Below are 72089 nucleotides of genomic sequence, written 5' to 3' on the forward strand. Positions count from 1 at the left end.
ATGTTTTAAAATGAAATTCCAGCAGGCAGGAATTTTCCATGTATGTAATCATACATTAGAGGGTTTGGAACGTGAATGTAAACTTTTAAACAGAAAGTATTTATTCATGCATGGGGTGTGGGCATCGCTGGCAATGCCAGCATTTATACCCATCCTTAACCACCCTGTGGTTGGTTGGAAAAGTGCATGAAGGTGTCTGAGATTGTCTTGATCAGCACAGCAATCTCAAAAATGGGCGTGCTCAGGTACAAGTACCCTCCACTCCCACAGCCAAGTCTGCATTCACTTCAATTATCGATGCCATCTAAACCTCCCAGGACAAGGACAGCATGGGATGACAATCAAAATAAAGCTTCCTCTACTCTTCAATTGTAAGTGAAGCTACCTCAACACTGTCCCCAACAAACACTGCCAAGACAGAGACTGCATTGGGTTAGATACAGAGTAAAACTTCCTCTACACTTCCCCATTCATACAGTCCCAGGGGAAGGACAGCAAAGGATTAAATAAACAGTAGAGCTTCTTCCATTCTGACTGACACTTAGTCCGTACTATACCAATCCTCAAGGAAAATTCAGAACTGAGACTACTATCTGGTACTGAATTCACACATCCTAATGGGAATGACAGCAACAGAAAATCATGTCGTGACACACAGATAAAACACACACAATGTACAACAAAACTAGACTGTTATTGGGATCAAAGACATTTAAATGACAGGAGACATAGTCCCTGCAGTGATCCAAATGCGAGCTGAACAAATTTCACACTTGAACAATATTCCCTGAGAATGCAATGTCCACCTCACTGCTGTCTATTCAGTTCCTCTGCTCTCGTTCAGGGCTGAGGTGCGGCTGACCACATTGTGGCGTGGGGTTTAAGAGGTTGGACAGTTAAGGACAACTTGGATTGAGGGCATCCTTTGTCATGCCAGTGAGGTCAAGGGTCGCTCATTTACTCAACTTATAATCGGGGACAAGGGGATGTCAGGCTGGGCTTGTATCAGTTTGAGTTTACAAGAAACAGATGATCCAATGGAGCTGTATAACATCTGGAGAGGACTTATTGTAAATGTAATGTCAACTCAATTCTAGCCAGAGACTAGTCTCTCATTTAAGATAGGAGAGTTTTTTATTTCTCTCAAGTGTTCTCGAGTCTTTGAAATTCACTTCTTTAGTGACCAGCATGTGGTGGTGGGTAACGAACTGGTTCTGGGTTGGACCGTCAGTCAATGTTGACTCGATGGGCTGAATGGCTTACTTGCACGCAATTGGCCTATATCAATCAATAATATGCACTTGCTTTATGGTTACCGACATCAAATTACATGAGTGGTTTTGGTTATTTCATCTCTTATTATCGTATTCAACCAACTACAGCATCTAGAAACTTGCTTAATTACAATATCCAATATCTGCAGAGTACTTTTTCTTTTTGTCAAGACCATTATCTTGAACTCCGACGTGTGACCTCCTCATTGCTGTCAAAGTTCTTTATTTGTCTCTACATTGTCATGTTTTTACTTTGTCGAATGTCCTCCTGGCATTTGCAGTTAAGACCCTATATTCTGCCCTCGTCAACATTTTCCCTTACAATTCTCTACTAAGGATTTCATGAAAAAGCTCAGAGTGTGGTGAGACTGCGGAACTCACTACCATAGTGAATAGTTGGAGTGGAATACACTACAACTGAGGGTAAGTAACCCAATACAAATGAATGTCACTGTCACCAGATTCACAACACAGTGAAATTTAAACATGCAATGTCCCTCAATTTCTCAACTGTCCCGAACCAGACTTGATGAAGAACAGATCTTGCACATCAACATTATAATTTAAACAACAACCAAATTATAAATATGGCAAATTTTCTCGGACAAAGTTAAAGATGATAATCTCATTAATAGCAATTATTTAAACCCTTTGATCAAGTCCCCCACCATCTCAGAGACAGAGACTTTAGCGGCAAATTAAGAAAGAATTTGTTTTTAAACTTACCATTTCAAGCAAACAGTTTCCAACAATGGATTGCCAAGCCTTTGTGCAATCTTTGGACTATGACTGTTTCACAGACACGTAACTGTAAATCTAATTTAAAAGTCACTGCTGAATGTGAATAGACACCCCAGTATTCAGCCATTTCTTACAGGCTGGGACTCATTCCCAGAAAGAGCCAACAATACTTTAACTGGACAGTAGAATCTAGAGAGAACAGCTCCTGGTCTCAAAGAGCAGCAGTGCCCAATTGAAGCAAAGTTGCAGGGGTGGGGGAGCACGACCGCATAAAACAAAAAAAAAGACCGACTCTCCCATTATCAGTACTGTCAGAATGTGCATGAGTTCAGTCCTCGCAGTGGCCCACAGCAGCTTCACCAGCAGAATCAGATTGTTGGGAGCACTGGTGTGCGCGCTGGTGCTTCTGCAAGGTGCAGAATGATGAGAACCTCCGCTTCCACTCGGGGCAGGTGAACAGCCTCTCCCCGGTATGGCCCCATCTGTGCCTCAGCAGTTGGGAGGAATTGCTGAAGGCCTTCCATCACTCTGGGCAGGGGAAGGGCCTCTCCCCCGTATGGACCCGAAGGTGGGATGCCTGGGTAAAGTCCTTCCCGCACTTGAGGCAGGAGAATGGGCTCTCCCCGGTGTGGACCCAATGTTGCCTCAGCAGGGCAGAGGTATCATTGAAGGCCTTCCCGTAGTTGGAGCAGCTGAAGGGCTTCTCTAATATGTGGACCCGGCGGTGGGTCAGCAGGACAGAGGAATAGCTGAAGGTCTTCCCGCATTTGGGGCAGGAGAATGGCCTCTCGCCTGTGTGGACCCCCTGGTGGCTCTGCAGAGAGTAGGAATGCTGAAGCCCTTTCCGCACTCAGGGCAGGAGAACAGTCTCACCCCGGTGTGACTGAGCCCATGAGTCTCCAGGTCAGATGGGAAACGGAAGCCTTTCCTACAGTTGCCACATTTTCATGGTTTCTCCACGGGATGGGATTCCTTGGGTTTCTCAATGACAGAAGCTTCAGCTGCACACAAACGCGTGTACAGCACCTCCCTGCCGTGAATTCCTCTTCCCAGTCTGTATAACTTTTACTGGCTCCACAATCAGAGTGCTGCAACAGTCGGGTCTCTCTTTCAGTCTCACTGATGCTGAAAACGTACTGAAAGAGGAATCAAAAAGCTTGGTTCCTTTTCACAGAATCATAGTCGAAACTTGTTATAGTCCCGATGGATTCAGTGACTGCCAGACATTGACGTGAAATTGAGGACTGCAAATGCTGGAGATTCAGAGTCAAAGCACAGCAGATCAGGCAGCATCTGAGGAGCAGCAGAGTCAATGTTTCAGGCAAAGCACTTCATCTATTGATATTGAAACGTCCATCTTCAGATCTTCAAATAATCTGTAAAAAGAGATGACAAAAGTCATTACAGTCAGTCCAGGTTATAAATTCCTAACAAGCAATTCTACTTTCTGCAGAACATTCTTTTCTTTTTCCACAAAATTGAAAGCACCATCCCACCCCCTCTCACCCCTCTATTCTCACTCCGCTCAAACTAATCCTCCCGACGGTACTGATTCAGGATCTTACAGAGACCGAAAAGTGAAAACATCAAGACAGACACCTTAGAATTTTAGATACCTCCACCTGAAAGTTAGTATCTTTCACGACATCTAGGAGTGAGTAAGTCTGATTTTGGGAAGCAAAAAAAGTGTTAATTCAGGATGGACCTTCAATGCAGCTTCTTGAGAAACAACCAGACACGAAATGGTTAACATCTGGGGAGGTGGAAGTGGGGAGATGGAGGAAATGAGATATCAAGGCATTGACACCGACACCAGACAGAAACTGAACACACAGGCAGGGCAAACATTACGGGCAAGCCAGAGTCACAGAGATACACTGCACAGAGACAGGTCCTTCAGTCCAACTCATCCGTGCTGACCAGATAGCCTAAATTAATCTCGTCTCATTTACCAGCACTTGGCCCATATTCCTCTGAACTCTTCCTATTCATATACCCATCCAGATGCCTTTTAAATGTTATAATTGGACCTCCATCCATCACTTCCTCCGGCAGATCATTCCTTACGCTTGCCTCCCTCACCTCAAACATATTATCCTCCTGTTCTGGAGTTCTCCCATCCCAGGGAAATGACCTTGTCTATTTACCCTATCCATGCCTCTCATGATTCTATAAATGTCTGTAAGATCACCCCTCAGCCTCTGGTATACCGGGGAAAACAGCTCAAGCAATGCACTGCGTTTCCTTTTAGCTTCACACTCACAGAACCTTACTCCCGTGTAAAACATTGTTTCCCTCCCCCACACTGTCCATGGGAAAAGCCAAGACTGCTGAGACTCTGGAGTTGGGGGAATGCCACGTAGAATTCCTGCAATGTGGAAACACGCCATTCAGCCCAACAAGTCCTCATCGACCATCCAAAGCGTAACTCATGTGGACACATTCCCCCTATCCCATTCCACTACACTTACTGCACACTATGGGCCCATTTAGTATGGCCACTTCTCCCGAAACTGAACACCTTTAGATGTTGGGAGGAAACTAGAGCACCCGGAGGAAACCCAGCAGACCCGGCAGAGAGAATGGGCAAACTCCACACAGAGAGTCGCCCCAAGGCTGGAATGGAAAGTAGATCCCTGGCGCTGTAAGGCAGCAGTGCGAACCACTGATCCATCGTGCTGCCCATGTGTGCAGAAAGAGGTGGGGGCTGGGAACTTTGTTAATTGTACTACGCAGTGGATTGTTGTGTAAGGTTAAATCTCACGGCATCCAGGGAGAGCTAACCAACTGGGCACAAAATTTAGAAGCGCGTTGTTGGAGATGCTGGAATCCTTCCTGAAAACAACAAATGCTGCAGATCACAGTGGGTCAGGCAGCGCTGTGCTACTCTATGACTGGACAGTGTGGACGTGGAGATGATGTTTCCACTAGGAGAAGGGTTGAGGATGCCAAGTCATTGAGGGCATTTAAAACAGAGATAGGTTCTTGATTAATAAGGGGTCAAGGGTTATGAGGAGAGGGCAGCAGAATGGGATAGAGAAACATATCAGCCATGATCGACTGGTGGAGCAGACTCGATGGGCCAAATGGCCTCATCCTGCTCCTGAGTATTGTGGTCTTAAAGCTGGGCAGGTGACTTAAGGGGTTCTCACAAACTATTTCAGAATCCTGAAGAGGGGTTGTTGGAATCGAAACTTTAACTCTGCTTTCTCTCCACAGATGCTTCCAGTCCTGCTGAGTTTTTCCCGTGTTCTCAGTTTTTGATTCAGATTTCCAGCATCCACAGGTCTTTGTCTTATTTATCACACTCATTTCTTGCCCTTCCCAAGTGTCGGAACCTCATCTCCCTGATCTACAAACTGTTCACTTACCCTAGAAATGACCAAACCTCCTTATCAAAGTAGATCCCTTTGTTGCAAAATGATTGTTCAATTCTGTGACCAAAATTATTGCATTCGTAATTACTTACACCAGGGACTCTCAATAATCTCAGGCCAGAACACAGCTAGATTGTTTCAGACAGTACACTTATGTGATTTGATACAATTCCCTATTCGCGACATTACCAGCGTGTTGCAGGGAATAGAGGGTTTGAATTAAGAAGAAGCTGGGACATTTTTCCAATGGAGCCGAGGAAGTTGACAGTTAACCTTATAGAGTTTTTTAAAATCAGAAAGGGTTTAGATAAGGTCTCATTCCCAGGAGGCTCAGAATATTTTATTGCTCCAGATGGTGCAAAAGGGGGTCAAAGCTTCAACAGAAATCGAGCAGAGCTGAGAACAGACAACATTTAACTCTGTGGGAACAGGGAGATCAGAGGACACAGAAATCAGGACCTGAAATCCGAGCTGACACCAGACTACCATGTTATCAGTGCTTTGATTAGCAGTGCCCACCCTCCACCTTTACTGAGCCTCTCAGTCGACTTGAATGCCACGTATCCCCTCGATATTCCGGATCCAATCCTTGTCATTCTGAAGCCATATCTCTGTAAGGAGTCTCTGATCATAATTATTCTCTACAATGTGTGCAGTCAATTAATTCGCTTTTGTTACAATGCTTCACACATTCACAGACTGAGCTTTTAGTCTTATTTTTTGTGATGGTTAGAATCCAGTTTTGATTGCTAGTACATTTATTCTTCTTGTCCCTTTCTCTCATTCTCTGGTGTTTGGTTTCCACATCACTCCATTGCTCACTGGCCTTGATTTGGATTGGCTGTGGTAAATTGCCCAGTGTTTAGGGATGTGCAGGTTAGGTGGGTTGGCCATGGGAAACGCAGGGTTATCGTTTCAAAGTAATTGAAGGAGTAGGCTATTTGGCCCATCGACCCTGCTCCGCCATTCATTAAAATCATGGCGGATCGATCAATCGTCTCAGCACCTCCTAATTGCATTATCCCAACTTCCCTTAATTCCCTTTCCACGCAAAAAACCCATCCAACAGTGTCTTAATGAAGCTGCCTCGACTGCTTCCTTGAGCACAGAATTCCATTAATTTACCATTAACCACATAGGTCCTGCCCTGAGTTGCCTCATCAAAATGCAACAGCTCATATTTGTCTAAATTAAACTCCATCCACTACTCCTTGGCCCATCGGCTCATCTGATCAATTATAATTTATATTAAACTTTCTTTCCTACCTTCTTCCCTAAAACCTGAAAATCTCCACCCCACACTCTCACCCTCCATTCTCACTTTGTTGAATCTAATCACGGATGTCCTCATCCTGAAGGGTTTGGTTCATGCTGATTAACAGGCCCACATTCAAGGGGGACCTTACTGAAACGTGCAGAACATTGAACGCCCTGGACAGAGTGGATATTGGGAAGATGTTTTCATTGGGAGGAGAGACTAATACCCATGGGCATAGCTTTAGCATAAAGGGAGAATGGAGATTAGGAGAAATTTCTTTAGCCAGAGAGTGGTGAATCTATGGAATTCATTGTCACAGAAAACTGTGGAGGCCAGGTCACTGAGTATGTTGAACATTGAGATAGAGATGTACAGCACAGAAACAGACTGTTTGGTCCAACTTGTCCATGCCGACTAACTATCCCAACCCAATCTAGTCCCACCTGACAGCACACGGCCCCATATCCCTCCAAACCATTCCTATTCATACACCTACCCAAATGCATTTTAAATGTTGCAATCGTACTAGCCTTCACCACTTCCTCTGGCAGATCATTCAATAAACGTACCATCCTCTGCGTGAAAAAGTTGCCTCTTAGGTCTCTTTTGTATCTTTCCCCTCTAACACGAAACCCATTCCCTCTCGGTCTGGACTCACCCACCCCAGGAAAAGACTTTGTCTATTAATCCTATCCATGCCCCTCATGTTTTTATACATGTACAGTTACAACGTTTAAAAGACATTTGGATAAGTACATGAATACGAAAGTTTCGAAGGTTTATGGGCCAAACACTGGTAGGTGGGCCGAGTTTAGTTTGAGAACATACTCAGCACGGACTAGTTGGATGAAGGGTCTGTTCAGTGCTGTCAGACTCTGTGAATGACCTGTACTGGTCTTAAAACCATTTTCTTACCTCCCCCGATAAGCATCCACTTCTTTGTTGTTCAAAACTGAGATGAACTTAGCCTTAAATATGTTCAATGACTCCACTTCTGAACTCAATTCCTCTTCGTAATATACCACTTGCCTGCTGCATCTGCCCGACAACTGGCATTGACTGGTTTGGAAGGAATCTGAGACCCCTTAGTACATCCATACATCATTCCTGATGAAGGGCTTGTTCCCGAAACGTTCCCTGTCCTTCTCCTCAGATGCTACCTGTTGTGCTTTTCCAGTGCCACATTTTTCGACTTTCACCTCCAGTCCTCACTTGCTCCACATTCCAATATGTCACCATTTCAACAATGCACTGCTTTTCTTTTAAACAGCAAAGGCTATAACTTCACATTGCCGCACTGCACTTGCCATGTGTTTGTCAATTGAGACACAGACCTGGACCAACTTCGGGAAGAGGCAAAACACTGAGTTCTGAACAAAAACCGTAGCACACTCAAAACGTCGGCTCTGTTTACCTTTCCACTGATGCTACTCGACCCGTTGGCTTTCTGCAGTATTCGCTGTGTTTGTTCGACACAAATGCTGCTTTCCATTAAAGAACTTCAATCCCTGTCCTCTGGTAACTGACCCGAGTCAGTGGCAATAGGTTCTTCTGATCATTAAGGTAAAAACAATGACTGCAGATGCTGAAAACCAAATACTGGATTAGTGGTGCTGGAAGAGCACAGCAGTTCAGGCAGCATCCAACGAGCATCGAAATCGACGTTTCGGGCAAAAGCCCTTCATCAGGAATAAAGGCAGCGAGCCTGAAGCATGGAGAAATAAGCTAGAGGAGGGTGGGGGTGAGGAGAGAGTAGCATAGAGTACAATGGGTGAGTGGGGGAGGAGATGAAGGTGACAGGTCAAGGAGGAGAGGGTGGAGTGGATAGGTGGAAAAGAAGATAGGCAGGTCGGACAAGTCAAGGAGACAGTAACTGAGCTGGAAGTTTGAAACTAGGCAAATGTGGCTGTGGTACCGAGTTTGTTTCACAACATGGTTGAAGAGCTTCAGAGCAGAGGAAATGACCTGGGAGTTGCAGTGGGAGAGGGACCCCCAGAGATTCTTGTCGAGAGAGGAGGAAAAATTCTTCAAGGCAGGCATCCTTGCAAGAGGATTCGCAGTCGGGTTTAAATCAACGAGGTAAAAACAATGACTGCAGATGCTGAAAACCAAATACTGGAGAAGTGGTGCTGGAAGAGCACAGCAGTTCAGGCAGCATCCAACGAGCAGCGAAAACACCACGTCTTCTCCCATCATTGACAACAGCCCCTGGAAATCTCCAGTTAACCATCTTTGCTCCAAAGAGAACATTCCCAAACTTGGGAATGTCTCCACAAAATGGAAATTGCTCATCCCTGAACATGATGCATGTGTTACAATGGGGAAGAGGTTTTGGCAAAATATTGTCAGTTAGCAGGTGGAAAAATGTTCAGGAAGTAAAACACAAATCCCAGTCTCCAGCTTTGTGAATCTTTAGAAACTCTTTGGGAAGTGGAATTCGAGGAGAATGAAGGATGAACTGTCCGACTGAGCAGAGACAGTCCAGACACCGTCCCCTTGTTTAAGAGGCCGATTGACTCTGATATTCTCCGGAGATGAACTGACCCGAGACATTGAAAGAATTCTCTGCACATCAGGAATTCAAACCCATTCTCGGCTCGGGGCCAATGAGAAAATTCGGGAAGAGGCAAACACTGAAAGGCTTGGAGGGCGATGGCCCCGGTGAAGGAGAGCTCGTTCCTAGTGTCATGGATGTGCCTGCAGATGGTGGGATCAGGCTGTCCCCATGTCTCCATAATGAATGTCCAAGGCTTTATTATGGAAAATTAAAACTGATAGAAGATAATGGTAATTTTGGGCGGGGCGGGTTGAATTATGAATTGAATAATAGGTTCCTCAAAGACACTTTGCCAGCCGCGCTGGGACCTGTCTCTGTGGCGCAATTGGTCAGCGCGTTCGGTTGTTAATCGAAAGGTTGGTGGTTCGAGACCCCCCAGGGACGGAGTGCTACTTGTTCTCGCTCCTACCGCTTTCTTGGCTGCGAATGCGCACGTTTTTCATGGTTTCAGGTAAATGTTTCCCAAACGGAAATCTTTTCCACTGAGGCAGCACAAACGGGTTTCTGAATTGATTGAATTTCGAACGTAAAGGACTGCGGATGCTGAGAATCCGAGACAGAAAGCGAAACTGCTGGAAAAACTCAGCAGGTTTGGCTGTACTTGGATGAGGTAAAAAACGAGTTCTGAAATGTTGTCTCTGATTCTCTTTCCACAGATGCTGCCTGACCTGCTGAGTTGCTCCTGCAATTTCTGTTTTTGACTGAACGTCCATTTCATCTTTCGGGATGAAACACCCAGACTCGCCATTTGCAGATATTTAACCCTTTCGAAACCTGTGAAGTGATTGGATTCAAACAAACTCAGCAATGATTTACTCTTTCGCAGCTCCACAGGCAGATAGACCTGGGAAATGAAGCTGTCAGTGTGGTTCTGTATTGGTGGGCCGAGTGGTGAATGCGATGGACATGAAATCCATTGCGGTTCCCACACGCAGGTGTGATCCCTGCCGACTTCAGTTGAGAAACGACATCAAAAGAAAAGGGAGATTGCTCCACGGTTTTTTTTTTAAATGCAATCAGTTGGACGGGTTGAAATATTTCAATCACATTGGCACTGGTCGGGAATCTGCCTGACAGGGTGGAACAAGCAGATACCCACAGAGCTGCTATTGAGGCGATGAGCCAAGAGTTTGGAAATGAAACTAGAACAGTGAGGGGCGTGAAGTCGTGATCGAAGTTAAGCAGGCACCTGAGGATAAAGGTGTTTTATTTCCCGGTGAAAGATACTGCTTCACAAAGTTGGGACTATGGAAGGGAAGCAGTGACGGTGATTATCTTTGGCTGTTCCTCTTGTGAATGTTCCCATTGCTGCGCATGTCCGTGTTAACGTCAGAACTCTGCAGCATGGTGGCGTTAGATACGCACAGTGCCAGGGGCGCAATGGATGACGCATCTGACTCCACCTACCTGTTTGAAATGCAGCTCACAGCTTCTTCACATACCCCAATTAATCTTTCTCATTGTCCTGAATCCGGCACACGGTTTGAATTACTGATCTGCAGGAACGAGACTCTTTTCAATGTCTCGCGTCAGGAAATGTCCCTGAGAACATCAGAGTCAAGTCATAGCGCTGTCGGAGGAGGGGAAGCTGAAATAGCCCCACACGCTGCTCACGGGCACATTTCACTTTCCCCAACACACTGCCCCAACCACTGCGCCTCCTGGGAGTGGAAAGGAAACAAACACCAAAACCCAGTCTCAGCTTTGTAAATCTTCAGGAAATAAGAAAACTGTTCATCCCTTCGGATCTTCCATCCTGGGCTGACAGCCTTGATTTTAAATGGATGTCCAGTCAGTGCCGACTCGTTTTGGCTGAAAAAAATCTTCCTTATCTCATCCCAGCATTTCTTGCCAGAGAGACCTGTGTGGCAGAGTTCATGTATATATTTCCTTGTATGGTATTTTGTAAATAACATTCGTTTGCTGGTTGTTTGTATCGGGTATTTCAGGTTCATTAGCCGCTATTTAAGTGTGTTGGGAGGTTTGTGGGCTACCATGATGCTGAGAGGTTTGATTTGTCTGGACATCATTTCCCAGATGTCTTTAATGTTAAGTAATGTGCTAGGGTTTCTGTAGACGTTGTGTCTACTTGTGTCTGTTTGTTGATGTGAAATCGGCACACTGGGTTTATTGGGTAGGCAAAAGTGAGGACTGTAGATGCTGGAAACCAGAGTTTAGATCAGAGTGGTGCTGGAAAAGCACAGCAGGTCTGACAACTTCCGAGGAGCAGGAAAATCGACGTTTCGGGCAAAAGCCCTTCATCAGGAATAGAAGCAGGACGCTTCCAGGGGTGGCGAGATAAATTGGGGGGGTGCTGGGCCAAAGGTAGCAAAGAGTACAATAGGTGAATGGGGTTGGGGACGTAGGTGACAGGTCAGAGAGGAGGGTGGAGCGGATAGGTGGGAAGGGAGATTGACAGGTCCTGAGGACAGCGCTCAGATGGAAGGTTGGAACTCAGCTAAGGTGGGGGGAGTGGAAATGAGGAAACTGGTGCAGTCCACATCGATGTCCTGGGGTTGAATGTATCCGAGGCAGAAGTTGGGGCGTTCTTCCCCCAGACATCGGGTGGGGAGGGAGGGGCGATGGAGGAGGCCCAGGTCCTGCATGTCCCTGGCAGAGTGGGAGGGGAGGTTGAAATGTTGGGCCACAGGGCGATGGGGTTGATTATTGCGGGTGTCCTGGAGATGTTCCCTCAAACGCTGTGACTTGATTCTGCGACGGGGCTCCAGTCTCCCCAATGTAGGGGAGACCGCATCGGGAGCAATGGATACAAGAAACAACTTTGGTGGAAGCCTTCGAACTCCCGTGACCCGGGTTCGATTTCCGGGCAGGGAAGCAATTTTCAGTAGAGAAGTCAAACTTAGCTGCCATCTCTCTGGTGGTCTAGTGGTTCGGATTCGGCGCTTTCACCGCTGCGGCCCGGGTTCGATTCCCGGTCAGGGAAGCAATTTGCAGTGTATTTTTTGGGCTGCCCATTCTCCTTAAATGCGCTGTAGAGTTACTCATTGGTCTTCGGAGTCACTGGGTGCTGCACTGTGTTGTGGTTCGTTGGAATAGTACCCTCGTTCAGATTTGTTTGTAGGTGTAGGGATGATTACTTCTGTAGCTAAGTACTTGGTTCGTGTGTGTTGCTTTCCTGCAGAGGCTGTTTTGAATTTATCATTGACTGGTCGGTCTACTGTGACATCCAGAAATGGCACTTTGTTGTTGTTCTCCTCTTTTGTGAATTTTATGCCAGGAAGGAGATTGTTGATGGTGTTGTAGGTTTCCTCTAATTTGTTTCATTTTTTGATGACAGAAGTGTTTCATTGGCGTTTCGTTGATTTGTTTGTAGGGCTTGTTACTGAATATGAAGTGGGTGGTAAGGCACAGTTCCACGAGGTTGACAGTGTTATCTTTGCAGGCTGAAGTTGGTTCTGTGTTTTTGTATTTAGTTCTTCGAGTAGTGTCTTCAGTTTTCTTTGGCGACGTTGATGTTAATGGATGTGAACAGGGCTGTTATGTCAAAGGACAACATTATTCCATCCTCTTCTGTCTTCGTGTCTTTGGTGTTCGGGAATTCTTGGATGGAGTAAATGGAGTGGAGTGAATCTTCGACTTGGTGTTTTAGTCCTCAGTGGAGGCCTTTGACTAGTCTGTATATTGGTGTTCCAAGTAGTGAGACGATGGCCTGAGGGGGGCTCCTAGTTTGAAAAAGAGGAGAACAACAATAAACTGCATTCTTAGATGTCACAGTAGAGCGAACAGTCAATGGGGAACTTCAAACTAGCATCTACAGAAAACCAACACTCAAAAACCAAATACTTAACCACAGAAGCAATCATCCCAACACCCACAAACGAAGCTGCATCAGGACATTATTTCAACGAGCCACTGACTAGTCGGTATATTGGTGTACCAAGTGGTGAGACTTTGGGTCTGAGGGGGGCTCCTGGTTTGAATTGGAGGAGAAAATTAACACAGTGCCATTTCTAGATGTCACAGTAGGGCGAACAGTCAATGGGGAACTTCAAACTAGCGTCGACAGAAAAACAACACACACAAATACTTAACCACGGAAGTAATCATCCCAACACCCACAAACGAAGATTCAACAGGACATTATTTCAACGAGCCGCAACACACTGCAGCACAGAGAAATTACGAATTACAAGAGAGAAATACGTATATAATATATTTAAAGAGAACGCGTCCCAAAAAAAACCCATTCCGCCGATTTCTCAGTGATGCTTCCAAGCTCACTCTCAAAAATTCGGTTTGTCCCTCCATTCTTTCCTGTTTGTTTTTTGTGGGTTTTGAAAGCGTTCCCAAAGCGTTCCCAATCCTCTGACTGAGTATTGGAGTTGGGAAGGTAAAAACAATGACTGCAGATGCTGGAAACCAGATTCTGGATTAGTGGTGCTGGAAGAGCACAGCAGTTCAGGCAGCATCCAAGTAGCTTCGAAATCGACGTTTCGGGCAAAAGCCCTTCGTCAGGAATAAAGGCAGTGAGCCTGAAGCATGGAGAGATAAGCTTATCTCTCCATGCTTCAGGCTCACTGCCTTTGTTCCTGACGAAGGACTTTTGCCCGAAACGTCGATTTCGAAGCTGCTTGGATGCTGCCTTAATTGGAGTTGCGAAGTTATGTTGTGGCTGTACAGGACATTGGTGAGACCACTTTTAGAATATTGTGTGCAATTCTGGTGTCCCTCCAATCAGAAGGATATTGTGAAATTTGAAAGGGTTCTGAAGCACCAATGGGTCCACAGAGGGGAAGAGGCCCTTCTGCTGCCCTGAGTGTGGGAAGGCCTTCAGTGATTCCTCTGCCCTGCTGACGCACAAGTTGGTCCACACCGTGGAAGGCTGTTCTCCGGCCCCAAGTGCGAGATGGCCTTCAGCAGTTCTTCCCACCTGTTGAGACACCAGTGGGTCCACACTGAGAGGCCGTTCTTCTGCCCCACCTGCAGGAGGGGCATTGCTCTTTCCTCTGACGTACTGGCCCATTGGTGTGTCCAAATGGTAGAGAGGTCGTTCAGTTGCCCTATGTGCAGGAAGGCCTTCAGCAATTGCTCGGCCCTGCTGAGGCACCAGTCTATCCACACCGGGGAGAAGCCGTTCTCCTGCCCCGAATGTGGGAAGGTCTTTACCCACTCCTCCACACTGCTGAATCACCAGCTGGACCACACGGGGGTTTTGGGGGGGGGGGGGAGAGTGGCGGAGGAGGGGAGGCCATTCTGCTGCCCTAAGTGTGGGAAAGCCTTCAGCAATTCCTCCGCCCTGCTGAAGCACCAGTGTGTCCACCCTGGGGAGAGACCCTTCAGCTGGCCCGAGTGTGGGAAGAGGTTCATGTTTTCCTGCAACTTGCGGAAGTACTAGCGGGGGCAACAGCGCTCCCAGCAATCAGATCCCACCAGTGACGCTGCCTTCGGTCACCCCCCAGGACTGAATCTGCAGCCATTTCTGACAGTGGGTGCAGTGGGAGAGGAGGTGAGCTGTTATTTTTTTCTGCTGGAATGCAATTGCCTCCCCTACACCACACAAACCCAACCCCAAGGTAGCTCAGGGTTAGCACTGCTGCATCATGGCACCAGGAACTCAAGAATAATTCCACCCTTGGGGTTCTGTGTGCAATTTATGGAGGGTTGGAAAATGGATCTGAGTGGGTTAGTCTTCGGAAGATCAGTGCAGATGTGTTCGGCTGAAGGACCTGTTATTCCACATTGTGGGGGTGCTATGATTCTATGAGCTTTGCCTTCAGTGGACACTGTTGCTTATTGAGCCCGGGACTGCACATTGCCAATGAAATGATCCAGAGAAACCTAAGACCGCAAGACCATCGGAGAAGAAGTTTGGCCGACTCTGCCATTCGTTAGTAACAAAAGTATTGGATGAGATTAGCTACAGTGTGGAAACAGGCCATTTGTCCCAACAAGTCCACACCGACCCTCCGAAGTGTAACCCATCCAGACCCATTTCCCTCTGACTAATGTACCTAACTCTATGGGCAATTAAGCATGGCCAATCCACAAGACCTGCACATCTTTGGTTTATGGAAGAAAACAGGACCACCCAGAGAAAACCCACGCAGACATTGGGAGAATGTGCACACTCCTCACAGACTGCCACCCAAGGCTGGAATAAAACCTGGGTCCCTGGCACTGTGAGGCTGCAGGTGTAACCACTGAGCCACTACATATTGCAACCCGAGTTTGGCAAGCCGGGGGTTGGGTGAATACAGCAAGCCAGGCAGCACCAGGATGTGGAGTAGTCAGCGTTTTGGGTATTAACCCTTCTTCATTACTGAAAGAGTGACTTATCTATGAGAAAAGATTTACATGAATGTTGCTGGGGGTTGGAGGGCTTGAGCTGCAGGGAGCGGCTGAATAACGTGGGGTTGTTTTCACTGGAGCATCGGAGGCAGAGAAGTGACCTAATAGCGGTTACAAAATCATGAGGGGCATGGACAGGGTAAGAGACAAGGTCTTTTCCCTGGGCTGGGGGAGTCCAGAACTAGAGGGCATAGGTTTAGGGTGAGAGGCGAAATATATAAAAAGGGACGACTTCTTCATGCAGAGGGTGGTACTTATATGAAATGAGCTGCCAGAGTATGTGGGTCAGGTGTTGTCAAATGGGAGTAGATTAATTTCGGATATCAGGTCAGCATGGACAAGTTGGACCAAAGGGTCTGTTTCCATGCTGTACGTGTCTCTGACTACTGGTCCTGATGTAAGTTTAAAATAGAGTCCAAGTAACTTTGAATAGCTCAATCTTGTTGAGCTCACCTCCTGAAAAGTTTCAGATGAATCCCTCTGAGAGATACTGTTTAAACATGCTGAGTTGGACAAAGTATCCCATCAAGTTCAACACAAACCCAGAGATGAAGAAGTCAGAAGTCAGAACACCAAGGGGACCAAAACTGATCACAATATTCCAGGTGCATCCTCATCAACGTCCTGTATAACTACAACATAACTTGCCAACATCTATACTCAATTCCCTAACTGATGAAGGCCAGTGTGCTGAAACCTTTCTTCACTACCTTGTGTACCGATGTTGTCAGAGATATAGGACCTACTTTAAACTGATGCAGAATCCAGCTGCTGAGAGCCCAGAAGCAGAGTAGAGCTGCGTGAGTGTGCTGGGCTTTCGATTTGGATACCACCTCCCCACACCTCTCGAGACCTCAGGTCTGTAGCTTGCCTTCTTATCTTTGAGGGTTTTCCACCTGTTTGAAACAGCCTGTCCTGCAATTAACCTCTTTATGCCAAGGTGTTCCTTCTCCGGGCAGAATTAATTGTCCTTCTGTCACACAGTTATTAAACACCATTTTCTCATCTGTCCAAAGGAACTGCTCATTGTTTTGCCTCCTCCTTCCCAGCGATAGTTAATGTATGTTATTTGTTAACTCCCTTGTAGCAGTTTCTCATTGGCCCTTTCGTTTCTTGGTCCAGAAAGAGTTATTGCTGACTCATGAAGTTTTCAAAGTTGTGGAGTTTACAGGACCACACCATATTCCTCTCTGCCTCCCCCAGGAATAACGATTGCTCCTGAGGTACTCACAGTTCCTGACGTTCCTTGATATCCCCAAATACAATCCATACGTCAGGAAATCACTGGTGCTGCCCTGACATAGATAGTCAATGTTTGAACAGAAGATTATGGGGAGAAAATGCAGAAATCCGAAATGCAAAGAGACTTGGGAGTTCAAGTCCAGGATTTTCTCAAAGTAAACTTGCAGGTTGAGTTGCATTTTCCCCTGCAAGCGCCGAATGTGTGACACCAGCTCATTTACCTATTCCCTCCTCGCTATCCAAGGGGCCAAACTTACATTCCAGGTGAAGTGGCCCTTTACCTGCACTTCCCACAACCCAGTCTACTGCATTTGCTGCTCACAATGTTGCCTCATCTACATTGGGGAAAACGAAGCCTAAACTGGGTGACTGCTGCACAGAACATCTACGTTCTGCCTGCAAAAAAGACCCTGAGCTTCCAGTTGCCTGCCAATTCCACACCCCACCCTGTTCCCTGGCCAACATCTCTGTCTCAGGTTTGCTGTTGTGTTCCAGCGAAGCTCAGCACCAGCAGAACGAAGAGCACCGAATATTGCACTTGGGGACCACACATCCCTCTGGTCCCAATATCCAATTCAATAATTCTAGGACCTGAACTCCATAGTATCCTCGTCCCTTCCACACACACCAAACCTTGTTATCACATAGTCTGTCATTCCACACTACTTCGCCACGAACAGTCTCCATTAACAGTTATTCACCCTCTCACGCAGATCGTTATCAACTCCTTTTTCTGTCCAACAGTTCTTTCCTCGCTTTGGGCTCTGTCCTGATCTCCGCCTTCCTCCCACAATATCTCCTGCATATAAACCGACATTTTCCCAATCACCATCAGTTCTGTGGAAGGGTCACCGGCAACTCCTGTTTTTTGTTCCTGATATACAGCATCCGCAGTTCTTTCAGATTTTTATTGAGAGAGAGTTGGAAATTGTTTCGAGAGACAGAAAGAGAAGGGGGAGAAACAGAACAGACATGAACGTAAAATCATTGTAGTGCGATCACTTCCCTTCAGCATGAATAGAGCGCATGGTCCATCTGTGAGCTTGTGGCGCAACGGTAGCGCGTCTGACTCCAGATCAGAAGGTTGTGTGTTCAAATCACGTCAGGATCACTACAATCAACGTCTAACATTTCCAATGAAAAAAAGAGTACGTTCACTCCGTATATCTGTTGTGCCAAAAGTTGTGGACACTTTCGATCATGCATGAATCTTTGCTGTCAGTTTGATTTGTGAACACTGTGTCAGGGAGGTGGTGTGCCTATTGTTTGGGGAAATGCTGAGCTCCCCGCAATATGACAAGTCTAACACCAACTGTTCATCACGGGATTTCAACACACAGCCGCTTCGTTCAGTTGGTGACCGCGCAGTGTGAATCACATTATACCGATACTTTTACAACAGAATCCAGAGATTTTCATCCAGGTTTTAGTCACATCAAACTGCCACGTAATGATGTTATGGCCTCAGTAAACTATAATAACGTGAAGATCGCTGGGATGATTTTCTACATCGGACTGCAATCGAAACACAGATCATTGTTTCCAGTTTTGGTGGAACAAAATACATCGTATTGGTGGATAATTACAGTTTGTGCAAACACAGCTAGCCATCGATAAATATTAATCCTGTTCACTTCAATGGCAAAATTTCAATTCAGAAACCAAGTGCACTTGGCTGTTTGTAACAGAGACAACATGACAAAATGGCTCTTAGGAGGAGAAATGGGACATTGAGGAGAAGTGAAATGTTTGCTTTTGGTCACCTCCACAATTGTTAGACAACCAGGTTGAAAGGATTCTTAAAAGGTGGCTGAAGGAGTGGTGAGGGATAACACATCAGACAGCGCAAAGTGGAAGACCACTTTCTAGTGGAAGAAAAAGACATTCCTTATTTCTGAAAGAACTGGGAAACAGAAGAGGGGATGAAATCTGACTTGGGAGCTATTTCCTATTTTTTGAGGATGTTGCTTCATCACAGTCTTGGTTTAGAGCATAAGCTCTTCATCAGGAATAAAGGGTGGCCCAAGGGGGCTGAGAGATAAATGGGAAGGAAGTGGGGCTGGAGGGAAGGCAGCTGGGAGTGCAATAGGTAGATGGAGGTAGGGATTGATGGTGATAGGTCAGAGATGAGGGTGGAGCAAATAGGTGAGAAGCAAGGTGGACAGGTATGACAGGTCAAGAGGTTGGTGTCGAATTGGAAGGTTGGATCTGGGACAAGGTGGGGGAGAGGAAATAAGGAAACTGATGAAATCTGCATTGATACCATGTAGTTGGAGGGTCCTAAAGCAGAAGTTGAGGTGTTTTTCCTACAAGTGTCGGGTCGGAAGAGGTTGGCAGTGGAGGAGGCCCAGGACTTGCATGTCCTTGGTGGAATGGAAGGGGGAGTTAAAGTGGTAAAAACAATGACTGCAGATGCTGAAAACCAAATACTGGAATAGTGGTGCTGGAAGAGCACAGCAGTTCAGACAGCATCCAACGAGCAGCGAAATCGACGTTTCGGGCAAAAGCCCTTCATCAGGAATAAGGCATTGAGTCTGAAACGTGGAGAGATAAGCAAGAGGAGGGTGGGATAAAGTGTTCAGCCACAGGGCGGTGTGTCGGTTAGAATTAGAGTCCAAGAGTTGTTCCCTGAAATATTTGGTTTGTTGGCATCCAGTTTCCCCAATGTGGTTGAGACCATATTGCGAGCAATGGACATGATCTTATAAATAGATTGCATAAGTCTTAGCCTGCCAGAATTATTTTCTTTTATTAAATTAAAGAAAATTTTTATTCAATTGGATGACTGCATGAAACGGTTTGTTGGTCAGATTTGAATCATCACTCCCAAATGAGACGATGCCATGAATATCAGTGAACTGCTCTTTTTGTTAAAAACCACAAGTTCTTGATTTATTTTCACAACTTACTGGTATTTCCACCTGCACATTCAATGTCAAACTCTGACATCAGAAATTAAATTACAGCATTAATTTTGACTTGAAATATTCGAACAAACAAATTAATGGCACACAGTGAATCGCAAGTCTGATTAATCTGAAATTAAATTTGACCAAAAAAATATAAAATCAAGATGGGAGATAAGAAATGGGGGAATGGCAGAAGGCGAGAAATGCAGCATCATAGAAAGTGCTCCCCCAGAGTGTGCATTTTACCAACTACCACTGCTAAATATAAACACTCTGATATGATCCTTCGGTTTTAATGAACACCATAGCCCCATACAGTAGGTACCATTTAAATGAGTTAAAAATACAAGCATTGAGCAAATCCAGCTTCCAGCCTTACCCCCGCCTCCCCACCCCCCCCCCGCCCCCTCTCGCTCCTTGGAGCTTGGACCTTCCTCCAGCGCCGGGGGGTTGTTGAACTCCTGGGCTCCAGCGGCCACGCCTCCACTGAAGAAGCTTTGGGAAACAGATGCAAAGGCAAGATGCAGAACAGAGAACCTTTGTATATGAAAGCAGCTTACAGAGAAATTGAGCAACAGAATCACATGATTTTTACCCATCGTCCTCTGGGTTATCGACCCAGCACACTCACGCAGCACTACTCTACTTCTGTGCTCCCAGCAGCTGGATCGTGGATCAGTTTAAAGTAGGTCCTATATCTCTGATTACATCAGTACACAAGGCAGTGAAGAAAGGTTTCAGCACACTGGCCTTCATCAGTTAGGGAATTGAGTATAGATGTTGGCAAGTTATGTTGTAGTTATACAGGACGTTGATGAGACTACACCTGGAATATTGTGATCAGTTTTGGTTCCTCTGGTGTTCTGACTTCTGACTTCTTCAACTCTGGGTTTGTGTTGAACTTGATGGGATACTTTGTCCAACTCAGCATGTTTAAACAGTATCTCTCAGAGGGATTCATCTGAAACTTTTCAGGAGGTGAGCTCAACATGATTGAACTATTCAAAGTTACTTGGACTCTATTTTAAACTTACATCAGGACTAGTAGTCAGAGACACGTACAGCATGGAAACAGACCCTTCGGTCCAACTTGTCCATGCTGACCTGATATGCTATATTAATCTAGTCCCATTTGACAGCACCTGACCCATATACTCTGGCAGCTCATTTCATATATGTACCACCCTCTGCATAAAGAAGTTGTCCTTTTAATTTGTTTCGCCTCTTACCCTAAACTTATGCCCTCTAGTTCTGGACTCCCCTACCCAAGGAAAGGACATTGTCTATTACACTGTCCATGCCCCTCATGATTTTATAACCGCTATTAGGTCACTTCTCTGCCTCCGATGCTCCAGTGAAAACAACCCCATGCTATTCAGCCGCTCCCTGCAGCTCAAGCCCTCCAACCCCCAGCAACATTCATGTAAATCTTTTCTCATAGATAAGTCACTCTTTCAGTAATGAAGAAGGGTTTATACCCAAAACGCTGATTACTCCACATCCTGGTGCTGCCTGGCTTGCTGTATTCTCCCAACCCCCGGCTTGCCAACTTCGGGTTGCAATATGTAGTGGCTCAGTGATTACCACTGCAGCCTCACAGTGCTGGGGACCCAGATTTGATTCCAGCCTTGGGTGGCTGTCTGTGAGGACTTTGCACTTTCCCCCAATGTCTGAGTGAGTTTTCTCTGGGTGGTCCTGTTTTCTTCCATAAATCAAAGATGTGCAGGTCATGTGGATGGGCCATGCTTAATTGCCCATAGAGTTAGGTACATTAGTCAGAGGGAAATGTGTCTGGATGGTTTACACTTCGGAGGGTCGATGTGGACTTATTGGAATGAATGGCCTGTTTCCACACTGTAGCTAATCTCATCCAATACTTTTGTTACTAACGAATGGCAGAGTCGGCCAAACTTCTTCTCCGATGGTCTTGCGGTCTTAGGTTTCTCTGGTTCATTTCATTAGCAATGTGCAGTCCCGGGCTCAATGAGCAACAGTGTCCACTGAAGGCAAAGCTCACAGAATCATAGAACCCCCACAATGTGGAAACAGGTCCTTCAGCCGAACACATCTGCACTGATCTTCCGAAAACTAACCCACTCAGATCCATTTTCCTACCCTCCTTAACTTGCACACAGACTCCCAAGGGTGGAATTATTCCTGGGTTCCTGGTGCCATGAGGAAGCAGTGCTAACCCTGAGCCATCATGGAGTTGTGATTGTGGGGTGTCGGGAAGGCAAAGGCAGTCCAGCAGAAGACTAAAACAGCCCACCTACTCTCCCACTGCACCCACTGTCAGAACTGGCAGGAGGTTCAGACCTGGGAGGTGACTGAAGGCATCATCACTGGTAGGATCTGATTGCTGGGAGCGCTGGTGCCCCCGCTGGTGCTTCCGCAAGTTGTAGGAAAACTTGAACCTCTTCCCACACTCGGTCCAGCTGGAGCGCATCTCCCAGGTGTGGGCACATTGGTGCTTCAGTAGGGCAAAGGAATTGCTGAAGGCTTTCCCACACTTAGGGCAGCAGAATGGCCTCCCCTCCTCCGCCACTCTCCCCCCCCCACCCCACCCCCAAACCCCCGTGTGGTCCAGCTGGAGATTCAGCAGTGTGGAGGAGCAGATAAAGACCTTCCCACATTCGGGGCAGGATAACGGCTTCTCCCCGGTGTGGATAGACTGGTGCCTCAGCAGGGACGAGGAATTGCTGAAGGCCTTCCTGCACATAGGCAACTGAACGACCTCTCTACCATTTGGACACACCAATGGGCCAGTACGTCGGAGGAAAGAGCAATGCCCCTCCTGCAGTTGGGGCAGAAGAACGGCCTCTCAGTGTGGACCCACTGGTGTCTCAACAGGTGGGAATAACTGCTGAAGGCCATCTCGCACTTGGGGCCGGAGAACATCCTTCCCTGGTGTGGACCAACTTGTGCGTCAGCAGGGCAGAGGAATCACTGAAGGCCTTCCCACACTCAGGGCAGCAGAAGGGCCTCTTCCCCTCTGTGGACCCATTGGTGCTTCAGAACCCTTTCAAATTTCACAATATCCTTCTGATTGGAGGAACACCAGAATTGCACACAATATTCTAAAAGTGGTCTCACCAATGTCCTGTACAGCCACAACATAACTTCCCAACTCCAATTCAGGCAGCATTCAAGCAGCTTCGAAATCGACGTTTCAGGCAAAAGCCCTTCGTCAGGAATAAAGGCAGTGAGCCTGAAGCATGGAGAGATAAGCTTATCTCTCCATGCTTCAGGCTCACTGCCTTTATTCCTGACGAAGGGCTTTTGCCTGAAACGTCGATTTCGAAGCTCCTTGGATGCTGCCTGAACTGCTGTGCTCTTCCAGCACCACTAATCCAGCATCTGGTTTCCAGCATCTGCAGTCATTGTTTTTACCTTCCCAACTCCAATACTCAGTCAGAGGATTGGGAACGCTTTCAAAACCCACAAAAAACAAACAGGAAAGAATGGAGGGACAAACCGAATTTTTGAGAGTGAGCTTGGAAGCATCAGTGAGAAATCGGCGGAATGGGTTTATTGCGGACGCGTTCTCCTTAAATACACTATATACGTATTTCTCTTGTGGTCTTCGTAGTTTCTCTGTGCTGCAGTGTGTCGTGGTTCGTTGAAATAATGTCCTGATGCAGCTTCGTTTGTGGATGTTGGGATGATTGCTTCTGTGTTTAAGCATTTGGTTTGTGTGTGTTGTTTTCATGTAGATGCTAGTTTGAAGTTCCCCATTGACTGTTCGCTCTACTGTGACATCTAAGAATGGCAGTTTATTGTTTTTCTCCTCCTTTTCTAACCAGGAGCCCCCCTCAGGCCATAGTCTCACTACTTGGAGCACCAGTATACAGACTAGTCAAAGGCCTCCACTAAGGACTAAAACACCAAGTCGAAGATTCATGCCACTCCATTTACTCCATCTAAGAATTCCTGAACACCAAAGACACGAAGATAGAAGAGGATGGAATAATGTTGTCCTTTGACATAACAGCCCTGTTCACATCCATTAACATCAACGTGGCCAAATAAAACTGAAGACACTACTCGAAGAACTAAAGACGAAAACACAGAACCAACTTCAGCAGCAAAGATAACACTGTCAACCTCGTGGAAGTGTGCCTTACCACCCACTTCATATTCAGTAACAAGCCCTACAAACAAATCAACGAAACGCCCATGAAACACTTCTGTCATCAAAAAAATGAAACAAATTAGAGGAAACCTACAACACCATCAACAATCTCCTTACTGGCATAAAATTCACAAAAGAGGAGAACAACAACAAAGTGCCATTTCTGGATGTCACAGTAGACCGAACAATCAATGATAAATTCAAAACAGCATCTACAGAAAAACAGCGCACGCGAACCAAGTACTTAGCTACAGAAGTAATCATCCCTACACATACAAACAAATCTGAACGAGGGCACTATTTCAACGAAACACGACGCAGTGCAGCACCCAGTAACTGCACAGCGCTTTTAAGGAGAATGGATAGCCAAGCAACACACTGAAAATTGCTTCCCTGACCGGGAATTAAACCCGAGCCGCGGCGGTGAAAGCGCCGAATCCTAACCACTAGACCACCAGGGAGACAGAGGCAAAGGTTGACAGCTCTCCTGAAAATTGCTTCCCTGCCCGGAAGGCGAACCCGGGTCACGAAGTTGGAAGGCTAACACCAATGTCATTTCGTGTATCCATTGCTCCCGATGCGGTCTCTTCTACATTGGGGAGACTGGAGCCCCGCCGCAGAGTCAAGTCACAGCGTTTGAGGGAACATCTCCAGGACATCCGCAACAATCAACCCCAGCGCCCTGTGGCCCAACATTTCAACCTCCCCTTCCCACTCTGCCAGGGACATGCATGTCCTGGGCATCCTCCATCGCCGCTCACTCCCCACCCGATGCCTTGAGGAAGAACGCCCCAACTTCTGCCTCGGATACATTCATCCCCAGAGCATCAATGTGGTCTGCACCAGTTTCCTCATTTCCCCTCCCCCCACCTTACCTCAGTTCCAACCTTCCAGCTAAGCGCTGTCCTCATGACCTGTCCTACCTGCCAATCTCCCTCCCCAGCTATCCGCTCCACCCTCCTCTCTGATCTGTCACCTCCAACCCCACCCCCATTCACCTATTGTACTTTTTGCTACCTTCAGCCCAGCACACCCCACCCCCAATTTATCTCTCCACCCTGGAGGTGTTCTGCCTCTATTCCTGATGAAGGGCTTTTGCCCGAAACATCGACTTTCCTGCTCCTCGGAAGCTGTCTGACCTGCTGTGCTTTTCCAGCACCACTCTGATCTAAACTCTGGTTTCCAGCATCTGCAGTCCTCACTTTTGCCTACCCAATAAACCCAGTGTGCCGATTTCACATCAACAAAATGACACAAGCAGACACAACGTCTGCAGAAACCCTAGCCACATTACTTTACATTAAAGACATCTGGGAAATGATGTCCAGACAACTCAACCCTCTCAGCATCATGGTAGCCCACAAACCGCCCAACACACTTAAACAGCCTCTAATGAACCTGAAATACCCGATACAAACAAGCAGCAAACGAATGTTATTTACAAAATACCATACAAGGAAATATATACATGAACTCTGCCGCACAGTTCTCTGTAGCAAGAAATGCTATGATGAGAAAAGGAAGATTTTTTTTAGCCAAAACGAATCGGCACTGACTGGACATCCATTTAAAATCAACGCTGTCAGCCCAGGATGGAAGACCCGAAGGGATGTACAGTTTTCTTATTTCCTGAAGATTTATAAAGCTGAGACTGGGTTTTGGAGTTTGTTCCCTTTCCACTCCCAAGAGCCGCAGTGTTGGGGCGGTGGGTTGGGGAAAGTGAAATGTGCCCATGAGCAGCGTGTGGGGCTTTTTCAGCTTCCCCTCCTCTGACAGCGCGGTGACTTGACTCTGATGTTCTCAGGGACCCTTACTGACGCGACACAGTGAAAAGAGTCTCATTCCCGCAGATCAGGAATTCAAACCGTGTGCCAGCTTCAGGACAATGAGAAAGATTAATTGGGGTGTGTGAAGAAGCTGCGAGCTGCATTTCAAACAGGTAGGTGGAGTCAGATGCGTCATCCATTGCGCCCCCGGCACTGTGCGGACCTGACGCCGCCATGCTGCAGAGTTCTGACCTTAACACGAACATGCGCAGCAATGGGAACATTCACAAGAGGAACAGCCAAAGATAATCACCGTCACTGCTTCCCTTCCATAGTCCCAACTTTGTGAAGCAATATCTTTCACTGGCAAATAAAACATCTTTGTCCTCAGGTGCCTGCTTAATTTCGATTACGACTTCACGCCCCTCACTGTTCGATCTCATTTCCAAACTCTTGGCTCATCGCCTCAATAGCAGCTCTGTGGGTCTCTGCTTGTTTCACCCTGACAGGCAGTGGGCTACAGATTCCCGAGCAGTCCCAGTGTAACTGAAATACTTCAACCCCTCCAATGATTTGCATCTTTAAAAAAACCGTGGAGCAATCTCCCTTTCTTTTTGACGTCGTTTCTCAACTGTAGTCGGCAGGGTTCACACCTGCGTGGGGAAACCGCAATGGATTTCATGTCCATCGCATTCACCACTCGGCCCACCAATACAGAACCACACTGACAGCTTCATTTCCCAGGACTCTCTGCCTGTGGAGCTGAGAAAAAGTGAATCCTTGCAGAGTTTGTTTGAATTCAATCACTTCTCAGGTTTCGAAAGGGTTAAATATCTGCAAATGGCGAGTCTGCGTGTTTCATCTGGGTAGATGAAATGGACGTTCAGTTAAAAACAAAAACAGAAATTGCAGGTCAGGCAGCATCTGTGGAAAGAGAATCAGAGACAACATTTCAGAACTCGTTTTTTTCCTCATCCAGGTCCAGCCAAACCTGCTGAGTTTCTCCAGCAGTTTCGCTTTCTGTCTCGGATTCTCAGCATCCGCAGTCATTTATGTTAGAAATTCAATCAATTCAGAAACCCCTTTGTGCTGCCTCAGTGGAAGAGATTTCCGTTTGGGAAACATTTTCCTGACACCATTAAAAACGTGCACTTTCGCAGGCAAGATAGCGGTAGGAGCTAGAACAAGGAACAAGCCGTCCCTGGGTGGTCTCGAACCACCAACCTTTCGGTTAACAGGCGAACGCGCTGACCAATTGCGCCACAGAGACAGGGGCAAGAGCTGCTTGCACAGTGTCTTTGAGGAACCTACTAATCAATTCATAATTCAACCCGCCCCGCCCAAAATTAACATTGTCTTCTATCAGTTTTACTTTCCATAATAAAGCCTTGGACATTCATTCTGGAGACATGGGGACAGCCTGATCCCACCATCTGCAGGTACATCATGTCACGAGGAACGAGCTCTCCACCACCGGGGCCATCGCCCTCCGAGCCTTTCAGTGTTTTGCCTCTTCCTGAATTTTCTCATTGGCGCCGAGCCGAGAAGGGGTTTGAATTCCTGATGTGCAGAGAATTCTTTCAATGTCTCGGGTCAGTTCAGGTCCCGAGAATATCAGAGTCAATCAGCCTCTTAAACAAGGGGATGGTGTCTGGACTGTCTCTGCTCAGTCCGTCAGTTCATCCTTCATTCTCCTCTACTTCCACTTCCCAAAGAATTTCGAAAGATTCACAAAGCTGGAGACTGGGATTTGTGTTTTACTTCCTGAACATTTTTCCACCTGCTAACTGACGATATTTTGACAAAACCTCTTCCCCATTGTAACATTTGCATCATGTCCAGGGATGAGCAATTTCCAATCCCAAGTTTGGGAATGTTCTCTTTGGAGCAAAGAAGGTGAACTGGAGATTTCCAGGGGCTGTTGGCAATGATGGGAGAAGACGTGGTGTGAATGGGCAGGTTAATGATCAGAAGAACCTATTGCCACTGACTAGGGTCAGTTACCAGAGGACAGGGATTGAAGTTCTTTCATGGAAAGCCGCATTTGTGTCGAACAAACACAGCGAATACTGCAGAAAGCCAACGGGTCGAGCAGCATCCGTGGAAAGGGAAACAGAGCCGACGTTTTGAGTGTGCTACGGTTTTTGTTCAGAACTCAGTCTTTTGCCTCTTCCCGAAGTTGGTCCAGGTCTGTGTCTCAATTTGCAAACACATGGCAAGTGCAGTTCCGCAATGTGAAGTTATAGCCTTTGCTGTTTAAAAAAAAGCAGTGCATTGTTAAAATGATTATATATTGGAATGTGGAGAAAGTGAGGACTAGAGGTGAAAGTCGAAAAATGTGGCACTGGAAAAGCACAACAGGTCAGGCAGCATCTGAGGAACAGGACAGGGAACGTTTCGGGCACAAGTCCTTCATCAGGAATGATGTATGGATGTACTAAGGGGTCTCAGAGTCCCTCCACACCAGTCAATGCCAGCTGTCGGGCAGATGCAGCAGGCAATGAGCAAGGCAAGTGGTATATTACCAAGAGGAATTGAGTTCAGAAGTGGGGTCATTGAACATATTCAAGGCGAAGTTCATCTGAGTTTTGAACACGAAAGAAGTGGATGCTTATCGGGGGAGGTAAGAAAATGCTTTGAAGACCAGTACAGATCAGTCACAGAGTCAGACAGTACTGAACAGACCCTTCATCCAACGAGTCCATGCTGAGTATGTTCTCAAACTAAACTCGTCCCACCTACCAGTGTTTGGCCCATAACCCTTCCAACCTTTCGTATTCATGTACTTATCCAAATGTCTTTTGAACGTCGTAACTGTACGTGTATAAAATCATGAGGGGCATGGATAGGATTAATAAACAAAGTCGTTTCCTGGGGTGAGGGTGTCCAGAAGGAGAGGGCATGGGTTTCGCGTTAGAGGGGAAAGATACAAAAGAGATCTAAGGGGCAACTTTTTGACGCAGAGAATGGTACGTTTATTGAATGATCTGCCAGAGGAAGTGTTGAAGGCTAGTACGATTGCAACATTTAAAAGGCATTTGGGTAGGTGTATGAATAGGAAGGGTTTGGAGGGATATGGGGCCGTGTGCTGTCAGGTGGGACTAGATTGGGTTGTGATAGTTGGTCAGCATGGACAAGTTGGACCAAACAGTCTGTTTCTATGCTGTACATCTCTACCTCAATGTTCAACATACGCAGTGACCTGGCCTCCACAGTTTTCTGTGACAATGAATTCCATAGATTCACCACTCTCTGGCTAAAGAAGTTTCTCCTAATCTCCATTCTCCCTTTATGCTAAGGCTATGCCCATGGGTATTAGTCTCTCCTCCCAATGAAATCATCTTCCCAATGTCCACTCTATCCAGGCCGTTCAATGTTCTGTACTTTTCAGTTAGATCTCCCTTGAATGTGGGCCTGTTAATCAGCATGAATCAAACCCTTCAGGATGAGGACATCCGTGATTAGACTCAACAAAGTGAGAATGGAGGGTGAGAGTGTGGGATGGAGATTTTCAGCTTTTAGGGAAGAAGGTAGGAAAGAAAGTTTAATATAAATTATAATTGATCAGATGAGCCAATGGGCCAAGGAGTAGTGGATGGAGTTTAATTTAGACAAATATGAGCTGTTGCATTTTGATGAGGCAACTCAGGGCAGGACCTATGCGGTTAATGGTAAATTAATGGAATTCTGTGCTCAAAGAAGCAGTCGAGGCAGCTTCATTAAGACACTGTTGGATGGGTTTTTTTTTTTGCGTGGTAAGGGAATTAAGGGAAGTTGGGATCATGCAATTAGGAGGAGCTGAGACTATTGATCGATCCGCCATGATTGTAATGAATGGCGGAGCAGGGTCGATGGGCCAAATGGCCTACTCCTTCTATTACTTTGAAACGATAACCCTGCGTTTCCCATGGTCAACCCACCTAACCTGCACATCCCTGGACACTAGGCAATTTAGCATAGCCAATCGAAATCAAGAGCAGTGAGCAATGTAGTGATGTGGAAACCAAACACCAGAGAATGAGAGAAAGGGACAAGGAGAATAAATGTACTAGCAATCAAAACTGGATTCTCACCATCACAAAAAATAAAACTAAAAGCTGCATTGTAAAAAAAGCGAATTAATTGACTGCACACATTGAAGACAATAATTATGATCTGAGACTCCTTACAGAGATATGGCTTCAGAATGACAAGGATTGGATCCAGAATATCGAGGGGAGATGTGGCATTCAAGTCGAGTGAGAAGCTCAGTAAAGGTGGAGGGTGGGCACTGCTAATCAAAGCACTGATAACATGGTAGTCTGCTGTCAGCTCGGATTTCAGGTCCTGATTTCTCTGTCCTCTGATCTCCCTGTTCCCACAGAGTTAAATGTTGTCTGTTCTTAGCTCTGCTCGATTTCTGTTGAAGCTTTGACCCCCTTTTACCCCTTCTGGAGCAACAAAATATTCTGAGCCTCCTGGAAATGACACCTTATCTATACCTCTCCTGTTTTTAAAAATCTCGATAAAGTTATCTGTCAACTTGCTCGGCTCTGTTGGAAAAATGTCCCAGCTTCTTCTTAATTCAAACCCTCCATTCCCAGCAACACGCTGGCAAAGTAAGGAATAGGGAATTGCATCAAATCACATAAATGTACTGTCTGAAATAATCGAGCTGTGCTCTGGCCTGAGATATTGAGAGTCCCTGGTGTAAGTAATTACGAATGCAATAATTTTGGTCACAGAATTGAACAATCATTTTGCAACAAAGGGGTCTACTTTGATAAGGAGGTAGCGGTCATTTCTAGGGTAAGTGAACAGTTTGTAGATCAGGGAGATGAAGTTCCAGACACTTGTGAAGGGCTAGAATTGAATTTGATAAATAAGACAAAGAACTGTGAATGCTGGAAATCTGAAACAAAAACTGAGAACACTGGAAAAACTCAGCAGGACTGGAAGCATCTGTGGAGAGAAAGCAGAGTTAAAATTTCGAGTCCAACAACTCCTTTTCAGGATTCTGAAATAGTTTAAGCCTGGCAGTAAGTTCAGCTAACCTTTACTGCGACCCAACTTTGTTACAGCTTCAGATCTCCACATCACAAGGCGTAAAAAAAAATACCTTTTCTTAAAAAAAAAGCACCTCAAGCTCAAAGTGCGCACACTCACCCCCGACTCCCCCCACCACACTTTCTTTATTATTGGTTCGTTGAGTTGTCCCTTTGTAACTGGATCCTTCGTACAGCCGGGTAAAGCATGCAGCTGGGACGACTGAGTGAATCCTTTCGCGCAACGGCAGTTTCCATCACTGAAAAGGACATGAGTGAATCAGATGGGTTTTTGCCCTCTAAAAACGGTTTCATCCTTAGATTCTGAAGTCCAGATTACTGACCGAATCCCAATTCTGCCATCTACCGCGACGGGATTCGAACGTGAGAATCCCCAGAGCTGGGTTGTTAGCGGCGCTCGGCCATCGCCCCTTCCATCCCCCTGCAATGGCACGTGAACGCGCTGGTGCCTTCACAGGTGGGAGGAGCAGGTGAAGCTCTTCCGGCACTGACAGCAGGTGAACGGCCTCACTCCGGTGTGGACCCACTGGTGGGTCAGCAGTGCAGCTGACTGAGTGAAACCCCTCCCGTACATGGGGCACGTGAATGGCTTCTCTCACTTGTGGATACACTGGTGCGTCTCCAGATGGCTGATCCGACTGAAACCCTTCCTGCACACCGAGCAGGTGAATGGCCTCTCCCCGCTGTGAATACGTCTGTGTGTTTCCAACACGGATGGGAAAGGGAATCCTTTCCCTCAGTCCCCACATTTCCACAGTTTCCCCATTGGGGGAGCTTTCCTTGTGTTGGTCTGGGTTTGATATTACAATCAGAACGGGGACAGAGTCTATCCCCACCGTCAGGGATGAGACTTTGATTCCCCCAAGCTGAGTAAATGGTGTGAAGCACTTTTCACAGTCAGCGCACTGAATCTCCCTCACTCGGTGTCTCAGTATTCTTCCTGCCGCACCAGTGTCCAAAATCTCTCAAGCAAACAAAAGCAACCATGTCTTCTTGATTGGAATGGCTGCTGATATTCAAGTCCCAATGAATCAAGTGGCTCTGTCAGAAGTTGATGTATCATTTGTTTTCAGATTTCTTTCGGCACGTCTTCCTGCAAAAAAAATCACAAAATAAGTGATCATTGGCAGTACACTTAAACGAACATAACATAGGTGGCAGTTCCTGTAGTTTGCCAGATGCCTGCTGATCACATAATACCCAGCACACAGAAACCTGAAATCCCTCATGCAGCCAGATAGGCTTAGGTGTGTTTCGAGGAAAACTTCATTCAAATATAATCTAATCTTAAACTAAATACGTGTACATATATATATCAATATGCCATTCCTTTCAATGCGGCTCAATTCCATGAGAAACTACACTTTTAATTATGAACATGAGGAAAAAAGCAATCATTTTCCAGGGTGCAAACTGCGTACGTGCCAAACTGAGGGAATACACAAGGAAAAGACCGAAAAGAGAGATAGAAAGTATTTGAGCACCTTTGCAGAATCTGCTCCCTCTCTGGATTCTCTCCAGTTGCTTCAAGTAAACCTCCCTGGGGGTCAGGCAGCCCTGCATCGGGAAGCACTGGGATGGTCAACTGCGACCAGTTTACATGGAGAATACATCTCCACATGAAACAGCCTCGAGGCAAACTTCCCTTCCTTCCACAAAGTTCAAGACCCCTCAAAGCGAAATTCCCCAGGTAAGTTTGGAAGAATTTCTTCCAGGTGTTCACTAATCATTTCTATGAGCACTTTGTTAAAGTTTGAATATAGCCAGTTTTGAAAATTAGTGATTCTGCGCGAAATCACAGTTCGAAAAACAGAATGTGGGAATTTAGACTGAGTTTATTTTTGCACATCGACGATATGTCTGCACAACAGCATATGACACGACAGCAGTGAAGATCTTCTGACCTCATTCTCAAACGTGCCTGCCACACGCCAGATGAAAAGCTGAATACTTCTGTGGAAAAACTGCCGAGCAATGCAAGAGAATGGCACAACGCGTGCGTGTTGGAACCAGAACCCAAAGGAGAGACCATTCTCTCCTATTCATTCAACGTCGTCTTTCGCAGCTTTCCCGTATAACGGCGCTCTGTTCTGGACCTTGCCTCTGCTTCCCAAAAAAGCTTCGACGCACATGTTTCACATGATATACTGGCCCATTGTGTACAGTTGAGGTGACAACCTCTGAGTGGTCTCCTGTTCTCTGTATCCTATGTTGAGGAGGGCAATGCTTATCACTGGCCACTCGGGTGTCAGAGAAAAGTTTCGAAACAGTAGAGCGAGCCCGGTTCCGGGGGACGGGACAAACAGCAGCAGGGAGACAGAATGAGAAGCAGCTGTTCTGGAAAGTCTTCGTCACTTGCAATTCTTAGAGCAATGTCAAATGTATTTCACACTAAGCAAGTCTCAGCTGGCTCAAGAGGTGTGCGGTGGATGAGGAATGAATCGCTGTTTGGCTTGTTGGTCTCGGGGCATGATCCCAGGTAGAGTCTTTAACAGTGCAGACTTGTGTGCGGTCCGGGATTCACATCCCAGACGAGGCTGCGTCGCTTAACTTGATTTGGGCAAAAATGCCCCATTAATTTTCTCAAAAAGCACCTTCGTGAAACGAGGTTGGGCCGCCACGAATACGAATGAGGCAGAAAACAGGGAAGTGAAATGGTTGGAGATCGCGTTGAACAGGTTGACGTGAGTGGTGCGGTGTTTGCGGAATGTCAGCAATAAAGGTAAATTGAAATATTGGGCCAGCTCTCCTCGGAGAGCCGAAGTTTTCCAAGTCAGTAGGGGCCGAGAAACAGGAAATAATGCTGTGACAATGCTCCCATGCCTGAAAGGATCTATCGTGATTCGGCAGAGCATTAAAGTCACGAGGACGAGCGAATGCAGTAGACTAGGTTGCAGCAAATGTGCAGGTAAAGAGCTGCTTCACCTGGAAGGATATCCAGGAGGGAGCAGGTAAATTGTGCTTCTGAGTGAAATCACGGTTCGTAAAAACAGAATGTGGCAATTTAGACAGAGTTAATATTTGTTCGTCGCCGATATGTCGGCCGGTGCGCGATGGGAGCATAACCCAGAATGGAAACCATCTTCCCTATTCACTCAATGTCGAGTTTAGCAGCTTTCCCGTATAACGGCGCACTGTTGTGCACCTCGCCTTCTCATCTGCTTCCCAAAAAACTTCGAAGTAAATGTTGATACACAGGCCCAGTATGCAGAGTTGAGATGACACACCCGTGGAGGTCTGCGGGGTCTTCTCCTGTTTTCTGTACCCTATGTTGAGGAGGGCAATACTTGTCACTGGCCACTCCGGTGTCAGAGAAAAGTTTAGACAGAAAACGGGTTAATCTTCTGGCAGTAGAGAGGGCCCGGTTCCTGGGGACGGGCAAACGGCAGCAGAGAGACAGAATGAGAAGCAGCTGCTCATACAGTCATAGAGATGTACAGCATGGAAACAGACCCTTCGGTCCAACCCGTCCATGCCGACCAGATATCCCACCCCAATCTAGTCCCACCTGCCAGCACCCGGCCCATATACCTCCAAAACCTTCCTATTCATATATCCATCCAAACGCTTCTTAAATGTTGAAATTGTACCAGCCTCCGCCACTTTCTCTGGCAGCTCATTCCATACACGCACCACCCTCTGCGTGAAAAAGTTGCCCCTTAGATCTCTTTTATATCTTTCTCCTCTCACCCTAAACCTATGCCCTCTAGTTCTTGACTCCCCGACCCCAGGGAAAAGGCTTTGCCTATTTATCCTATCCATGCCCCTCATAATTTTGTAAACCTCCATAAAGTCACCCTTCAACCTCCGACGTTCCAGAGAAAACAGCCCCAGCCTGTTCAATGTCAACTGGACTTTCCTCTGAGCAAGACTCAGCTGGTTCAAGAGGTAGGGTGGGGGCAGGGGCGCCAGCACGCCCACCGTGTGGCTCGTTGGTGTCGTGGTGTGATTTTTGCTTTGGGTATTCATTGACGCAGGCGTTCGAGAGATCCCGGGTTCAAATCCCGGAAGAGCCCACGTTTCATGACTTGTGCGAAAGTGCTGTTTAATTTCCTCAAAAAGCACCTTCGTAAAACGAGGTTGGGCTCCCTGGAGAACCAATGGGACAGAAAGCAGCGAAGTGAAATGATTGGAGATAGCGTTGAATAGGTTGACGTGAGTGGTGCAGTGTTTGAGGGATGTCAGCGATGAGGGTCGATTGGAAATTTGGGAGAGCTCTCTTCGGAGTACAGAAGTTTGAAATCTGGCCCGATTGAAGCTTTTCAAGTCATGTGAAGTCTAGACAGAGAAAGTAATGTCGTCAAAATGTTCCCACGCCTGAAAGGATCGGCAACGATTCGGCAGAGTTTAAAAGTCATGAGGAAAAGAAACAAAAGTGGAATTACGAAGGACGCTTTTGTAAAGGGAGTGGTTGGGGTCAGTAAATACCAAACTGACAAAGAGGCAGATTCATTATACGCAAACGGCAAGACTTGGCCAAACGATACACGGAGTCAACGGACTCCTTTCGTGATTTGAAACGTAAGGAGTCGACGTTATGGAGGCAATTGAGATTCAAACATGCAACTTTCGGATCTCGAGTCAGACGCGCTACCGTTGCGCCACAAGCTCACACATGTCCGGATGCTGAAGCTGTGCGCTTTTAATGGGGTCAGGAAAATGTTCCCCAAACGGAAATCTTCTCCACAAAGGGGTTTCTGAATTGAATTAATGTCTAACGTAAGGGACTGCGTATGCTGAGAAGCCGAGACCAAAAGAGAAACTCGGCAGGTTTGACAGTACCTGTCAGAGAAAACAAAATTCTGAAATGTTGTCGCTGATTCTCTTTCCACAGACGTTGCCTGACCTTCTCAGTTCCTCCTGCAATTTCTAGTTTTGTTTTTTTCTGAAAGTTCATTTCATCTTTTGGGATGAAACAACTGCAGTCGCCGTATGCAGATATATAACCCTTTCGAATCACTGTGACGTGATTGGATTCAAACAAACTCGACGATGATTCACTCTTTCTCAGCTCCACAGGCAGACAGACAAGCGGAAGGAAGCTGTCAGTGTGGTTCTGTATTCGTAGGCTGAGTGGTTAATGCGATGTCCATGAAATCCATTGCGGTTTCCCCACGCAGGTGTGAACCCTGCCGAGTACAAAATGAGAAATGTCGTCGAAAAGAAAGGGAGCTTGCTCCCCGGCTTCTTCTTTAAGATTCAAATCAGTGGAGGGAGAAAACTATTTCACTCAAATTGGGACTGGTGGGAATCTCCAACCCACTGCCTGTTCGGGTGGAACAAGCAGATACCCTCCGAGCTTCATTGGAGGCTATGAGCAAAGTGTTTGGAAATGAGACTAGAAGAGTGAGGGGCTTGAAATCGGGATCGAAATGAAGCAGGCACCTGAGGACAAGGGTGTTTCCTTTGCCAGTGAAAGATACTGTTTCACAAAGTTGGCCCTGTGGAAGGGAATCAGTGACGGTGATTATCTTTGGTTGTTCACCTTGTGAATGTTCCCATTGCTGCGCATGTCCGTGTTGGCGTCAGAACTCTGCAGCATGGTGGCGTTCGAGACGCACAGGGCCTGGCGCACCAAACTCCACCGACCTGTTTGAAATGCAGCTCACAGCTTGTTCACACACCCCAATTAATCTTTCTCATTGTCCTGAAGCCGGCGTACGGTTTGAATTCCCGAGCTGCGGGAATGAGAATCGTTTCACTGTCTCGCGTCAGTAAATGTCCCTGAGAACATCTGAGTCAACTCACAGCGCAGTCAGATGAGGGGAAGCTGGAATAGCCCCACACGCTGTTTACGGGCACATTTTATTCTCCCCAACTCAACGCCTCAACCACTGCGGCTCCTGGGAGTGGAAAAGAAACAATCACCAAAACCCCGTCTAAGCTCTGTGAATCTTCAGAAAATCAGCAAACGTTCATCCCTTCGGATTTTCTATCCTAGGCTGACAGCGATGGGTTTTGTCACTCTTTTGTAGGACATTGCAAGTAGATGTTTTGCAGAAAAGCACCACAATGCCATCTGATTAATCAGGACCTGGATGTTTTCGGTCTTTGAATGACAGTGTTGTGCTGCAGAACTTTGTTGTTGCCAGTTTCTAATACTTATCTTCCCAGTTCCCTGTATCACTTGTCGAAAATGTTTAATTTGTGTCTTGTAATCCTTTCACTGTCTGCTAATGAAGATAGTGTTTCCATGTTTTACCTAAATTATTTTGACCTTGCATACCTCAAGCCTCAAGCTAATTTCACGAGAAACCCTCTCCAGTTCAAAAGCCAACTGTTAATGATGGCTCTGTTTCTTGTCACGTGTCCAATTTCAGATCGATGATGTTAATATCCCTTATACACCTTCAGATCCAGGTTTCGCTCACAGGGCTAGAACAGAACTGTCACCAAATACATTCACCAATCTACGTTCATCCTATCGATTGTATTAGCATCATCAACACTTCTCATCAAAATAACTCGAGAGACATTCATCACAATTTTCTGTGAACAGTTCTACATTAGCTTTGCTGAATGAACCCCAAATATCTTGAAATGGCTCCTTATTTTCGGTCCTGATTATTAATCTCTCTACGCATGGGAATGGATCCTTCCCAGCCGCTCTATCTCTCATCAATGTGTGTAGTTCAATTCGATCTCCCATCAGCCTCCTCTGTCCTGATCAAATCCAGGGGAACAGGAAACGTTGGGGCTATGGCGCGGACAGGACAAGCCCAATACTCACCTTTCCTGTTAGAACTATTCCATGAGAAAGTTTAGACCTCAACTTTGGGCGTGTAGTTGTGGCCGAACACTTAAGGTGTTGGCGTAGAGATCATTTGGGGCTCCCCGCCCAGGGTGGTAACCTACTCGCTATGCTTTTTTCGCTGGCGATTTTAAATAACTTCCTGTTGGTTGCATTATCGCTCAAACTTCACAAAACCCGTCTCAATAAAGACCCGTTTTCTCATGTCTGGGAATTGATTGCCATGCAGGAAACTCGGGTTCTGAACAAACAACGTATCAGACTCACAACGTCAGCTGTGTTTACCTTTCCACAGATGCTGCTCGACCTGTTGGCTTTCTGCAGTATTCTCTGTGTTTATTAGGCACAAGTGCTGCTTTTCATTCAAGAACTTCAATCCCTGTCCTCTGGTAACTGACTCTGGTCAGTGGCAATTGGTTCTTCTGATCATTAATCTGCCCATTCCCACCGCTTCTTCTCCCATCATGACCAACAGCCCCAGGAAATCTCCAGTTATCCTTGTTTGCTCCAAAGCGAACATTCTCAACCTTGGGAATGTCTCCCCAGAATGTAAATTCCTCATCCCTGGACATGAGGCAAGGCGTACAATTGGGAAGAGATTTTGGCAAAATATTGTCAGTTAGGCAATGGAAAAATGTTCAAATGTTCATGAAGCAAAACAGAAATCCCAGTCTCCAGCTTTGTGAACCTTTAGAAACTCTTTGGGAAGTGGATTTGGAGGAGAATGAAAGATGACCGGTCCGACAGTCCAGACACCGTCCCCTTGTTGAAGAGGCCGGGAGGTTGACTCTGATGTTCTCGGCACACGAATTGATCTGAGACATTTAATGAATTGTCGTTCCTGCACATCAGGAATTCAAACCCTTTCTCGCCTCCGAGCCAATGAGTGAACTCGGGAACAGCCAAACAACTGAAAGGCTCGAAGGGCGACGGCCCCGGAGTAAGAAAGCTAGTTCCTCGTGACATGGATGTGTCTGCAGACAGCCCCCGGTATCTCCAGAATGCATCTCCCAGGCTTGATTATGGAAAAGTAAAACTGATAGACGACAATTGTAATTCGAGACGGGGAGTCTGAATTATAAAATCACGAGGCGATGGTGCAGCCGTCAGCGCCTGTCTCTGTGGCGCTATTGGTCAGCGCGTTCGGCTGTTTACCGAAAGGTTGGTGGTTCGAGCCCTCCCAGGGGCGGTGTGTTCGCTGTTCTCCTTTGGCTTCGATGCTGTGCGCTTTTAATGGAGTCAGGAAAATGTTCCCCAAACGGAAATCTTCTCCAAAAGGGGTATCGAATTGACTGATTGTCTCACGTAAGGGACTGCGTATGCTGAGAAGATGAGACCAAAAGAGAAACTCGGCAGGTTTGACAGTACCTGTCGGAGAAAACAAAATTCTGAAATGTTGCCTCCGATTCACTTTCCACAGCTGTTCCCTGACCTGCTGAGTTCCTCCTGCAATTTCTCACTGAAAGTTCATTTCATCTTTTCGGATGAAACACCTAAATATCTGCACACACCATGTGCAGATATTTAACCCTTTCGAATCACTGTGAAGTGATTGGATTCAAACAAACTCTGCGATGATTCACTCTTTCTCAGCTCCACAGGCAGGCAGACCTGGGAAGTCAAGCTGTCAGTGTGGTTCTGTATTCGTGGGCCGAGTGGTTAATGCGATCGACTTGAAATCCATTGCGGTTTCCCCACGCAGGTGTGAACCCTGCCGAGTACAAAATGAGAAATGTCGTCGAAAAGAAAGGGAGCTTGCTCCCGGCTTCTTCTTTAAGATTCAAATCAGTGGAGGGGGAAAAATATTTCACTCAAATTGGGACTGGTGGGAATCTGCAACCCACTGCCTGTTCGGGTGGAACAAGCAGATACCCTCAGAGCTTCTTTGGAGGCTCTGAGCAAAGTGTTTGGAAATGAGACTAGAACAGTGAGGTGCTTGAAATCGTGATCGAAATGAAGCAGGCACCTGAGGACAAGGGTGTTTCCTTTGCCAGTGAAAGATACTGCTTCACAAAGTTGGGCCTGTGGAAGGGAATCAGTGACGGTGATTATCTTTGGTTGTTCACATTGTGAATGTTCCCATTGCTGCGCATGTCCGTGTTAACGTCAGAAATCTGCAGCATGGTGGCGTTAGATGCGCACAGGGCCTGGCGCACCAAACTCCACCTATCTGTTTGAAATGCAGCTCACAGCTTCTTCACACACCCCAATTAATCTTCTCATTGTCCTGAAGCCGGCACACGGTTTGAATTCCCGATCTGCGGGAATGAGAATCCTTTCACTGTCTCGCGTCAGTAAATGTCCCTGAGAACATCTGAGTCAACTCACAGCGCAGTCAGATGAGGGGAAGCTGAAATAGCCCCACACGCTGCTCACGGGCACATTTTATTCTCCCCAACTCAACGCCTCAACCACTGCGGCTCCTGGGAGTGGAAAAGAAACAATCACCAAAACCCAGTCTAAGCTCTGTGAATCTTCAGAAAATCAGCAAACGTTCATCCCTTCGGATTTTCTATCCTCGGCTGACAGCGATGGGTTTTGTCAACCTTTTGTAGGACATTGCAAGTGGATGTTTTGCAGAAAATCACCATAATGCCATCTGATTAATCAGGACCTGGATGTTTTCGGTCTTTGAATGTAAGTGTTGTGCTCCAGAACTTTGCTGTTCACAGTTTATAATACTTATCTTCCCAGTTCCCTGTATCACTTGTCGAAAATGTTTAATTTGTGTCTTGTAATCCTTTCACTGTCTGCTAATGAGGATAGCGTTTCCGTGTTTTACCTAAATTATCTTGACCTTGCATACCTCAAGCCTCAAGCTAATTTCACGAGAAACCCTCTCCAGTTCAAAAGCCAACTGTTAATGATGGCTCTGTTCCTTGTCACGTGTCCAATTTCAGATCGATGTTGTTAATGTCCCTTATGCTCCTTCAGATCCAGGTTTCGCTCACCGGGCTAGAACAGAACTGTCACCAAATACATTGACCAATCTACGTTCATCCTATCGATTGTATTAGCATCATCAACACTTCTCGTCAAAATAACTCGAGAGACTTTCATCACAATTTTCTATGAACAGTTCTACATTAGCTTTGCTGAATGAACCCCTAAATTTCTTGAAGTGGCTCCTTATTTTCGGTCCTGATTATTAATCTCTCTACGCATGGGAATGGATCCTTCCCACCCGCCCTATCTCTATCAATGTGTTTAGTTCAATTCGATCTCCCATCAGCCTCCTCTGTCCTGATCAAATCCAGGGGAGCAGGAACCATTGGGGTTATGGCGCGGACAGGACAAGCCCAATACTCACCTTTCCTGTTAGAACTATTCCATGAGAAAGTTTAGACCACAACTTTGGGCGTGTAGTTGTGGCCGAACAGTTAACGTGTTGGCGTAGAGATCCTGTGGGGCTCCCCGCCCAGGGTGGTAACCTGCTGACTAGGTCCACGTCATCTTTCGTGATGAAACACCCAGACCTGCCATTTGCAGATATTTAACCATTTCGAATATTGCGAAGTGATTGGATTCAATCAAATCTGCAATGATTCCCTCTTTCTCAGCTCCACAGGCAGAGAGACCTGGGAAATGAAGCTGTCAGTGTGGTTCTGTATTGGTGGGCCGATTGGTGAGTGCGATGGAGATGAAATCCATTGCGCTTTCCCCACGCAGGTGTGAACCCTGCCGACTACAGTTGAGAAATGTCGTAAAAAGGACAGGGAGATTGCTCCACGATTTTTTTAAAGATGCAACTCAGTGGAGGAGTTGAAATATTTCAATCACATTGGGCCTGGTCGGGAATCTGCAACCCACTGCCTGACAGGGTGGAACAATCAGATACCCACAGAACAGTTTTGGAAGCTCTGAGCCAAGTATTTGGAAATGAGACGAGAACAGTTTGGGGTGTGAAGTCGTGATCGAAGTGAAGTCGGCACCTGAGGATTAATGTGTTTTATTTGCCAGTGAAAGATAGTGCTTCACAAAGTTGGGACTATGGAAGGGAAGCAGTGACGGTGATTATCTTTGGCTGTTCCTCTTGTGAATGTTCCCATTGCTGCGCATGTCCGTGTTAACGTCAGAACTCTGCAGCATGGCGGCGTCAGGTCCGCACAGTGACGGGGCGCAATGGTTGACGCATCTGACTCCACCTACCTGTTTGAAATGCAGCTCACAGCTTCTTCACATACCCCAATTAATCTTTCGCATTGTCCTGATGCCGGCATATGGTTTGAATTGCTGATCTGCAGGAACGAGACTCTTTTCACTGTCTCGCGTCGGGAAGTGTCCCTGAGAACATCAGAGTAAAGTCATAGCGCTGTCAGAGGAGGGGAAGCTGAAATAGCCCCACACGCTGCTCGCGGGCACATTTCACTTTCCCCAACTCACCGCCCCAACCACTGCGGCTCCTGGGAGTGGAAAGGGAACAAGCACCAAAACCCAGTCTCAGCTTTGTAAATCTTCAGGAAATAAGAAAACTGTTCATCCCTTCGGGTCTTCCATCCTGGGCTGACAGCGTTGATTCTAAATGGCTGTCCAGTCAGTGCCGATTCGTCTTGGCTGAAATAATCTTCATTATCTCATCCCAGCATTTCTTGCCTCAGAGAACTGTGCGGCAGAGTTCATGTATATATTTCCTTGTATGGTATTTTTTAAATAACATTCGTTCGCTGGTTGTTTGTATCGGGTGTTTCAGGTTCATTAGCCGCTGTTTAAGTGTGTTGGTAGGTTTGTGGGCAACCATGATGCTGAGAGGATTGAGTTGTCTTGAAATCATTTCACAGATGTCTTTAATGTAAAGTAATGTGCTAGTGTTTCTGTCGACGTTGTGTCTGCTTGTGTCAGTTTGTTGATGTGAAATCGTCACACTGAGTTTATTGGTGAGTCAAAAGTGAGGACTGCAGATGCTGGAAACCAGAGTTTAGATCAGAGTGGTGCTGGAAAAGTACAGCAGGTCAGACAGCTTCCGAGGAGTAGTAAAATCGACGTTTCGGGTAAAAGGCCTTCATCAGGAATTAAGGCAGGACGCCTCCAGGGTGGAAAGATAAATCGGGTGTTGCTGGGCCAAAGGTAGCAAAGAGTACAATAGGTGAATGGGGGTGGGGATGGAGGTGACAGGTCAGAGAGTAGGGTGGAGCGGATAGGTGAGAAGGGAGATTGGCAGATCGGACAGTTCATAAGGACAGCGCTGAGCTGGAAGGTTGGAACTGAGGTAAGGAGGGGGGAAGGGGAAATGAGGAAACAGTAGAAGTCTGCATTGATGGCTTGTGGTTGACTTTATCTGAAGCAGAAGATGAGGCGTTCATCCCCCAGGCATCGGGTGGTGATGGAGCGGCGATGGAGGATGCCCAGGACCTGCATGTCCTCGGCAGAGTGGGAGGGGTTTGAACTGCTGGGCCAGAGGGCGATGAGGTTGATTGGTGCGGGTGTCCTGGAGATGTTCCCTCAAGCGCTGTGACTTGGCTCTGCGAGGAGTCTCCAGTCTCCCCAATGTAGAGGAGACCGCATCAGGAGCAATGGATACAAGAAATGACATTGTTGGATACACAGGTGAACGCCTTCTCACGACCGTGACCCAGATTTGATTTCCGGGCAGGGAAGAAACTTTTGGTAGAGCTGTCAGCATTTGCTTGTGTTTCCCTAATGGTCTAGTGGTTAGGCTTCGGCGCTTTCACCGCCGTGGCCCGGGTTCGATTCCCGGTCAGGGAAGTAGTTTTCAGGGGTTTGATGGGTTGCCCGTGCTTCTAAAATACTCGGCTCGTTTATTTGTTGATCTTCGTTTTTCCTCGGTGCAGCTGTGTGTCGTGGCTCGTTGAAAGAGTGTCCTGATTCAGATTTGTATGCATGTGTAGGGATGATTGCTTCTGTCGTTAAGTTCTTGGTTCGTGTGCGTTGTTTTCCTGTAGACGCTGTTTTGAATTTACCATTGACTGTTCACTCTACTGTGACATGTAGAAATGGCACTTTGTTGTTGTTCTCCTCTTTTGTGAATTTTATGCCAGTCAGGATATTGTTGATGGTGTTGTAGGTTTCCTCTAATTTGTTTCATTTTTTGATGACAAAAGTGTCATTGCTGTAGCGGACCCAAAGTTTGGGTTGGATCATCAAAAGGGCTGTTTGTTCGAGTCTCTGCATTATTGCTTCTGCTAGGAATGCTAATATTGGTGGTTCCATGGGTGTTTCGTTGATTTGTTTGTAGGGCTTGTTACTGAATATGAAGTGGGTGGTAAGGCACAGTTCCATGAAGTTGACAGTGCTATCTTTGCTGATGAAGTTGATGCTGTGTTTGTGTCTTTGGTTGTTCGAGTAGTGTCTTCAGTTTTCTTTGGCTACGTTGATGTTAATGGATTGAACAGGGCTGTTATGTCAAAGGACATCATTATTCCATCCTCTTCGATCTTAGTGTCTTTGGTGTTCAGGAATTCTTGGATGGAGTAAATAGAGTTGTGTGAATCTTCGACTTGGTGTTTTAGCCTTCTACGGAGGCCTTTGACAAGTCTGTATATTGATGTTCCAAGTCGTGAGACTATGGCCTGAGGGGGGCTCCTGGTTTGAAGAGAAGGAGAACAACAACAAAGTGCCATTCCTAGATGTCACAGTAGAGCAAACAGTCAATGGGGAGCTTCAAACTAGCATCTACAGAAAAACAACACACACAAAACAAATACTTAACCACAGAAGCAATCATCCCAACACACACAAACGAAGCTGCATCAGGACATTATTTCAACCAGCCACTACACACTGCAGCACAGAGAAACTATGAAGACCAGAAGAGAAATACGTATATAGTGTATTTAAGGAGAATGGGTACCCAATAAACCCAGTACGCCGATTTCTCATTGATGCTTCCAAGCTGACTCTCAAACATTCGATTTTTCCCTCCATTCTTTCCTGTTTGTTTTTTGTGGGTTTTGAAAGCTTTTGCAATCTTCTGACTGGGTATTGGAGTTGGGAAGTTATATTGTGGCTGTACAGGACATTGGTTAGACCACTTTTGGAATATTGTGTGCAATTCTGGTCTCCCTCCTCTCAGAAGGATATTGTGAAATTTGAAAGGGTTCAGAAGCACTAATGGGCAAACAGCGGGGAACAAGCCCTTCTGCTCCGCTGAGTGCGGGAAGGCCTCTGCCCTGCTGACGCACCAGTTGGTCCACATTGGGGAAGGCTGTTCTCCGGCCCCAAGTGCGAGATGGCCTTCAGCAGTTCTTCCCACCTGCTGAGACACCAGTGGGTCCACACTGAGGAGAGGCCGTTCTTCTGCCCCGAGCTCAGGGAGGGCTTTGCTCTTTCTTCCGACGTGATGGCCCATTGATAGGTCCACATCGAGGAGATGTCGCTCAGTTGCCCGAAGTGCAGGAAGTCCTTCATCAATTCCTCAGCCCTGCTAAAAACTAGTCCGTCCACACCGGGGAGAAGCCGTTGTCCTGCCCGGGGTGTGGGAAGGGCTTTACCCGCTCCTTCACACTGCTGAAGCACCAACCAATCTACCCGGGGGGAGGGTTGTGGGGACGGAGGGCGGTGTCGGAGAGGGGGAGGCCATTCTGCTGCCCTGAGTGCGGGAAGGCCTTCAGCAATTCCTCCGCCCTGCTGAAGCACCAGCGTGTCCACACTGGGGAGAGGCCCTTCAGCTCGCCCGAGTGTGGGAAGAGGTTCATATTTTCCTGCAACTTGCGGAAGCACCAGCAGGGGCACCAACGCTCCCAGCAATCAGAACCCACGGGTGACGTTGCCTTGGGTCACCCCCCCAGGACTGAACATCCTGCCAGTCCTGACAGTGGGTGCAGTGGGAGAGTAGATGGGTTGTTTTGTTTTCTGCTGGACTGCAATTGTGTCCCCTACACCCCACAACCACAACCCCATGGTGGCTCAGAGTTGCACTGCTGCCTCATGGCACCAGGAACCCAGGAATAATTCCACCCTTTGGGGTCTGTGTGCAATTTAGGGAGGGTAGGAAAATGGATCTGACTGGGTTACTCTTCAGAAGATCAGTGCAGATGTGTTGGGCTGAAGGACCTGTTTCCACATTGTAGGAGTTCAACCATACTTTGAGCTTTGCTTTCAGTGAACAGTGCTGCTCAATGAGCCTGGTACTGCTCATTGCCAAATGAAATGATCCAGAGAAACCTAAGACCGCAAGACCATCGGAGCAGAAGTTAAGCCATTCGGCCCGTCGAGTCTACTCTGTCATTCGTTAGTGACAAAAGTAGCGCAGATGAGATTAGCTTCAGTGTGAAAACAGGCCATTTGTCCCAACAAGTCCACACCGACCCTCCGAAGAGTAACCCATCCAGACCCATTTCCCTCTGCCTAATGTACCTACCTCTACGGGCAAGGAAGCATGGCCAAAGACATGCACATCTTTGGTGTATGGAAGAAAACATTATCACCCAGAGAAAACCCACGCAGACGCTGGGAGAAAGTGCAAACTCCTCACATACAGTCACCCAAGGCTGCAATCAAACCTGGGCCCCCGGCACTATGAGGATGCAGTGGCAAACACTAAGCCACTACATACTGCATGCCGAAGCAGGAGGTTGGGAGAATACAGCAAGCCAGGCAGCACCAGAATGTGGAGTAGTCAGCGTTTTGGGTATTAACCCTTCTTCAGGACTGAAACGTTGACTACTCTATGAGAAACGATTTACGGGAATGTTGCAGGGGTTTGGAGGATTTGAGCTACAGGGAGAGGCTGCATAGGCTGGGACTGTTTTCACTGGATCATCAGAGGCAGAGGAGTGACCTAATAGAGGTTACAAAATCATGAGAGGCATGGACAGAGTAATAGACAAGGGCTTTTCCCTGGGATGGGGGAGTCCAGAACTAGAGGGCAGAGGTTTCGGTTAAGAGGCAAAATATATTAAATGGACAACTTCTTCATGCAGAGGGTGGTATATATATGAAATGAGCTGCCAGAGTATATGGGTCAGGTGCTGTCAAATGGGACTAGATTAATTTAGGATATCAGGTCAGTATGGACAAGTTGGATCGAAGTGCTTGTTTCCATGCTGTACGTGTCTCTGACTACTGGTCCTGATGTAACTTTAAAATAGAGTCCAAGTAACTTTGAATAGTTCAATCTTGTTGAGCTCACCTCCTCAAAAGTTTCAAATGAATCCCTCCGAGCGATACTGTTTACAAATGCTGAGTTGGACAAAGTATCCCATCAAGTTCAACATAAATCCAGAGTTGAAGAAGTCAGAAGTCAGAACACCAAGGGGACCAGAACTGAGAGCGATCTAGGGTTGCGGATTATTAGCTTCTAGAAAATAGAGTCGTGGGTAGGCAGGGTGGTGAAGAAGGCTTTTGGCATGCTTGCTTTCATTGGTCAGAGCATTGAGCACAGGAGTTGGGGCGTCTTGTTGCAGCTGTCACACATGCCACACAACAACGATAGGCGTGGCCCTGCCCCCCTCTGACTGGCTGTCCCTTTGAATATCTGGGGGAAGATTAGACCCACCTGCCTGTGTTTGACTCATATGTACTTATCCAAATAATTTTAAATATTGTAACATGACCTGCATCCAGCACTTCCTCTGACAGTTCATTCTACACACGAACCACCTTCAATGTAAAAATCGTTGCCCCCTTCTGTCCTTTTTGAATCTTTTCCCTCTCATCTTAAAAATATACTCCCAAATTTTAAATGTCCCTACCCTTCGGGAAAAGACACTGGTTATTCAACTTATCTTTATCCCTCATGACTTCATAAACCTCCATAACCTCCACCCTCAACCTTCTACTCGCCAGTCAAAAAAAGTCCCAGCCTATGCCGTCTTTCAATCATTCTGGCAACATCATAGTTAAAAAAGGTTAGTTTTCAGAATTGACTGAAAGGGCAGTGAAGATTCAATCAGCTGACAGTGGATCTGAAATCACATGTAGATCAGATCAGATCACATTTCACAGCAGGAAACCAGATACGTTTTTACGACAAACCACAACAGTTTTATTGTTAGACTCTTAATTCCAGATTTATATTGAATGCAGATTCCACCATCTGCCGTGGCAGGTTTTGAACCCAGGTCCCCAGAACATTACCTGGGTGAATAGTCTGGTGACAATAAAGTCGGCCATCACCTCCCCTGAACACATTGGCTTATTGTGTTGAGAGGTAACAAAGGAGCAAGAGGTTTCAGCAGCGGCTAAGTTGTTGATATTACACAAGGGAACATCAGCACTCTCGGTAAAGGCACATACTGAAGCCAGGACGCTGTTTCAGAAGTAAGGGCTCGGGAACCATAAGAAATAGGAACAGGAAAATGCCATTCAACCCCTTGAGCCTGCTTCTCCATTCAATAGCATTGTGGCTGATCTGACATTCTCCACATGCATTTTCCTGCCCTTTTCCTGTAACTGCTCATCCCCCGACTGACAACGAATCTATTGATCCTAGTTTTAAATGTGACATGAAGGCTGTCAACAGAGTTACTGGGATGGGGGAGGGGGGAGCTCAGGTCGAACTTGGGGACGAAAACAGTGGGTTCACACTTCACAATATTTAACTAATGGAATGTTTATAGTTTATACATAAAAATTCCTAAAGAAGGGCTCATGCCCGAAACGTCGATTCTCCTGCTCCTTGGATGCTGCCTGACCTGCTGCGCTTTTCCAGCAACACATTTTCAGCTCTGATCTCCAGCATCTGCAGTCCTCACTTTCTCCGAGAGAATCCCATGGAGTCTCACAGAGTGACACAGATGTACAGCACGGAAACAGACCCTTCGGCCCAACTTGTCCATGCAGCCCAGATATCCTAACCTAATCTCGTCCCATATGCCAGCATATCCCCATAAAACCTTCCTATTCATATACACATCCAGATGCACTTTAAATGCTGTAATTATACCAGCCTCCATCACTTACCTCCGGCAGCTCATGCCGTACATGCATCACCCTCTGCGGGAAAAAGTTGCCCCTTAAGTCCCTTCTATATCTTTCCCCTCCCCCCTCTAAAACTATGCGCTCTAGTTCTGGACTCCCCAATCCCAGGGAAAACAACTTGCCCATTTGCCCTATCCATATCCCTCATGATTTTATAAACTTCTATAAGGTCACCCCTTAGCCTCCGACGCTCCAGAGAAAACAGTCTTATTCAGCCTCGCCCTTACCTCAACCCTCCAACCCTGGCAACATCCTTGTAAATCTTTTCTGAACCTTTTCTAGTTTCACAACATCTTTCCGATAGGAAGCAGACCAAAATTACATGCAATATTCCAAACGTGGCCTGACCAATGTTCTGTACAGTGACAACATAAGCTCCCAACATCTATCCTCGATGCTCTGACCAACAAAGGAAAGCACAGCAAACGCCTTCTTTACTATCCAATCTGCCTGCATCTCTACTTTTAAGGAACTATCAACCTGAAAACCAAGGTTTCTTTGCTCAGCAACACTTCCAAGGAACTTACCATGAAATGTAAAAGTCCTGCTCTGATTTGTTTTTCCAAAATTCAGCACCTCATATTTATCTGCATTGACCTCCATCTGCCACTTCTCAGCCCATTGGCCCATCTGATCAAGGTCCCGTTGTAATCTGAGGTAACCTTCTTTACTGTCCCCTACACCTCCAATTTTGGTGTCATCTACAAACTTACTAACTATACCTCCTCCGTTTACATACAAATCATTCATATAAATGACAAAACGTAGTGGACCCAACATCGATCCTTGTGATACACCATTGGTCACAGGCCTTCAGTCTGAAAAGCAACCCTCCATCACCACCCTCTGTCTTATTTCTCCTAGCCAGTTCTGTATCCAAATAGCTAGTTGTCCCTGCATGCCATGAGATTAAACCTTGCTCACCAGTCTCCCATGAGGAAACTTGATGAACGCCTTCCTGAAGTCCATAGAGATCACGTCCATCGCTCTGCACCCATCATTCAACTTTGTATTTCTTCAAAAAACTCAATCATGTTCGTGAGACATGATTTCCCAAGCATAAAGCCATGCTGACTATCCTTAACCAATTCTTTCCTTTCCAATTACATGTAAATCCTATCTTTCAGGATTCTCTCCAAAAACTTGCCCGTCACGGATGTCTGCCTCACCGGTCTATAGTTCCCTGGCTTTTCCTTACCACCTTTCTTAAATAGTGGCACCACCTTAACCACCCTCTAGCCTTCCGGCACCTCACCTGTGACTATTGATGATACAAATATCTCATTGAGAGGCCTAGCAATCACTTCCCCAGTTTCCCATAGAGTTCTGGGGTACTCCTGATCAGGTCCTTGGGATTTATCCACTTTTCTGCATTTCAAGATATCCAGAAATTTATCATCTGTAATATGGACATTTTTTCAACATTTCACCATCTACTTTCTCACATTCTATATCTTCAATGCTCTTCTCCACAGTAAACACTGATACATAATATCCGTTCAGTATCCACGCCGCCCCCCCCCAACCCCCACCCGATGTACAACAGCTCCACACAAAGGCCGCCTTGCTGATCTTTGAGTGGCCCTATTCTCTCCCTTGCTATCCTTTTGTCCTTACCGTATTTATAAAAACCCTTTGGGTTTTCCTTAACTCTATTTGCCAAAGCTATCTCATGTCCCCTTTTTGCCCTCATGATTTCTCTCTTAAGTATACTCGTACTGCCTTTATACTCTAAGGATTCACTCGATCTCTCTGTCGATACCTGACGTATGCATCCTTCTTTATCTTAACCAAAATCTCAAATTCTCTAGCCATCCAGCATTCCCTACACCTACCAGCCTTTCCTTTCACCCCAACAGGAATATACTGTGTCTGGACTCTTCTTATCTCATATTTGAAGACTTCCCTTTTTCCAGCAGTCCTTTAACCTGCGAACATCTGCCCCCAATCAGGTTTTGAAAGATCTTGCCTCATACCTGCGTCTTCCTCCAATTTAGAACTTCAACCTTTAGATCTGATATATTATTTTCAATCACAATTGTAATGTTAATAGAATTATGGTTGCCGGCCCTTAGCTTTTGCACCCTCGCCAGTATGTACATCCTGATTGTGAATTAGAAAATTTCCTTGTACACACTTAACAAATTTCTGTATTTGGCGGATAAGTAAATGTGCAGGAGTTATACCTTGGGTCAACTCTTCCTTCATTCCCATCAACCCTAACCCCATTCCCACCCAATGGCACATTACCTTGCAACTGCTGAATGTGTGACACCAGCCCATTTACCTGCTCCCTCACTATCCAAGGACCCAACCTTACTTTCCAAGTGAAGCAGCACTTTACCTACTCTTCCTACAACCCAATCTACTGCATTTGTTGCTCACAATGTGGTCTCATCTTCATTGGGGAAAACGAAGCATAAACTGGGTGACTGCTGCACAGAACATCTACGTTCTGCCCGCAAAAAGACCCTGAGCTTCCAGTTGCCTGCCAATTCCACACCCCACACTGTTCCCGGGCCAACATCTCTGTCTCAGGTTTGCTGTAGTGTTCCAGCCATGCCCTGGGCCGTGAGTTTGTGACGCAACGGTCGTGCGTCTGACTCCAGATTAGGAAGTTGTGTGTTCAAATCCCATCAAGCTCCCGATAACCAACGTCTTACACTGCAAATCAAGAAATGAGTACGTTCACTCCGGATATCTGTTGAGCCAAGTCTTCTTTCTGGTAACTTTCGATCACACGTGAAGCTTTGCTGTCAGTTTGATTTGTGAAGACTGTGTCAGGGAGGTGGAGTGCCCATTGTTTGGGGAAATGCTCAGCTCCCCCAGTTCATCACGGGATTTGAACACAGCCACCTCTCTCTGGGCAGCTGCCTCGTTTAGTTGGTGACAGCGCGGTGTGAACAACATAATACCAACGCTTTAACAACATAATCCAGAGACTCCCAGCTTTATGTTTCTATCGATCAGGAGAGTGACAGCGAGTTCAGATAGAAATGTTTCCCACCAACAGCAAATCCTTTCCTCTCACTGGACACAGTTAAAATTATCGTTATTCAAAAGAAGGAGCGGAAACTACAGTCTGACGGCCTCTCTCCACATTAACGGTGAGCCAGAATTTTATAAACGGTGTCAGTAAAATCCAATGGCGGACACTGATTTGGTTCAATCGATTTTTTTGCCAAGTGTAATTCACCGAGAGGATGCTGCTGTGTGAAACATCGTGGGGAATTTATGCTTTAAACATGACCACCGGATTCCCGTTTGCGTCTAATGAATCTGCCTCTTTGTCAGTGTCAATTAGGGATTTACTCACTCCAACCACTCCCTGGACAAAAGCGTTCTTCCTCATGTCACATTTGGTTATTTTCCTGATGACTTTTAAAATTCTGCCGATTCTTTCAGGCGTGGGAGCATTTTGACGACATTACTTTCTCTGTCTAGACTTCGCATGACTTGGAAAGCTTCATTCGGGCCAGATTTCAAACTTCTGTTCTCCGAAGGGAGCTGTCCCAAATTTCCAATCCACCCTCATCGCTGACATCCCTCAAACACCGCACCACTCACGTCAACCTATTCAACGCTATCTCCAATCATTTCACTTCCCTGCTATCTGCCCCATTGGTACTCCAGGGAGCCCAACCTCGTTTAACGAAGGTGCTTTTTGAGAAAATTAAACGGGCACTTTGGCACAAGTCATGAAACGCGGGCTGGTCCAGGATTTGAGCCTCGAATCTCTCTAACGTCTGCGTCGAAAGAAACCCAAAACGAGAATCATAGCCCGAGACCAAGCAGCCTCACAGCAGTTGCCTCTGCGGCCCCACTCTACCTCTTGAACCAGCTGAGTCTTGTTCAGAGTGAAATATAGTTGACATTGAACAGGCTGGGGCTGTTTTCTCTGGAGCGTCGGAGGCTGAGGGGTGACTTTATGGAGGTTTGCAAAATTAGCATTGATAGGATACGGGCTGAAAATGTGTTGCTAGAAAAGATTTACAAGGATGTTGCCAGGGTTGGAAGATTTGAGCGATCGGGAGAAGCTGAATAAATTGGGGCTGTTATCCCGAAAACATCGGAGGCTATGGGGTGACCTGATTGTGGTTTATAAAATCATGAGGGGCATTGATAGGATAAACAGACAAGATCTTTTCCCTGAATTCAGGGAGTCTAGAACTAGATGGCATACATTAACGGTGAGAGGGGAAAGAAATAAAAGAGACTTAAGGGACAACGCTTTAACGCGGAGCATGGTGCAGGTATGGAATTAGCTGCTTGAGGAAGTCGTGGAGCCTTGTATAATTACGGCGCTTAAAAGGCATCTGGATGGGTATATGGAAAGGAAGGGCTTCGGGGATATGGGCCAGATGCTAGCAAATGGGACTAGACTGTTTAGGATAACTGGTCAACATGGGGTTAGGAATATGGCATCAATCTTAAAGGAGGGTGCTTTAAAGGGTCCTCTTTGTCTACAGGAGTAGTGCCAGAGGACTGGAGGCTAGTAAACGTGGTTCCCTTGTTCAAGAAGGGGAGTAGGGATAATCCTAGTAACTATAGGCCAGTGAGTCTCACTTCTGTTGTGGGCAAAGTCTTAGAGAGAATTGTAAGGGATAGGATTTATGCACATCTGGATAGGAATAATGTGATCAAGGATTGTCAGCATGGTTTTGTGAAGGGCAGGTCGTGCCTCACAAACCTTATTGAATTCTTTGAGAAGGTGACTAAGGAGGTAGATGAGGGGAAAGCGGGAGATGTGGTGTATATGGATTTTAGTAAGGCGTTTGATAAGGTCCCCCATGGTAGGCTACTGCAGAAAATACAGAGATATGGCATTGAGGGTGAGTTGGAGGTTTGGATTAGGAATTGGCTGGCTGGAAGAAGACAGAGGGTAGCAGTTGATGGCAAAGGTTCATCTTGGAGTGCCGTCACTAGCGGTGTTCCGCAAGGATCTGTTTTGGGACCATTGCTGTTTGTCATTTTTATAAATGACCTGGAGGAAGGGTTAGGAGGTTGGGTGAGCACGTTTGCGGACGATACGAAAGTCGGAGGAGTTGTAGACAGTGAGGAAGGATATGGCAGGCTACAGCGGGATATAGAGAAGCTGCAGAGCTGGGCAGAAAGGTGGCAAATGGAGTTCAATGTAGCGAAGTGTGAGGTGATTCACTTTGGTAAGAGTAATAAAAAGATGCGGTACTGGGCTAATGGTCGGATACTTGGTAGTGTGGAAGAGCAGAGGGATCTTGGTGTCCATGTACACAGATCTCTGAAAGTTGCCACCCAGGTAAATAGTGCAGTGAAGAAGGCATATGGCGTACTGGCTTTTATTGGTAGAGGAATTGAGTTCCGGAGTCCTGAGGTCATGCTGCAGTTGTATAAGACTCTGGTGCGGCCGCATCTGGAATATTGTGTGCAGTTTTGGTCGCCATACTATAGGAAGGATGTGGAGGCACTGGAACGGGTGCAGAGGAAGTTTACCAGGATGTTGCCTGGTATGGTAGGAAGATCCTATGAGGTAAGGCTGAGGCACTTGGGGTTGTTTTCATTGGAGAAAAGAAGGTTTAGGGGTGACTTGATAGAGGTATACAAGATGATTAGGGGATTAGATCGGGTTGACACTGAGAACCTTTTTCCACGTATGGAGTCAGCTATTACAAGGGGGCATAGCTTTAAATTAAGGGGGGGTAGATATAGGACTGATGTTAGGGGTAGGTTCTTCACTCAGCGAGTCGTAAGTTCATGGAATGCCCTGCCAGTAGCAGTAGTGGACTCTCCCTCTTTATGGGTATTTAAGCGGGCATTGGATAGGGATATGGAGGATAGTGGGTTAGTGTAGGTTAGGTGGGCTTTGATCGGCGCAACATCGAGGGCCGAAGGGCCTGTACTGCGCTGTATTCTTCTATGTTCCATGTTCTATGTTCTATGGATGAATTGGACTGATGAGTCTCTTTCCATGTTGTCATTCGTGTGACTCTGTGGAATCCTCTACCCAAGGGAGCAGATGAGGCAGCTTCATTAATTATATTTAAGACACAGTTGGATGGGATATTGCATGGAGGGGAATTAAGAGTAAATGGAATAATGCAGGTAGTAGGAGCTGAGATGATGGATAGATCAGCCATCATCTGAATGAACAGTGGAGCAGGCTCGACAGACCAAATAGCCGACTCCTGCTTCTATTACGATGAAACGATAACTCTGCATTTCCCATGGCTAACCAATCTAACCTGCACATCCCTGGACATGATGGGAAATTCCAAACCAAGGCAGGTGAGCAATGTAGTAATGTGGAAAGTGCATGTCAGAGAACAATAGAAAGGGACAAGGGGAATAAATGTACCACCAATCAAAGCTGGATTGTAATGATCACAAAAATTGAAACTAAAGACTGTGTCTGAATGTGTGCTGCACTGTAAGAAAAGTGAACGAATCGACTGAAGAAAATAAGTGTGATCTGAGACTCCTTACAGAGACGTGGTTTTAGGATGACAAGGATTGGATCCTGAATATTGAGGGTACGTGACATTCAAATCAAATGGGAAGTTCCGTAATGGTGGAAGGTTGTTGGAAGGTTGAAAATCAAAGCACTGATAACATGGTAGTTTGGTGTCAACTTGGATTTCAGGTCCTGATTTCTCTGTCCTCTGTTGGTTTCCCCGTTCCCACAGAGCGAGGTGTTGTCTGTTCTCAGTTCTGCTGGATTTCTATTGAAGCTTTGACACCCCCCGCCCACCACCCCGCCAGCCCAACCGCACCACCCCTCCCCCCACCACCCCGCCCCGGCCTTTTACACCTTACCGAACTGCCTTCAGCTGTCCAACACCCAATTCTAGATACTTGGAACTCTTGCACATTTAAATAATGAGAAGTTCAAATCCATTATGTCCAGATCACACTGCAAACACCACTCTCCAGCACCACTTCCATCTATCCTCATGCCAAATGTGTGAGGCTGAAGTAGCCGCTTGAAAGCTTGGTAAATGATTTACCTCTCAGATGAGCTACCAGCTGCATGTCCACACTATCATTGGGATCACCTCTTCAAATCTCAGGAATAATTTCTGACCCTGCCCCACCTGAGTTCATCTGCTTCTGAAAATTACACTATGCCTTTGTCACCTCTTGAGTTTGATTCTTCTGTCACACACCTGAAGGCCTGAAACATTCTACTCCCCATAAATCTGAGGTCATCCAAATCGCTAAGCAAGAAACAAATAACTGTGGATGCTGGAAATCTGAAACAGAAACAAAAACAAAACTTACTGGAGAACCTCAGAAGGTCTGGTAGCATCAATGGACAGACAGTACAGTCAACATTTCAGGTCCAGTGACCTCCTTTCGTTCCAGATCACGGCTGCTTCTCGCCTTCCTCACACCAAGTTCATTTAATCTATGATTACTATGCCTGCTGACGCACACAGGTTACTGGTGATGCAGCAGATCCATTATGAGATGTCAATCTTTGCTCCTAGTCTTGTCCCTCGCTATCTCTATCATCTTCTCCAGCTCTAAGCCTCTGAACTCAAGGAGCTCAGGAAATGCCCAACATTCTCATTCAAACTGACATCGAACCCCAGGGTTTCCTGATGAAGGGCTTTTGCCCGAAACAACGATTCTCCTGCTCCTCGGATGCTGCCTGACCTGCTGTGCTTTTCCAGCACTACACTCTAGAATCCAACTCCAAGGGTCTGAAGTCTGGAACTCAGAATAGCACAATTAGGTAGAACAAATAGATGCTAAAGACGTTCAGGTCCCATGTATGAGTCAGATTGAGGAGTGCAGCTTAACAGTTGCAGTAAACTAAAACACCAAAATTATCATGTGAATGAGACAGAGGTCAGAAAGACTCACCACGTGACTCCAGTCAAACATTCAAACATTACTCGAGGAAAAGCGTGGAAATGCCCCCCGCCCGTTTGAGCGGCACGGTGGCTCGGTCAGTAGTTCCCACCTCGGGCACCTGTCTGTGTGGCGTTTGCACATTCTCCCCGTGTCTGCATGGGTTTTCTCCGGGTGCACCGGTTTCCTCCCACAATCCAAAACTGTGCAGGTGAGGTGAATTGGCCGTGCTAAATGGCCCATAGTGTGAGGTGGATTAGCCAGGGGTAAATGTCGGGGAATGGGTCTGGGTGGGTTGCTCTTCGGAGGGGTGGTGTTGGGCCGAATCGCCTGTTTCCACACTGTAGGTAATCTAATCTAATCTGTGAGAGAAGTTTATCGGAACCATCATTGTCAGTGTTGGACCGAAATTGACATCATTCTTTCTTCTGGCTTCTGGACCATCAGTGCGCATGTTCCCAACTCCAGCCCATGTGCCTGTAAGCGCGCCTTGCGCGTGCTCGTGGCACTCCGACATTAAAAATGGGGTGTGATCACATTCGCATGCCATGTTGGTGAAAATATATGCCATGGATGACCGTGATTTTACATTCGACAGAGCGATTATAGATTGGTCGCTGAAAAAACTTCAAAATTAATAAACATGGAAATTTTCTGAAAGGTAGCTAGATTCAAGGAAGGATTTTATAGACTGGAATCTAATCAAGAGATGGGGTTTGTTAACTGACAGAATTACACAATCAGAAGTGATGTACAGATGGAAATTTGATCGAGGGAATCAGAATGATTGCATCCAGTATAACAGAAAACTGAGTGTGTAATACAGCCTATAATATAATTGAGGGGTTCGGGATTGTTTGTATATAGAATAACATATTCGGGAATGAATTACAGACTGGAAACTAATCAAGAGGATCGTTGTGATTAATATAGAGAATAACGTACGCAGTAGTAAATTACATCCTGGAATCTATTCAAAGCACCTTGATGCCACACTGGGTCGAATGCAGCCTTGAGGTCAATCTCATCTCACCTCTAGGATTAAGCTTTTTTGTCCATGATCTAACCAAGGCTAGAATGAGGTCAGTACCTGAGTGAGACTGGTGCTACTGAGAGGATGTTATTCGATATGTTACATAGCTTTATCGATAATCGATAGTATACTGATAGGACGATTAATCCTGAGTTGGATGTGTACTGCTACTTTGTGCACAGGCAATCTGGCAAATTTCGAGATTGTTGGGTAGATGCCAATGTTGTAACTGCACCGAAGAGCTGAGAAAACTGAATGCAGTTTGTATTACACTCGGAGCAAGTGAATGATCTCTCCCTTGTGTGAACTCATTGATGTGTCGGCAGAAGTAAATTCATTTACACACTCTCACCAGAATGAATGTGTTGATGTATCAGCGGGTTGTGGGGCTATCCGAATCCCTTTGCAAACTCTGAGCAAGTAAATAATTTAGCTCCAGTGTCAACTCGCTAATGTCGCAACAAGTTTGATGTCCGGCAAATTCCTTTCCACATACAGGGCACAGAAACAGCCTGTCCCCAGTGTGAACTCGTTGGTGCACAGTCAGGTTGACTGACTGTGTGAAACACTTTCCACAGGAGGTTCAGCTAAACGGTATCTCCTCAGTGTGATAAGCAAATTTTTCTGGAAGCTGGAATACACTGTGAATCCCTTTCCACATGGAGAGCAGGCAAAACCTTCTTTCCAGTGTGACTATATCAATCAATTTCCAGCTCGACAGGGTAACTCCAATCTCTTCCCATAGTCTCCACATTTACATGGTTGTATCATGGTGTTGGAGTCTTCGTGTTCGTCCAGGACAAATGATCAATGCAATGTGATGAAGTCGAAAGCATGTATTGTCAGTTTAAGATAGAGAGTGCTTTTCTCAACTTAAAGTACAGCCATAGCTGCGAGCAAAATGTCGGGCTGTTTCAAATGTAGCAATTGGCTGTTAAATGGATACCTGTGTTCGGTTTGATATTTTTACAACAATTCAAATTTAATTAATTTCAGCTCTGCCCAGGATACCAGAAGGCAATGAGATTTTGAATTTTATTGTTTTGATCTCTGGAAATCAATCAAATAAGAATTTAATGTGTCCTATGGGGGATATAAACGCGACATTTTGAAAGTTAGTGGGAGAGCAACTGCCGATCTAATACCTTGCTGTCAGAGAAATTGAAAACACTCTCCATCAAAGTTATCTGTTCACGTGAAACATAAAGTAAAAAGAAGAGCACCCAGGAAGATCAGCAGCTAGAAAGGTGAAAACATCAATGAAGAGGAGACTGTGTGGCATTGAGATTATATAACGTTTGTAACGTTTAATAAATATGTTATTACAATAGCATATGAAGTCGTGTCGAGTTGGGGTCAGATAGTAAGTAGTTAAAGAAAGGGGGTGTTGGATTTGTGAATAGGTTTTGTTTAGTGTTCACTGTTTGAATTAGAAAAATATTTTCTTTCAATCGTGGAATTTAGGAATTCTGTCACTCACATTTTAACAGATTATGAGGCAAGGTGAGTTTTTCTGGGCGGTTAGTTTAATTAACAGGGTTTGATCTCCATGATGTAACAATAAGTATTATTCTTACTCACACACGGACTTATGGATTATGATTCTTCTTTTCCTATGTAAATCTTCAACCCAAAATCCTGTGAGTTCATGTTGGAAATTCTGAATAGATACTTCTGGTTTCCCTGAAACACTGTGTCCTCTTGTTGACCAAAGCTGGAAATTCCTGTCTGAGAAAACAGTGGTTTTGTCTCAATGTAACTGGTCTACTCCTAACCAATCCTGGTTAATGTTCTGTGAGAGGTGTTCAAATCTCGCCAGGCCAGTTAGGGGTGTTCCGTTAAGTCATTAAAAATCTGGACTGTCAATTATTGTAAGATACCATTGGGCTCACCTTTCTCCGGTTTGACCTATACGTGACTCCATTGTAGTTGACTCTTCACCGTCCTCCAGTCAACGAGGGATGGACAATAAACACACGCCGGCTCAGAGATGAACACATATCTCTTTTATGCTTCACCTCTTGTGTGACTGACCGCATGTCCTGCCCAATAGAAAGTGGGGCAGCTCGGGGCGACATTCTGGAATTGGCGGGACACCGAGCCAATCAGAATGAACAAAAGGCAGCGCCAAGTTGTTTATGGAGCATGCGCAGTGCGGGTGTCTGAGCTGGTGGAGTCGAAAAGTGAGAGACAGAGCTGGAGGGAGGAAATGTATGGGTTTAGGTCAACCTGCTGGGAAGTGTTTGTATTCAAGTTAGTACTGAACTCTGGGAAATTCTTTTACACGGGGTTAGAGTGGGTAAGCCATGGGCAATGCAGGGATATGGGGTGAGTCTGTGTGGGATGGTCTTCAGAGGATGGGTGTGGATTCAAACGGCCTGCTTCCACACTATAAGGTTTTTATGATTCTTAACTCCTTTTAGTATCTTAAACAGTACGATTTCTCAATCTCTGATTTTTCCTGATTTAAGTTTGTTTCACAGAGTATCACAGAGACACATTTATCAGCGTGAATTCTAAGCAAATATCTTATCAGCATCTTAGAGTGAGTCAATTCATCAGGATTTGAAAACCATTAGATTGTCAATGTTTGTCTGTGGGAAAAGTTTGCAAACATCGGTGTACCCAGTGACAAATGGACAAGTCCTGCACCAGTTCCACAGATTGAATAACATCCCACCATTCACAGCAGGGAGAGATTGTATCGCCACAGTAGATCAATCCCAGCCTCAGCCGACTGTATCTGTGGAGTTTGCACATTCTCCCTGGGTCTGCGTCAGCTCCATCTGGGTACTCCGGTTTCTTCTCCCAATTCAAAGATGGGCAGGTTAGGTGAATTGACCATCTAAAATTGCACATTGTTTTCAGGTATGTGTAGGTTAGGTGAATTAGTCAAAGGTAAATGTTCAGTAATGGGGTAGGAGAATGGGTCTGGATGTCTTTATCCCCAGAGGGTTGGTGTGGACTTGTGGGCTGTAGGGATTCTATAAGTCTATTAAACCTGACCTGTGTCGAAGTGAGGAATCAGCTGATCATCCAATATGGAGAGACATGATCTGCACCACAGAAACCATGGAAATGTGCAAACTGTGGGAAGGGATACAAATGTCTATACATGCTGGAAATTCATTGATGCAGTCACACTGGAGATAAGTCATTCACCTACTGTTTGTGGGAAGGGATTCAATCAATCACCCGTCCTTGAGAAACAAGAATGGACTTAGTGGGGAGAGGCCATTCATCTGCCCTGAGTGTAACAAGGCATTCTCTGTTATCAGCCTCTAGGCACACCAACTGGTTAACACTGAGAGACCTTTCAAATGCTCACATTGAGAGAAAAGCTTTAAACACAGACATGAAATGCTGATACATGAGTCCGTTCACACTGGGGAGAGGGCATTCCCCTCTCTGTTTGTGGGGAGCGATTTGTCCATTCAAAAAAAAACCTTCTGAAACCCCAACGAATACACACTGGTGAGAAGCTGTTACCTGCTGCTTTTCTGGGAAAGGATTTACTCAGTCATCCCACCTTCTGAGTTCACACCTGACTCAGGCAGCTGTGTGCTGCTGCTGCTGCTGTTCTCAATTAAATTTTGATGAATCTCACCCCCCCCCCCCCCGCAAGGACACAGATGTAGTGGAACAGGGAAATGTGGCACTTGTGATGTCACATGGGTAGGCCAGCAGAAGCCGGCATTGTATTACTGTACTTCTCAGAGAGAGAGAAACTCTGACTTTGAAAGAATGAATTATAAAAGTGATTAATCAAAGTTTGTCCCATTGCAGGCAGGACTGGGCACACACCAACACTCACAGGCACAAAATCAGATTCACAGACAGCAACAAAGAAATTTTCAGACACAGGCTTCTGGGACAACGTGTGCCACTGCAGACAGTTTGTCATTCATACACAGACAGACACACTCAAACTTCCCTCCGACATAATCTGTGTCCCATTGCTTGCAGAGATAGCCACATCAACACAGAAAAACAGACATTAACACAGAGATGGAAGCGTAATACAGTCAGAGTGAGACACAGAATCACTTACATTTACAAACATGTCCAGAGATATACTCAGACATTGTTGTGTTTAGCTGTGTGAAAATCCTTGTTTCCTTGTGAAATAAATTTGAGTCCTGTGGGTGCAGAATTCTGTGTTTTGTTGTCTAAATGAAAGTGTGTTGTGGCTGCTGCTGGTTTGAAACTGCAGCTTTTTCTCTGTGTGGATTTTAAGTCTGTAATCTGTGTGTGAGGTGAGGAGGTGGGGGAAGGAGGAGAGGGACAGACAGACAGATAGTTTGGACTCAACAATTGAGCTGCTGCTTTCTCTCACACCACCCCCGCTTCCTCTCAACTCACAACTTGTGATGCTCCATCTCTGGGGGAGGTATACTCTCGGAAGAAGAGCTGAGTTTTGGGAATAGAAGGATCTTTAAGTCATAGACCTGAAGGTATTTAAAGCAGGTCCTGTCAGCCATAGTTCCCTCTGCCATGTGGATGGAGCAGGAGGTGAGTGTCAAAGGGTGTGTGTGTGTGTGTGTGGGTGTGTGTGTATGTGTGTGCGCGCGCACGTGTGTGTGAATGAGTGTGGTTACTGTTCGAGTCTCAATGTCAGTTTTGATCGATTAACCACCATCCATCACCCCCACACTGTCCCTGAACCAGCCAGACCGACGTAGATTCTAGGAGCAGGGCATGTCTCTCATGGATGAGAGGGAGTGTATGAAACCACAGAGAAAGCTGGGACCCACTGGAATTGTATCCCTTCCTCAGTCTCTCTATGTTTTTCCTTAACTTCTGTTTTTCTGACTTCTCTCCCTTTTCTCGCTCACTCTGTGTCTCTCTTTCTTCTTGTCTTCCACTCCCATCCGTCTGTCCTATGGGTTCAGGACCATAATTGTTTGAAGTTTGCGTCACCTACTGACCCTGATCACTCCCTGTACGAAAACGTTCTTCCTAATGTCACTTTTACTTCTTTTCCTCGTGATTTTAAAACTCTGCTGAATCGTTGTCGATCCTTTCAGGCGTGGGTGCATTTGCACGACATTATTCCTTTGTCTCGACCCTCATGACTTGAAAAACGTCAATCAGGCCAGCTTTCAACCGACTGTTCTCCAAGGAGAACTGTCCCAACTTTCCAATCGACCTGCATTGCTGACAATCCTCATACACGGCACCATGAACGTCAAACAGTTCAGCAATGTCTGCAATCACTTCACTTCCCCGCTTCCTGAAATTTCACGCTCACAATTGAGTAATAATGCAGCTGGAGGATTCATTCAGATCGGACTGCGCGGGCGAACGATGTGCAATGCTTGTTTTCACTTTGAGCAAGTGTTTCCTTTTACCATGTTCACTGTAATGGGAGCTCGATCCATCCCGACTTCAGGCAGTCCGATCTCGTTTCATAAATGTGCTTGTTGAGAAAATTGCGCCGGCATTTCTGCACAAGGCAACTCAAGAAATTAGGGACGGTCCGGGATGTGAACCCGAGATCTCTCGCAAGTCCACCCACCTGGAGGCCCGAAGCGAAAATCATACCGCTAGACCAACGACGCACACGCCAACCCAGGCACGCACTGCCATGACCCCGGACGCTCCAAGCGCCCTCCCCTGAAGCAGTTGAGACTAGCTCAGTGTGAAATACGTTTGAGTTGCTCCAAGAATCGCAAGCAGCAAAGAGATTCCACAACATTTGCTTCTCATTCCGTCTCCCTGCGCCCAGGACGCTGCTGTTTGTCCCGTTCCCAGTAACTGGACTCTCTCCACTGGCGGATAATTAAACCATTTTGTTTCTACTTGCAAACTGTTCTGGGGGAGGGCAGAGCCCATTCGCTTTTCTGCTTTCTCTTAATCATTTGGGATGGGAGACGTCAGTTCCACTAATGTGTAGGAAATGGGCAAGTTTTAACTACATTACAAAGGTCTGTAATCAAAGAGACAGAAAGATGCTGTGTTGGTGGGACAGAGAGAAATGGACACCGGAAACTGGTCCCTCAGGTAAATTCATATGAGTACATTTGTGTGCAGCCTGCTCAGTGCTCAGAATTCGTCTTCACACAGCAATCCTGCAGAAAGACTTTTCTAACACAGGCGTCTGTTTCTTTGCTGCGAACGGGCAGCAGTGAACATCTGAGCCCCAACTGTCCCAGATGAAGATGAAAATGAACCATTGTTTCTCCCTCAGCCGCTCTGTCCCAGAGACAGGGAGAGGGACGGCATCAACGCGTGACGTCATTCGGCCGCAGCCTGAAGCCGTTCAGTCCATCATTTCCATGTGACTCTCTGTCACTTGTATCTCTCCGAGATGATTCCCAATCGGTGATATGTGCCCTCATCATGGGAACTGTGTCTGTGTGGTGATGCTGCTTTCGAAATGCTGATCGTCCTGTCATTCACGTCTGAACCGGAGTGGGGAATTATTGCAGGGAATGAATACGACCGCAAATAATGTGGCTTTGTGGCTCAGTGGTTAACCCTGCTGTCTCATAACGGGACCTGAATTCGATCCTACCCGTGTGCGGCTTGTTTGTGTGGAGTTTGTTCAATCTCCCTGTATCTGCATGGGTTTCCTGCGGTGCTCCGGTTTCTTTCCACAGTCAAAAGATGTGCAGGTTAGGTGGACTGACCATGCTAAACTGCCCCACAGTGCCCAGAGGTCGGTAGGTTGGGCGCATCAGTCAGAAGTAAATGTCGGGTCTGTGTGGGTTACTCTTCGGAGGGTTGATAAGGAATGTTGAGCAGGAGGGCCTGTTTCCACACGGTAGGGATTCGAATTCGAATTGTTTCAACTTCATCAGCTCATTCCCATTTCAGAGAAGAGGTGTTAGGATTCAGTTCAGAGCAGACTGGCGGAAAACAACTCAAATCTCCACAAGCACTTCCCCTCAATTGTGTAAACTGGGCCCGTGTTTAGTGACATATTCAGCTCAGATGTTCGTAGATTTGGGAAGTAGAGGCAAAGGCAAGACACAGAACAGAGTCCCGGTACAAAGGGAAGCAATAGCAGACGACAGTTTCGATCGAGGGACATGAACCCAGCACCCTCCCGCTGCGCCACTCTACTTTCCCGCACGCAGTGTTTTCCATAGATCCCTTCACCCTTTCGTCTGGCGTGTGACAGGCAAGTTCGAGACTGGTGTCAAAGATCTCCACTGCTGTCGTGTTATATGGTGTTTCGCAGACGTACGGAGGCTGTGTGAATGTGAACTGTTTTCTAAATTCCCACATTCTGTTGATCGAACTGTGATTTAACTCTGAATCATAACATATGTCACAGCGTAGACGGAGGCCATGCGGCCCACCTTCGCTCTGCTGGTTCTACACCGGAAGTAAACGCGTGTCTCAATTCGTATCATTCTCTTCCCTTTTCCGTGTAAATATGCGCATCTGAACATGACCACAAGCATTGCCCTCCTCAACAGAGAACAGGAGAAAACCACGCAGACCTCCACGAGTGTGTCACCTCAACTGTGCACATTGGGCCAGTATATCAATGTGAAATATTCATGTTGAGTTTTTTGGGAAGCAGATGAGAAGGAGAGGTACAGAAGAGAGCACCCTTAGACGGGTAAGCTGCTAAAGACCACGTTACGTGAATAGGAGAGAATAGGACATGGCGGATTTCAGGCCCTAAAGTCATGGAACTCGATATTGAAGACAGGGGGCATGTAGGGTCTTCAAGTGGAAAATGAGGCGTTGTTCTTCCATCTGGAGCTGAGCTTTGCTGGAACACTGCTGCATGCCTGAGACAGAGATGTTGGTCAGGGAACAGGGAGGCGTGTTAAAGTGGCGGGCAACCCGAAGCTCAGGGCCTTTTTTGCGGGCAGAATCGAGATGTTCTGCGAAACAGTCACCCAGTTTATGCTTCATGCTACTTTGGGGAAACCACACTGTGAGCAGCGAATGCAGGAGACTAGGTTGTGGCAATGTGCAGGTAAAGTGCTGCTTCAGCTGGCGGGTATGTTCGAGTCCTGTGATATTCAGGAGGGAGCAGGTAAATGGGCAGGTGTTACACATTCGGCGGTTGGAGGATAAAGTACCTTGGGACAATGGGAGGTGGGTGTGGGGTGTTGAGAGTGAAGGAAGAGTGAACCCGATGTGTAACCCTGCCCACTTACCTCCTCTCACATAGAAATCCGTGAAGTTGAAAGAACATTCCATCCAATAATTCAGTACCACGTGACTCACGAACTAATTTGTATTCATGTTCCGGGGCCAGCATCATTATTGCGTCACAGCAGCTGCAGACCATCACCGGGGGCTCGCCCTATGACGTCACGGTACGGCTGGAAGCCCCCGGGACAGTTTATCAAAGAAACCTCCCTGTGTGTCAGGGCAACCCTGCATCAGGAAGCACTGGGATGGTCAATCACTATCAGTTAACATGGGGAACACATCTCCACATTATGCAGCCTCGAGGCAAACGTCCCGTCCTTCTACTTAAAGTTCAAGAGCCCTCAGACCGAAATTCCCCAGGTACGTTTGGAAGAACTTTTTCCAGGTGTCCGCAAAGTACATCTATGAGCAATTTGTTAAAGTTTGAATTTTGTGAGTGTTGAAATTATGTGCTTTTGAGCGAAATCGCAGATCGAAAAAACAGAATGTGGCAATGTCTGTGGGTGCGTGATGGGAGCATCACCCAGAAGGGAAACCATCTCTCCTATTCACTCAATGTCCTCTTTCGCAGCTTTCCGTATAAGGGCGCTCTGTTCTGCACCTCGCCTACTCATCTGCTTCCCAAAACACTTCAGCATAAATATTTCACATTGATATACTGGCCCAATGTGCACATTTGAGATGACACACTCGTGGAGGTCTGCGTGGTCTTCTCCTGTTCTCTGTACCCTATGTTGAGGAGGGCAATACTTGTCACTGGTCACTTCGGTGTCAGAGAAAAGTTTCGAACCAAAAGGGTTTAATTTTCTACCAGTCGAGAGGGCCCGGTTCCTGGAGACGGGACAAACGGAAGCAGGGAGACAGAATGAGAAGCAGCTGTTCTGGAAATTGTTTGATAGACCCCATTAAAAGCACACAACCCAAGCCACGGAGGAGCAACCAACACACCGCCACTGGGTGGGCTCGAACAACCAACTTTTCAGTTAACAGCTGAATGCGCTGGCCAATTGCGCCACCGAGACAGGCAACGACAAAAGGCCATCGCTTAGGGGAGGCTATTAGTGAGTTCAAAATTCAGCCTGCCCCGCCTAGAATTACAATTGTGGTCGATCAGTCTTAATTTTCACAAATAAAGTCTGGGACATATACTGTGGAGACACTGAACAGTCTGATCCCACTCTCTGCAGACACATCCATGTCACGAGTAACCAGCTTTTTAACCCGGGGCCGTCGCCCTTCCAGTCTTTCAGTGTTTTGCCTGTTCCCGAGTTCTCTCATTGGCTCGGAGGCGAGAAGGGGTTTGAATTCCGGATGTGCAGGAACGACAATTCTCTCAATGTCTCAGATCAATTCATGTGCCGAGAACATCAGAGTCAACCTCCCGGCCTCTTCAACAAGGGGACGGTGTCTGGACTGTCTCTGCTCAATCGGACAGGTCATCTTTCATTCTCCTCTAAATCCGCTTCCCAAAGTATTTCTTAAGTTTCACAAAGCTGGAGATTGGGATTTCTGTTTTGCTTCATGAACATTTGCACATTTTTTCCATTTCCTAACTGACAATATTTTGCCAAAATCTCTTCCCTTGCCTCATGTCCAGGGATGAGGAATTTCCATTCTGGGGAGACATTCCCAAGGTTGAGAATGTTCGCTTTGGAGCAAAGAAGGATAACTGGAGATTTCCTGGGGCTGTTGGTCATGATGGGAGAAGAAGCGGTGGGAATGGGCAGATTAATGATCAGAAGAACCAATTGCCACTGACCAGAGTCAGTTACCTGAGGACAGGGATTGAAGTTCTTGAATGAAAAGCAGCACTTGTGCCTAATAAACACAGAGAATACTTCAGAAAGCCAACAGGTCGAGCAGCATCTGTGGAAAGAGAAACAGAGCTGACGTTGTGAGTCTGATACGTTGTTTGTTCAGAACCCGAGTTTCCTGCATGGCAATCAATTCCCAGACATGAGAAAACGGGTCTTTATTGAGATGGGATTTGTGAAGTTTGAGCGATAATGCAATCAACAGGCAGTCATTTAAAATCGCCAGTGAAGAAAGCATAGCCAGCAGGTTAGAACCCTGGGCGGGGAGCCCCAAATGATCTCTACGCCAACACCTTAACTGTTTGGCCACAACTACACGCCCAAAGTTGTGCTCTAAACTTTCTCATGGAATACGTCTAACAGGAAAGGTGAGTATTGGGCTTGTCCTGTCCGCACCATAGCCCCAACGTTTCCTGTACCCCTGGATTGGATCAGCACAGAGGAGGCTGATGGGAGATCGAATTGAACTAAACACATTGATGAGAGATAGAGCGGGTGGGAAGGATCCATTCCCATGCGTAGAGAGATTAATAATCAGGGCCGAAAATAAGGAGCCACTTCAAGAAATTTGGGGTTCATTCAGCAAAGCTAATGTAGAACTGTTCACAGAAAATTGTGATCAAAGTCTCTCGAGTTATTTTGATGAGAAGCGTTGATGATGCGAATACAATCGATAGGATGAACGTAGATTGGTAAATGTATTTGGTGACAGTTCTGTTCTAGCCCTGTGAGCGAAACCTGGATCTGAATGAGTATAAGGGACATTAACAACATCGATCTGAAATTGGACACGTGACAAGAAACAGAGCCATCATTAACAGTTGGCTTTTGAACTGGAGAAGGTTTCTCGTGAAATTAGCTTGAGGCTTGAGGTATGCAAGGCCAAGATAATTTAGGTAAAACACGGAAACGCTATCCTCATTAGCAGACAGTGAAAGGATTACAAGACACAAATTAAACATTTTCAACAAGTGATACAGGGGACTGGGAAGATAAGTATTATAAACTGTGAACAGCAAAGTTCTGGAGCACAACACTTACATTCAAAGACCGAAAACATCCAGGTCCTGATTAATCAGATTGCATTGTGGTGCTTTTTTTTGCAAAACATCCACTTGCAATGTCCTACAAAAGAGTAACAAAACCCATCCCTGTCAGCCCAGGATAGAAAATCCGAAGGGATGAACGTTTGCTGATTTTCTGAAGATTCACAGAGCTTAGACTGGGTTTTGGTGATTGTTTCTTTTCCACTGCCAGGAGCCGCAGTGGTTGAGGCGTTGAGTTCGGGAGAATAAAATGTGCCCGTGAGCAGCATGTGGGGCTATTTCAGCTTCCCCTCATATGACTGCGCTGTGAGTTGACTCACATGTTCTCAGGGACATTTACTGACGCGAGACAGTGAAAGGATTCTCATTCCCGCAGATCGGGAATTCAAACCGTGTGCCGGCTTCAGGACAATGAGAAAGATTAATTGGGGTGTGTGAACAAGCTGTGAGCTGCATTTCAAACAGGTAGGTGGAGTCAGATGCATCATCCATTGCGCCCCGGCCCTGTGCGTATCTAACGCCACCATGCTGCAGAGTTCTGACGTTAACACGGACATGCGCAGCAATGGGAACATTCACAATGTGAACAACCAAAGATAATCACCGTCACTGATTCCCTTCCACAGGCCCAACTTTCTGAAGCAGTATCTTTCACTGGCAAAGGAAACACCCTTGTCCTCAGGTGCCTGCTTCATTTCGATCACGATTTCAAGCACCTCACTGTTCTAGTCTCATTTCCAAACACTTTGCTCATCGCCTCAAAAGAAGCTCTGCGGGTATCTGCTTGTTCCACCCGAACAGGCAGTGGGTTGCAGATTCCCACCAGTCCCAATTTGAGTGAAATATTTTTCCCCCTCCACTGATTTGAATCTTAAAGAAGAAGCCGGGGAGCAAACTCCCTTTCTTTTCGACGACATTTCTCATTTTGTACTCGGCAGGGTTCACACCTGCGTGGGGAAACCGCAATGGATTTCATGTACATCGCATTAACCACTCGGCCCACCAATACAGAACCACACTGACAGCTTGACTTGCCAGGTCTGTCTGCCTGTGGAGCTGAGAAAGAGTGAATCATCGCAGAGTTTGTTTGAATCCAATCACATCACAGTGATTCGAAAGGGTTAAATATCTGCACATGATGTTTGCAGATATTTAGGTGTTTCACCCCAAAAGATGAAATGAACTTTCAGTTAGAAATTGCAGGAGGAACTCAGCAGGTCAGGCAATATCTGTGGAAAGAGAATCAGAGGCAACATTTCAAAATTCTGTTCTCTCCGACAGGTACTGTCAAACCTGCCGAGTTTCTCCTTTGGTCTCGTCTTCTCAGCAGACGCAGTCCCTTCCGTTCGACATTAATTCAATTCAGAAACCCCTTTGTGGAGAAGATTTACGTTTGGGGAACATTTTCTTGACCCCATTAAAAGCGCACAGCTTCGAAGCCAAAGAAGGGCAGCGAACACACCGCCCCCGGGTGGGCTCGAACCTCCAACCTTTCGATAAACAGCGAAATGCGCTGACCAATTGCGCCACAGAGACAGACGCAGACGCAGCTGCACCATCACTTAATAATTTTATAATTCAGCCTCCACGCCAGGAATTACAATTGTCGTCAATCTGTTTTACTTTTCCATAATCAAGCCTGGGAGATCTCTTGTGGAGATACCGGGGACAGTCTGCAGACACATCCATGTCACGAGTAACTAGCTTTCTTACTCCGGGGCCGTCGCCCTTCCAGCCTTTCAGTGTTTTGCCAGTTCCCGAGTTCTCTCATTGGCTCGCAGGGGAGAAGGGGTTTGAATTCCTGATGTGCAAGAACGACAATTCTTTCAATGTCTCAGATCAGTTCATGTGCCAAGAACATCAGAGTCAACCTCCCGGCCTCTTCAACAAGGGGACGGTGTCTGGACTGTCTCTGCTCAATCGGATCGGTCATCTTTCATTCTCCTCTAAATCCGCTTCGTAAAGTGTTTCTAAAGGTTCACAAAGCTGGAGACTGGGATTTCTGTTTTGCTTCATGAACATTTGCACATTTTTTCCATTTCCTAACTGACAATATTTTGCCAAAATCTCTTCCCTTGCCTCATGTCCAGGGATGAGGAATTTCCATTCTGGGGAGACATTCCCAAGGTTGAGAATGTTCGCTTTGGAGCAAAGAAGGATAACTGGAGATTTCCTGGGGCTGTTGGTCATGATGGGAGAAGAAGCGGTGGGAATGGGTAGATTAATGATCAGAAGAACCAATTGCCACTGACCAGAGTCAGTTACCTGAGGACAGGGATTGAAGTTCTTGAATGAAAAGCAGCACTTGTGCCTAATAAACACAGAGAATACTGCAGAAAGCCAACAGGTCGAGCAGCATCTGTGGAAAGGGAAACAGAGCTGACGTTGTGAGTCTGGTACGTTTGTTCTTCAGAACCCGAGTTTCCTGCACGGCAATCAATTCCCAGACATGAGAAAACGGGACTTTACTGAGACGGGTTATGTCAAGTTTGAGCGATAATGCAACCAACAGGAAGTCATTTAAAATCGCCAGCGAAGAAAGCATAGCCAGCACGTTACCACCCTGGGCGGGGAGCCCCAAAGGATCTCTACGCCAACACCTTAAGCGTTCGGCCACAACTACACGCCCAGAGTTGTGGTCTAAACATTCTCATGGAAGAGTTCTAACAGGAAAGCTGAGTATTGGGACTGTCCTGTCCGCGCCATAGCCCCAACGTTTCCTGTTCCCCTGGATTGGATCGGGACAGAGGAGGCTGATGGGAGATCGAATTGAACTAAACATATTGATGAGAGATAGAGCGGGTGGGAAGGATCCATTCCCTTGCGTAGAGAGATTAATAATCAGGGCCGAAAATAAGGAGCCACTTCAAGAAATTTGTGGCTCATTCAGCAAAGCTCATGTAGAACTGTTCACAGAAAATTGTGATGAAAGTCTCTCCGGTCATTTTGATGAGAAGTGTTGATGATGCTAATACAATCGATAGGATGAACGTAGATTGGTAAATGTATTTGGTGACAGTTCTGTTCTAGCCCTGTGAGCGAAACCTGGATCTGAAGGAATATAAGGGACATTAACAACATCGATCTGAAATTGGACACGTGACAAGAAACAGAGCCATCATGAACAGTTGGCTTTTGAACTGGAGAAGATTTCGCGTGAAATTCGCTTGAGGCTTGAGGTATGCAAGGTCAACATAATTTAGGTAAAACACGGAAACGCTATCCTCATTAGCAGACAGTGAAAGGATTACAAGACACAAATTAAACATTTTCGACAAGTGATACAGGGGACTGGGAAGAGAAGTATTACAAACTGTGAACAGCAAAGTTCTGGAGCACAACACTTACATTCAAAGACCGAAAACATCCAGGTCCTGATTAATCAGATTGCATTGTGGTGCTTTTTTGCAAAACATCCACTTACAATGTCCTACAAAAGAGTGACAAAACCCATCGCTGTCAGCCCAGGATAGAAAATCCGAAGATTTCTGAAGATTCACAGAACTGAGACTGGGTTTTGGTGATTGTTTCTTTTCCACTCCCAGGAGCCGCAGTGGTTGAGGCGTTGAGTTGGGGAGAATAAAATGTGCCTGTGAGCAGCATGTGGGGCTATTTCAGCTTCCCCTTATCTGACTGCACTGTGAGTTGACTCAGATGTTCTCAGGGACATTTACTGACTCGCGACAGTGAAAGGATTCTCATTCCCGCAGATCGGGAATTCAAACAGTATGCCAGCTTCAGGACAATGAGAAAGATTAATTGGTGTGTGTGACGAAGCTGTGAGCTGCATTTCAAACTGGTAGGTGGAGTTTGGTGCGTCTTCCATTGCGCCAGGCCCTGTGCGCGTCTAACGCCACCATGCTGCAGAGTTCTGACGCCAACACGGACATGCCCAGCAATGGGAACATTCACAAGGTGAACAACCAAAGATAATCACCGTCACTGATTCCCTTCCACAGGCCCAACTTTCTGAAGCAGTATCTTTCACTGGCAAAGGAAACGCCTT

The 72089-nt window shown here is 46.3% G+C and overlaps 5 non-coding genes across 5 annotated transcripts; 3 read left to right on the plus strand and 2 right to left on the minus strand.

Annotated features, from left to right (window-relative positions):
- Positions 1–12079: 12079 nt before the first annotated feature.
- trnae-uuc (transfer RNA glutamic acid (anticodon UUC)) lies at positions 12080–12151 on the plus strand. Its single transcript has one exon. It is a non-coding gene; the product is annotated as a tRNA-Glu (tRNA).
- Positions 12152–17797: 5646 nt separating this feature from the next.
- Positions 17798–17869, plus strand: trnaw-cca (transfer RNA tryptophan (anticodon CCA)). Its single transcript has one exon. It is a non-coding gene; the product is annotated as a tRNA-Trp (tRNA).
- Positions 17870–24188: 6319 nt separating this feature from the next.
- Positions 24189–24260, minus strand: trnae-uuc (transfer RNA glutamic acid (anticodon UUC)). The gene has a single exon. It is a non-coding gene; the product is annotated as a tRNA-Glu (tRNA).
- A 2501-nt stretch (positions 24261–26761) lies between these two features.
- trnan-guu (transfer RNA asparagine (anticodon GUU)) lies at positions 26762–26835 on the minus strand. Its single transcript has one exon. It is a non-coding gene; the product is annotated as a tRNA-Asn (tRNA).
- A 16157-nt stretch (positions 26836–42992) lies between these two features.
- On the plus strand, positions 42993–43064 carry trnae-uuc (transfer RNA glutamic acid (anticodon UUC)). Its single transcript has one exon. It is a non-coding gene; the product is annotated as a tRNA-Glu (tRNA).
- Positions 43065–72089: the final 29025 nt, after the last annotated feature.

This window comes from Chiloscyllium punctatum, chromosome 36 (genome assembly GCF_047496795.1).
Source record: "Chiloscyllium punctatum isolate Juve2018m chromosome 36, sChiPun1.3, whole genome shotgun sequence".
In the NCBI taxonomy this organism is placed as follows: Eukaryota; Metazoa; Chordata; class Chondrichthyes; order Orectolobiformes; family Hemiscylliidae; genus Chiloscyllium; species Chiloscyllium punctatum.